The 67,122-nt window shown below is 42.6% G+C and overlaps 1 protein-coding gene and 1 long non-coding RNA gene across 2 annotated transcripts; both read left to right on the top strand.

The window, feature by feature from the left end:
• Positions 1-6,539: 6,539 nt before the first annotated feature.
• On the top strand, positions 6,540-35,017 carry LOC132761619 (L-threonine 3-dehydrogenase, mitochondrial-like). The gene is made up of 9 exons (XM_060754651.2): positions 6,540-6,638; positions 19,155-19,350; positions 22,186-22,228; positions 23,312-23,382; positions 24,489-24,638; positions 24,744-24,916; positions 26,544-26,634; positions 28,383-28,652; positions 30,293-35,017. Exons 2-9 carry the CDS (start codon positions 19,167-19,169, stop codon positions 30,439-30,441), a joined length of 1,131 nt encoding a protein of 376 aa, XP_060610634.1. The 5' UTR covers positions 6,540-6,638; positions 19,155-19,166; the 3' UTR covers positions 30,442-35,017.
• Positions 35,018-48,344: 13,327 nt separating this feature from the next.
• On the top strand, positions 48,345-50,831 carry LOC137095868 (uncharacterized). Its single transcript, XR_010909016.1, has 2 exons — positions 48,345-48,392; positions 50,663-50,831. It is a non-coding gene; the product is annotated as an uncharacterized lncRNA (long non-coding RNA).
• Positions 50,832-67,122: the final 16,291 nt, after the last annotated feature.

Here is a 67,122-nt window from a genome sequence, read left to right as displayed (position 1 = left end):
ATAGGTTGACCTCAACTATGAGAGTCAACATGAGAAAACTCATCCAGAAAAATCACATTCTCTGATTTCTAACGAATTTCCTTGAAAATTATGGTGGAAAATTAAGTATTTGGTCACCTACAAACAAGCAAGATTTCTGAGTCTCACAGACTGTAACTTCCTCTTGAAGAGGCTCCTCTGTCCTCCAGTAATAGCACCTATCTGAACTTGTGATCAGTATAAAAGACACCTGTCCAGAAGCTCAAGCTGTCACACTTAAAATTCCAACATGGTGAAGGCCAAAAAGCTGTCGAAGGACACCAGAAACAAAATTGTCGCCCTGCACCAGACTGGTAAGACAGAATCTGCAACAGGCAAACAGTTTAGTGTGAAGAAATCAACTGTGAGAGTGTGAAGAAATCTTACCTGTAGCACCCAGAATGTGGGCCTAGCGAAGCTAGATAGGAGAATTAGGTTAATCTTTTGTAGTATTCATACGAAAGCTGACTGGCACAACCTGGGGATCACAACCAGACACAGTGAAGACATCTGCCCTTGCGCTATGCTACTCTGCTGCTGAGTATGCATGCCCAGTGTGGAACACATCTCACCACGCTAAAACAGTGGATGTGGCTCTTAATGAGACATGCTGCATTATCACGGGGTGTCTGCGCCCTACACCACTGGAGAAATTACACTGCTTAGCCAGTATTGCACCACCTGACATCCGCCGGGAAGTAGCAGCCAATAGTGAAAGGACCAAGGCAGTGACATCTCCAGCTCATCCCCTGTTTGGGTATCAGCCAGCACGTCAACAACTTAAATCAATAAATAGTTTTCTAAGATCTACAGAGACACTCGCTGGAACACCTCAGCAAGCGAGAGTCCAAAAGTGGCAGGCTCAAAATCAGAACCTCATCCAATGGCTGATACCAAATGAGAGACTCCCCCCTGGGCACACAGAAGACTGGACAACTTGGAAGGCGCTGAACAGACTGCGCTCTGGCACCACGAGATGCAGAGCCAACCTTAAGAAATGGGGCCGCAAAGTGGAATCCATGACATGCGAATGTGGAGAAAAGCAAACCACTGACCACCTGCTGCAATGCAACCTGAGCCCTGCCACATGCACAATGGCAGACCTTTTGCAGCAACACCAGAAGCACTCCAAGTCACCAGCTACTGGTCAAAGGACATTTAATCAACTACCAAACTCGCAATTTTTGTATTTTGTCTGTTTTTTGTTTGTTTGTCTTGTTCTGTTAGAAATGTAATACAATTGACTGGTTGCCCTGACACGACAAATAAATAATAAATAAAGTATTCAAAGGCTAGAGGAATTAGGCAGGAATACTGACAGTAGGAACAGGACCTTGCTTATGGTCTGTTTCTTTTATTCCAGCGGAAGGCTAGGCCAAGGTTGTTTGGCTAGATTCCAGAAAGTGGGAATTTGGTTTGGAATTATTATCAGAGATTAATTTCCTGAGATAATCTCCTGTTTGTTAACTCTGGATTTGAACCCAGGACCCATCTAAGAATTGTACATCAAACGTAACCAAAAGCTTTTGTGCTATTTACTTACAGAAACCATTACGCATTTGTACCAGATGAGTTTAAGCCTGTTAAATAAACGTTTTATTATAGTTAACACATTACAACAGCCTGTGTGTGAACGTCATTGGTGTTTAAACCCTCTGAAGAAAATAAACACCATAATAACACAGAAGGGTGTTACTAAGTATCCTCTCCACACATATAACTCAGCCTGAATACTAAGAAAAGGTGGCAGTGTACCCCAATTGAAGAAACAGTTACAAAACCTCTCAGTTCAGACGTCATTCAAATATATCTTTCCCTGTTTTATCAATTTCCCTCCTGTGATATTCCCTGCTAAAAGATGTTCCTTGGTGCGATATCTTTTACAGGGAGCAATAATTAGAAAATGGAAGAGATACAAGACTACTGATAACCTCCCTCGATCTGGGGCTCCATGCAAGATCTCACCCCGTGGGGTCAAAATGATCACAAGAACAGTGAGCAAAAATCCCAGAACCACACGGGGGAACCTAGTGAATGAGTTGCAGAGAACTGGGACCAACGTAACAAAGGCTACCATCAATAACACAGTACGCTGCCAGGGACTCAGATCCTGTAGTGCCAGACGTGTCCCCCTGCTTAAGCCAGTACATGTCGAAGGCTGACTGAAGTTTGCTAAAGAGCATTTAGATGATCCGGAAGAGCATTGGGAGAATGTCATATGAATGTCAGATGAAACCAAAGTAGAACTAAGTTCTTGTGGGTTTTTTCGGGCTATATGGCCATGTTCTAGAGCCATTTCTCCTGACGTTTCGCCTGCATCTGTGGCAAGCATCCTCAGAGGTGAGGTCTGTTGGAACTGGGAAAAGGGGTTTATATATCTGTGGAATGACCAGGTTGAGACAAAGGACTTTTGTCAGTTGGGCTAGGTGTGAATATTTCAACTGACTACCTTGATTAGCATACAATGGGCTGACTGTGCCTGGAGCAAACTCTTCTTGAAAGGTAATTAGATGTCCCTGCCTGTTTCCTCTCTGCTGTTTTTGCTGTTGCAATTTTGGAATTTTTTAATACTGGTAGCCAGATCTTGTTCATTTTCATGGTTTCCTCCTTTCTGTTGAAATTGTCCACATGTTTGTGTATTTCAATGGCTTCTCTGTGTAGTCTGACATGGTGGTTGTGAGAGTGGTCCAGCACTTCTGTGATCTCAAATAAAATGCTGTGTCCAGGTTGGTTCATCAGGTGCTCTGCTATGGCTGATGGAGTAGTTTGCAGTGCCTTTCATGTTCTTTGATGCGTGTCTGGGCGCTGCGTTTGGTGGTCCCTATGTAGACTTGTCCACAGTTGCATGGTACACGGTAGACTCCTGCAGAGGTGAGAGGATCCCTCTTGTCCTTTGCTGAGCGTAGCATTTGTTGGATTTTCTTAGTAGGTCTGTAGGTGGTTCGTATGTTGTCTTTCCTCATCAGCTTCCCTCTAGAACATGGCCATATAGCCCGAAAAAAACCACAAGAACTTAGTGATTCCAGCCATGAAAGCCTTCGACAATACAAAGTAGAACTGTTTGACAGAAACACAAGTCGTCGTGTTTGGAGGAGAAAGAATGCTGAGTTGCATCCAAAGAACACCATCCATACTGTGAAGCATGGGGGTGAAAATCAGCAAGGGCAGTGAAGATGAAACGTGGCTGGGTCTTTCAGCATGACAATGATCCCAACACACCGCCAGGGCAACGAAGCAATGGCTTTGTAAGAAGCCTTTCAAGGTCCTGGAGTGCTTGAGCCAGTCTCCAGATCTCAACCCTATAAAAAACCTTTGGAGGGAGTTGAAAGTCTGTGTTGTCCAGCGACAGCCACAAAACATGAGGAGATAGATTTGCACAGAGGAATGGGACAACAGACCAGAAACAGTGTGCGCTAACCTTGTGAGTACTTACAGAAAACGTTTGACCTCTGTCCTTGCCAATAAAGAATACATAAGAAAATATTGAGATGAACTTTTGTTACGGACAAAATACTTATTTTCTACCATAATTTGCAAATAAATTTGTTAATCAGACAATGTGATTTTCTGGATGTTTCTCATAGTTGAGGTCTACCTATGATGCCAACTACAGGCCTCTCTTATCTTTTTAAGTGGGAGAGCTTGTACAATTGGTATCTGTCTAAATACTTTTCCCCCCACTATATGTCTCATGATCAGAAGAGTTCTACAGAATTCAAATGCAAAGCTCAGCAGGTTATACAGAGTTCAAGCAGAAATTTTTGCATTGCTAATTCAGCTCCTAGAAAAGCGCATCAACAGATGGTCATCCTGCCTTTGTAATAATAATAATAATAATAATAATAATAATAATAATAATAATAATATCAAAGCACCCCAGCCTTGGCAATACTACTACTAATACTACAGATTGCCATCCAGCCTTGGCAATACTATTAATAATAATAATCAAAGCACCCCAACAGATGGCCATCCAGCCTTTGCAATAATAATTAATAATAATAATAATAATAATACAAATCAAAGCACCCCAACAGATGGCCATCCAGCCTTTGCAACAACAACAATAATAATGCAAACTAAAGCATCCCAACAGATGACCATCCAGCCTTTGCAATAATTAATAATAATAGTAATAATAACTAACTAAATATTATTATTATTATTATCATTATCATTACTTTTATTTCTAACACCAGAAGTGACTTGCAGTTTCTCAAGTTGCTCCTGACACGACAAAAAAATTAAATAAATAAAATAAAATAATTATTTGGGGCAAGCTGTTGATTTCATATATATTTCCTAACATTACCTCATTTGGGGCAAGCTCTTGCATGTCTCATGAGCAGAAGAGTTCTCCAGAATTCAAATACAAAACTCAGCAGGTTATACAAAGTTCAAGTAGAAATGTTTGCATTGTCATAATAATAATAAAATTCAAGGTGCTGGTCCTGACCTATAAAACCCTATACGGTTCTGGTCCAGTGTATCTGTCCGAACGTATTTCCCTCTACGTCCCACCCCGGAGTCTGAGATCATCTGGGGAGGCCCTGCTCTCGACCCCACCGCTATCACAAGTGAGGTTGGTGGGGATGAGGAGCAGGGCCTTCTCAGTGGTGGCCCCTCACCTGTGGAACTCACTCCCGGGGGAAATTAGGGCATCAACATCCCTCCTCTCCTTCAGGAGGAAGGTAAAGACGTGGTTATGGGACAAGGCCTTTGGGCCATCTGACTCCTAGATAAGGGTAACCAGACGAATGGGACTAACAGGACTGACAACTGTGGAATTGGAAATTGAACTATGAGCTAGCGAACGTTGACCGTCAATGAGGAGGAACTGGTTTGTATTGATTTTATTGGTTTTATTGTAGTAATGTAAGAAATGTTGTTTAATTGTTAATTGATGTTATTTGTTTTACTATTGTTTGTGATACGGGCATCGAATTGTGCCTTGTTTTTGTAAGCCGCCCTGAGTCCCCTTCGGGGTGAGAAGGGTGGGGTAGAAGCAACCGAAATAAATAACTAACTAAATAAATACAAATGAAAGCACCCCCAACAGATGGCCATACAGTCTTTGCAATAATAATAATACAAATCAAATTATTATTATTATTAAACTTTATTTGTACCCTGCTAGCATCTCCCGAAGGATTCGATGCGGCTTACACAGGCCGAGGCCTCAACACACAACATAACAATACAATCTAAGCAAATCAAACAATTAAAGCAGAATAAGCAAAATAACATCAGGCAAAAAGCAATACACTAAAAACACAATAAAACTGGGCCGGGCCAGAGCAATGGATACAAGAATTAAAAGTGCTGATGTGACAGGAGGTGTATAGGGCTTCTAGGGCAAGTGCGCTGTGCGATGTGCAGCAATCATTGGTTCTGGTAAAGTGCTTATGGGACTTGGTAGTGGAGATTTCCTACTCTGGGAAGGCGCATCGGAAAAGCCAGGTCTTCAAGTTCTTTCTGAAGACTGCCAATGTAGGGGCCTGTCTAAGGTCTTTGGGGAGGGTGTTCCAGAGATGGGGGGCCACCATGGAAAAGGCCCTGTCCCGCGTCCCCACCAAGCGCGCTTGCGACGCCGGTGGGATCACGAGCAGGGCCTCTCCAGATGACCGAAGTGAACGTGTGGGTTCGTAGATGGAGATGCGGTCACGCAGGTAGGCTGGTCCCAAACCATTCAGGGCTTTGTAGGTAAGCACCTGCACCTTAAATTCGGCTCGGAATATAAACGGCAGCTAGTGGAGCTCCTTGAACAGGAGGGTTGACCTCTCTCTGTAAGGGGCCCTGGTTAGCATCCTGGCTGCTGATTGTTGGACCAGTTGGAGCTTCTGAGCTGTCTTCAAGGGCAGCCCCACGTAGAACGCATTGCAGTAGTCCAATCTGGAAGTGACCAAGGCATGGACCACTCCGGCCAGATCCGCCTTCGGATCAAAGCACCTCAACAGATGGCCACCCGGTTTTTGCAACAACAACAACAATAATAATACAAATCAAAGCACCCCCAACAGATGGCCATCCAGTTTTTGCAATAATAATACAAACCAAAGCATCTCCATAAAGCCTTTGCAATAATAGTATTAATATTAATACTAATAGGAGCAACCCCAGGGGCCACCCAGTGCAGCCCACTCCTGCTTTGCAGCCAGAGAACAAACACATTTCTATTGTCTTGACGTCAGAAGAAAGGAACGTTGACTCCAGCTGACAGTGTCCCCTGGCGGGTGACGTCACCAACTCCCCCCTCCCTTCCCTTCCCCTCGCGCCAGCCGCTCGGTTTCCACGGCAACCGCGCGAGGCCGCCGCAGCCGTTAGGGATGGTTTGATTGACAGCCGCGTTCGTTGGCTTCCCTTTCAATGGGGGGCGCGCTAGGGGTGTGGCGGGGGAGAGAGAGGGTGCCGGCTCGCTCTCGGCCTATCAGTAGGCGAGGGGGCGGAGCTCAGCGACGGTGCCGGCTCGCTCTCGGCCTATCAGGAGGCGGCAAGCCAAGCGCGAGTGGGCGGGGCCTGATGACGGGAGCCGGCGTAGGGGTATAAAAGAGCAGGCGCAAGGCATTCTCTCCCCTGACGCGGTGGAGGAAGGAGCTCTGGAAGGTGGATTTGATTGACAGGTGGGTTTTGTTCTTTCCTTTTCTTGTCCAAATGATGTATATAGTCCTGATTTAATTACTTAGCCTTTGCAGCAGTAGCTTTATTTTCCTCTGTGAGTGGTATGTTATATTTACTTTTATTTTAATGTAAATTTAGGAAAATATTCCATAAGCTACCTGAAAGGATGTATTTGGTAATATAGGTCAAGTATGGCTCATTGTAATTATAATATTGTGATATTGGTCAAGTATGGCTCATTATAATTGTAATATTGTAATATTGCTCATTGTAATATTGGTCAAGTATGGCTCATTGTAATTGTAATATTGTAATTGTACAATTGTAATATTGTAATATTGCTCATTGTAATATTGGTCAAGTATGGCTCATATGCCTGATGCATGCCATGTGCCAGCAAATATGGAAAACACAAGAATGGCCATCAGACTGGAAAAAATCAACTTACATTCCCATACCAAAAAAGGGAAATGCGAAAGACTGCTCCAACTTCCGTACAGTGGCCCTTATTTCTCATGCCAGTAAGGTAATGCTCAGGATCCTGCAAAGAAGACTCCAGCAATACATGGAGAGAGAGTGGCCAGATGTTCAGGCTGGGTTTAGAAAAGGCAGAGGAACCAGAGACCAGATTGCCAATATCCGCTGGAGAATGGAGAAAGGCAGGGAGTTTCAGAAAAACATCTACTTCTGCTTCATTGACTATTCTAAAGCCTTTGACTGTGTGGATCATAATAAATTGTGGCAAGTTCTTGGTGGGATGGGCTTCCTAAGCCACCTTGTCTCTCTCCTGTACAAGGACCGAGTAGCAACAGTCAGAACTGACCACGGAACAACAGACTGGTTCAAGATTGGGAAAGGCGTACGGCAAGGCTGCATCCTCTCACCCAACCTTTTTAACTTGTATGCAGAACACATCATGCGATGTGCGGGGCTGGATGAATGCAAGGCTGGGGTGAAAATTGCTGGAAGAAACATTAACAACCTCAGATATGCAGATGACACCACTCTGATGGCCGAAAGCGAGGAGGAGCGGAGGAGCCTTCTAATCAAGGTGAAAGAAGAAAGCGCAAAAGCCGGGTTGCAGCTAAACGTCAAAAAAACCCAGATTATGGCAACAAGAATGATTGACAACTGGAAAATAGAGGGAGAAAATGTGGAGGCCGTGACAGAATTTGTATTTCTAGGCGCAAAGATTACTGCAGATGCAGACTGTGGCCAGGAAATCAGAAGACGCTTACTTCTTGGGAGGAGAGCAATGTCCAATCTCGATAAAATAGTAAAGAGTAGAGACATCAGACTGGCAACAAAGATCCGCTTAGTCAAAGCCATGGTCTTCCCTGTAGTCACCTACGGATGTGAGAGCTGGACCTTAGGGAAGGCTGAGCGAAGGAAGATCGATGCTTTTGAGCTGTGGTGTTGGAGGAAAGTGCTGAGAGTGCCTTGGACTGCGAGAAGATCCAACCAGTCCATCCTCCAGGAAATAAAGCCCGGCTGCTCATTGGAGGGAAGGATACTAGAGACAAAGTTGAAGTACTTTGGCCACATCATGAGGAGACAGCAAAGCCTAGAGAAGACAATGATGCTGGGGAAAGTGGAAGGCAAAAGGAAGAGGGGCCGACCAAGGACAAAATGGATGGATGGCATCCTTGAAGTGACTGGACTGACCTTGAGGGAGCTGGGGGTGGTGATGGCCGACAGGGAGCTCTGGCGTGGGCTGGTCCATGAGGTCACGAAGAGTCGGAGGCGACTGAACGAATGAACAACATGGCTCATTGTAATCATTCTATTGACCTGCCTTTTAAGTTTCCTTCTCAGCAGGGCATAACAATAATCTATATAAATAAAAATGTAATGTGGGATTAGCATAACTCAAAGACTACTGGACAAATTGACACCAAATTTGGACACAAGACACCTAACAACCCAATGTATGTCCTTCATTCAAAAAAATTGATTTTGTAATTTGGGAGTTGTGGTTGCTGGGATTTATAGTACACCCACAATCACAGAGCATTCTGAATTCCACCAATGATGGAATTGAATCAATTTTGGGACACAGAACTCCCATGATCAACAGAAAACACTAGAAGGGTTTGGTGAGCATTGACCTTGAGTTTGGGAGTTGTAGCTCACCTACATCTAGAGAGCACTGTGGACTCGAACAGTGATGGATCTGGACCAAACTTGGCACAAGCACTCAATACGCCCAAATATGAACACAGATGGAGTTTGGGGGAAATAGACCATGACATTTGGGAGTTGTAGTCACTGGGATTTATAGTTCACCTACAATCAAAGAGCATTCTGAACCCCACCAACAACATAATTGGGGCAAACTTCCCACACAGAACCCCCATAACCGACAGAAAATACTTAAGGCCATCCAGTCCTACTCCCCTTCACAAGAGCAAGAAAACGTAATCAAAGCCCTCCCAACAAAGAGCCATCCGGCAGCCATGATCCTAACAGGAGTGGAATACATGACCCCCCTGTTGCGCCAGCTCCATTGGCTGCCGATCTGCTACCGGGCTCAATTCAAGGTGTTGGCGCTGGCCTATAAAGCCCTAAACGGTTCCGGCCCAAGATACCTATCTGACCGCATCTCGGCCTATGAACCCACCAGGACTTTGAGATCTTCCGGAGATCTTCCGGGGAGCACGGTTGACGGGGACGAGAGATAGGGCCTTCTCGGTGGTGGCCCCTCGGCTGTGGAACGCCCTTCCTACGGACATTAGGCTGGCACCATCTCTCATGGCATTCTGAAAAAAGTTGAAGACCTGGACGTTCGTGCAGGCGTTCGAGTAACCTAGTGCAATATTGGTAATTGAAATAGGAATGAAACAATGTTCGACGAACCTGGATTACGCTTTGATGATGAGATGATTGGGTTGGTTATTGTAATAATTGTTTAGTGTAATTGCTTGTTGTTTATTAAGTGGGTAATGTGTTAAGTGATCAATTGTTATATCTGCATTGAATTATTGCTGTTTTTATTGGGTGCAAACGGCTGTGAGTCGCCTTCGGGCTGAGAACAGCAGTATATAAGCAAAATAAATAAATAAATAAATAATAGTGGTATCAATTAGAACAAGTCTATTGGGTGATTGTTTCCAGGTTATTATTATATGATTGTTCTCTTTGAATATGTTGGTTTAATTAGATCTTCCTCTTCTTCATTATTACTTTATAGTTCTTCGCAGCATTACACGCACTTAAAAAAAACTGGGCGCACCTTTCTTCATTGACACATGAAGACTTTGCCACCTCGTGCAGGGTATCATATGTACCTCGCATCTTTCCCCTTCAAACAGATTCCCATGGCTAGTTCCCAATACTAAATCCAATGCACAAGAAAGAGCAGTTGAACAATGGCAGAAATAAAATAACCTGTTATGAAATCCAATATTGGGTTGAGCATCCCTTATCTGGAATTCCGAAGTCCTTCAAATTCTGAAATTGACCACAAGCGTGGTCGAGCAACTGACACTTTGCTTTCTGAGGGTTCAGTGGACACAAACCTTGTGTATAAAATTACCTTCAGGATATGTGCTTAATATTGGTATGAAGCATCAATGGATTTCATGTTTCAGTTTGGGCCCCATCTGCAAGGTATGTGCACAGGCATCCAACCCCCCCCCCCCCCCCCCAATCTGAAATCCAAAACAGTTCTGGTCTAGATCATTTTTGATAAGGGATGCTCAACTTGTAGGAGAGCCTAGTGAAGAAAAGAGTTTATGTTATTCTCCAAAGTGTTACAAGGTCTTTGCCTGCTGTTGAAATGACATCAATACAAGTTACTCAAGCCTTCCTAAGAAGAAGAGCATTTTGCAATCAGCTTCATGGCAGGAAGACCCTTTCCCTCTTAATCAGCTGTGTCATCTTAGATGTTTTGAAACATGGCGAAGAGCCCTTTGTGAGGATCCCTGGGTCCGATGGGAAGTTTGTAGTAATACATCTGGCAATAAATTTCACATGCTGTTTCTGCCTTCGACTTGTTTTTGACCATCCTAAGATGAATACTTTATGGATTCTTCTTGGTAAGATATGTTCAGTAGAGGTTTGCCATGACCTTTCTTAGGTTGTTCTACACTGCCATATAAGGCAGTTTGGAACTGCATTATATGGGTCTAAACTGACCATATAATGTCAGTGTGGAGCTAGCTTTAGACCAGTGATTCTCAACCTATGGTTCCTAAGATGTTTTGGCCTTCAACTCTCAGAAATCCCATCAGCTGGTAAAATGGCTGGGATTTCTGGGAGTTGTAGGCCAAAACACCTGGGGACCCACAGGTTGAGAACCACTGCTTTAGAGGCTGAGAGAGCCTGACTTGCCTGAGGCCACCCAGTAGACGAGCAAAGATTTGAACCCATGTCTCACTATACATTACTGAAACTTATATGATATTTTGGCTCTCTTTCAGTTAAAATACTAGTTTTAAACACCATTTGTGATTAAATTACATTGATAGAAATCTGTTATTGCAGCTATGCAGAAGCATGATTGACCTTCTCTTGATTGGGTCCATGGTGTGATTTAGTTTTAGCTGCTTCGCACTGCAGGAGTACAAAGCTTGCCTCTTTATAATAAGGTCTTGCTCATGAAGAGTGTTCTAATAGTTGATTTTGGATTCTTAAAAAACTTGCTGAAATGTGTGATTTAAAAATCCCAAGTAGAACTGTAATCAAAATTTCAGTGAGAATATTTTGCCTTCCTTTCCACACAGAAAGCATTTTAGATCAGTATGCATGCATACCTGTGACAGTATCTCACCATGTCTTCCACTTTCTGCGGTGGCACAGTGGGTTAAAGCATTGAGCTGCTGAACTTGCTGATCGAAAGGTTGCAGGTTTGAATCCTGGGAGTGGCCTGAGCTCCCATTATTAGCCCCAGCTTCTGCCAACCTAGCAGTTCAAAAACATGCAAATGTGAGTAGATCAATAGGTACTGCTCCAGCAGGAAGGTAACGGTGCTCCATGCAGTCATGCTGGCCACATGACCTTGGAGGTGTCTACAGACAATGCCCACTCTTCAGCTTAGAAAGGAAGAAGAGCGCCAATCCCCAGAGTCTGACACGACTGGACTTAATGTCAGAGGAAAACCTTTACCTTTACCTAAAACCTTGTATATGTTGCTGCAGTGTCTGAAGATGCATGGGGAGGCCAACAGCTTGTAGCCATTTTTAATGTGTATTATGTGTGCTAACTGCTGCACAAATAATATTGCCTGTGAGACAGAGGTTAACATAGTGCATGGCTGTCATGAGTCAAGAGTTATAGGCTGTAATTTAAGAGTGTCTTGAAATTTGAAAAGGGAATGGCAGGGTTACAGTGATGCTGGGAAAGCAGCTTCCTGTAACCGATGCTATGAACTGTGTACACCTGCGTAAAAACAGTAGCATGCAATCCACTGCTGCCAGAAGGCTACAAATAAAACCCATGTACATCTATTACGTGCTGGGTGAAATAACTCTTAGCATATGATATACATAATATAGCCTAAATTGACTGTTTCTCTGTATTGCCATGGATTGTAGTTGGTGAACAGCTAAACACCTGTTTTATGTTCATTGAATTGGAATGAAATTCAAATTTCCTTACATTTTCTTAACCTGGAAACTATTCTTATGCACAAAACTGGGATTTTCTTCAGGAAGAAAAATGTATTGAACTATGTTTTGTGCTGTTATACCTGTAGCTCCATTATTCTCCCTGACAAAAATATACAATCCACAAACAAGAAAATGAAATCAGAAAACATTTTAAAAACTTACAAACAGTGATACAAGACAAGACATTTAAAAGTTATTGAAAAGAACTGGTTGGTGGTTATTAAATAGTTAAATCTGTATCACTTGAACTTTACTGGACTTGTTTAGTGACTTACAGTGTAGAGCCAACATAGTGTAGTGGTTTGAGTGTTGTCCTAAAACTCTGAATACCAGGGATTCCCTGCTTGATCATGGAAACCCATTGAGTGACCTTTGGTGAGTCAACACTCTCAGCCCCTGAAAGCCCTATGATACATTTGCCAGTATTGTCCTAACGTAAAATGACTTGAATGCATACAAAACAGCAAATTGAGTGAAATAATTGTTTTCCGAAATATTTTGTGTTAGCTAATATCACTTGGAAAAGGGGCAACTTTGAATTTCTTCTATTCAAATACTTCTTCCCTCTGTTTTGTTTTAATATGTGCAGCGTTTGTGCCTATTTGTTAGATGCAGAAAAATAATCTTTGTCATAGAGGGGTGTAAGACTGTATGAAACCAGTTCCAACTAAAATGACTGTCATGAACAGAATAACCTGTAGGTAGAAACGTTTATTAAGGAGTCCCCTTGGGTCCATTTACAGACTCAGCAGGCTTCTTTTATTCTGACTTCAGTCCCTTCAATAAAGTTTTGTAATAGAATTTGCAAGTGGCAAACTCAAAACCAGTTTGGGCAGCTAACTGGCACAGGGAGGGCAGTGAAAATGCCAACACAAGAAGGGTGTGTGACTATGTGCTATTGTTGTCAAGACAGGGCTCTAGTGGAGGAGGAGATGGTGTAAGAGTTGAATGGCCAATTTCCATTTGTACCACCCTATTTAGGGCATAGTTTGGCAGCTAGTGTATCCTACTTGATGTTGCTTCACTGCCTCTCTCATCTGCCCACGCTATCAGCTATCTTGATTGGGGCTGATGAGAGCAAATCAATGATTTCACTCCAGTAACACATAGAGTTACAACTGGACCATCTTGTTGTATAATGCTTGGCCACTCCCATCCTCATAGTAGGCTATGGTAAACATTGGAGACAGTGATTCCTTTTTTGTTGGAGGAGGTCTGTTTCAGAATGGCAGGGACAGAGGATGAGTTGACCAAGGTTGCATTAGAAACTTCCTAACTGAATAGGGACCAAACAAGCTTCTATCAGTAGCAAAGTGGAGAAACTGATCTGAGTAAGAGCTGGACTGTATTTGAAGAAATGCAGGATTTGTCCTGAGCTGTTTCTACACAAGCCTAGGCAATGATCAATCACATCAACAACAAATGCTCATGCCCAAGCAAAGTCTCTAACATCCTTAAAATTCCCATTCCCCTTAAAACCAAGCCTTGCTGTTCTGGCTGTTTGAAAAGTTGTTTCAAAAATATTTAAGAGGGTTTTTAGCTTGATTTTTAAAATTTGACATGTGAAATTTTTGTATGAACAAGATGCTTTAAGTAATAAATCCATCCATGTTTTGGTATACAGATAATAATAATAATAAAACTTTATTTATATACTGCTCTATCTCCCCGAGGGGACTCAGAGCAGTTCCCAGGTAAAAAACACAGAACATACAAAGTAAAAACAACATAACCACAAGATTAACAAAACAAAATATGCATAAAAATTGTCGCCATAACACGCAAATATTAAAAGTAATCCTGCCTGTTCAAGGCAATTTAAAAATTTTAAATTTAAAAATTGAGCATCCCTTACGTGGAATTCTAAAATTCAAAATACTCCATAATCATCCATATGGCAGGGTTAGAGAGTGACAGTTTTGCTTTCTGATGAAAACTTTTTTCATGCATAAAACTATTGTATAAAATACTCTCAGGCTATGTGTATAGGGTATATAAGAAACATGCATTAATTTTGTGTCAAGATCTGGATTTCATCTCTGAGATACCTTGTTATATACATATCGTATATTCAAGAACAAGTTGTTCAAAATTTTAAAAAATCTGAAAGACTTCTGGTTCCAAGCATTTTGAATCAGGGATGCTCAACCTGTATTTAGTCCACTGTCGGATCTGATGTGATCTTGGAGAGTTTGAAGCCTTGCATGCTACTTTGTGGGTGGCCTAAAAATATATAGAACCAATATGGATTTTGGAATTTTTAAAAGAGTTGCTGTAGAAGTGCATCAGTAGACAGACAGAAGTCTGATTCCTTCATTTGTTTCTTCATCCAGTGTTAAAAGAGCTTCTCTTAATTTGATAGGTCAAACTGCACATTTCATTCATTGAACCTTATTTGAAAGTATGCTGCCACATATATTTAATCTGTTTCCCTTTCCAGCTGATTTTCCTTTCCTTTCCTTTCCAATGAAAGTATTTATTTTACATATTTGTATCCCATCCTTCTTACCCCCAGAAGGGGACCCAGGGTGGCTTACCAGCAGGCATTCATTCAATGCCAACAACACCAATAAAGGATAAAAACAATTCATTAATGCTTTAAAATTACTAAAACTGTTATGCAGATGTATCTGACAAAGCAGCATATATAGTTTGATTCCAACAGATAGTTCCTCTGCTTTTGCAAGTGATATTGATGTTACAGTAGCATCATTCTCAAGTAGTAGGCGTGTTTAGTTTCTGTTCATTTCACCATTCAAAGCCTTTGTTCCATTTTAATAGGGCTTTTGGAGTTGAAAAACCTGTTGCCATAAAAAGCCACAAAGTTTCTTATCTCATTCTGGGGTCAACAATACTGACAGAAGCCTATTTGTTTTTTATGTAGCTGGTATGCACTTGCCTCTTGCAGTATGGCAATAAAACATTTTTATTAACTACAACCAGCCAACCACATTCACTAGGGTTAAGAGCACAGGACTGCTATGAAATTGAAAAAAAAAAAGAAAAGAAAATATTTTTTAAACCTCTCTAGGATCTTTAGGTCCTTCAGCATGACTCTGTGATCAGCCTCTTCTGGAAGTTGGCCCCAGAATCACATTGAATGGAGCAGAGATTTCTAGAGAAAGCATTTTAATTAAGTCCGCAGAAGTCAAACCCCCAAATATGAAGGGCCAATTGTATATCACAGGCATCCAACTAGTCCAATGGGCAGCAGCTAGACTGCTCACTGGAGCGTCATACAGGGAGCATACCACCACCCCCCCACCCGCTGTGTCAGCTCTACAGGCTGCCAATCCAGCTCCAAGCACAATTCAAAGTGCTGGTCCTGACCTATAAAAGCCTATACAGTTCTGGCCTGGTGTACTTGTCCAAACGTATCTCCTTCTATGTTCCACCTCGAAGTTTAAGAAATTCTGGGGAGGCCCTGCTCTCTGCTCCGCTTCTATCGCAAACACACCTGCCGGGGATGAGGGACAGGGCCTTCTCGGTGGTGGCCTCCCGCCTGTGGAATTTGCTCCCCGGGGAAATTAGGTCATCTTCATCCCTCTCCTTCAGAAAAAAGTTGAAAACTTGGATGTGGGACCTGGCCTTCGGGTGACTATGCTGACAAGGATAATGACAATGAGGACAAATTATGATAGTAATGGACTTATGGACAAGCTTGATGGAATGAATTCATATGCACACTGAACATACCTTATTTGTAGTGCAAAAGACACATAAAAACAGTACAATAATTAAAATGAAGAACAATTTAAACAAATATAAACGTATTAGTATTTCAGTGGGAAGCGTGGGCCTGCTTTTGGCTGATGTGATAGGATTGTTGTTGTTGTTGTGTGCTTTCAAGTCGTTGACCCTGAGCGAGGGCTGGGCAAATGACCTTGGAGGGCTGTATTCGGTCCTCGGGCCATAGTTTGAGGACCCCTGATCTAGAGGATGGTGTGTGTATAAATGAGATTGTCTACAAGTTGCCTGTAGACTTACAGCAACCTTACAAATTTTAAGGGGTTTCCTTAGGCAAGGAATATTGAAGGTATATAGACCATTTCTTTGGATTCCTAAGCACTACCTAAACACACTGCTTTCATTCCATCGCATTAAAGGCATCCTACATTCATTGTGTGAATGTGCCTTCAGGTCATTTATTGACCTGTGGTAACCCCATGAAAACCACAGGGTGTTTTTAAAGGAAAGGAATACTCTTCTTGCCTAAAAGTTTCTTCAGCTGAGATAGAGCCCACAGCACTTGGTATTTTGTAGATAGTCTCCCATCTAAGTATTAACTGGGGCTGACCCTTCTTAGCCCCAGGGTTCAGAGTGAACAGGGTATAGGGTTGGTCCGTGCTGCGAAATTTCAGAGGCTATCCTAATACTGCAAATGTATTTAGTTGGTATCTGCAAGCGTGGATAACCTTAGAATGTCAGGGCAGGCCCCAATCTGGGCTAGACCTATACTTGACATATAATGCAGTTTGGAACTGTGTTTATATGGTTGGTGTAGAAATATAATATAGTTCAAATTGCATTGTGGAGTTCTACACTGGTCATATAATAATGCATTTCAGTGCCATTCATGTTGCATGATAGTAGGTTCTACACTGACGATATAATGCAGATCAGTGCCGTTCATGTTGCATTGTAGGGTTTTACGCTGACCATATAATGCAGTTCAATAGTTCATATTGCATTATGTGAGTCCATATTGTATCTCATGTATTTTACTGCACTAGTATGTGCTTTTGTAAGCCACCCTGAGTCCCTTTGGGGAGATGGTGGCGGGATACAAATAAAGTTTTATTAGTATAGCTTCCAACAGCACATGGGATCTGGTGCCTTTCGGAAATGTAGATCTCATCTGTCAATGGGAACCACTGCAGTTACGTATGTTCTTTAATTGTCGCATGAATTTCCTTTGCCTGTAACTTGATATACGTCATGTACCTAAGCTGTTTCTGCTCTGTACGTTGGTCTTCTCTCTCTCTGTTGGAGATGAATAATTTTGATCTGCAGTGTTGGCTGAATCTCAGTGGCTGTTTGTTCTTTCCAGCTGTGTGGTTTCAAGTACAGCGTGTTTAGCTTTCGCTTAAAATCTAGCTTGTAGCTTTGTGGATTTTAGTAGTATCATTTAAGCACTGCTGCTGTACCTGCTGTTTTTGCCAGCCAGTGTGTGTATACCTTTTTTTTTCTGCTCCCAAAGAAGAGAGCAAATAAAGGATAAGCCCAGTGTTCCATGCAGCCATGCCATATACTAGACAAACAGGATTCCTCTTGTTCCTTTCAGTATTATCTGCCTGTTCTGAGGTGACGCGGTTTTAAATCAAACAAATGGATGTGTCCATCTTGCGGTGATATCATGAGCATACGCACACACCCTTTTCTGTGTGGAGGACAACTCCCACTCCCTTGAGAACTCTCATTGGCTTAGCAGAGAGGCCGTGCCCCATAAATACCCCTTTTCTTTTCGCTTTGCAAAACCAGTGCCAGGAAAAAGGTAAGCGGAGAAGCTCTGTTGCATCACCTTACTGCCTGGAGGAGGGAAGGGTCATTCACCTGTAAAAACTCATTCTACAGAAATGAGACAGTCAGAATATGGCTGTCCTGAGGATTTTACCAACTGATATTATTTGATGCTCTTCTTATACCTAACCATATGCTAATTGTAAATCCAATCAGAAGTGTATCAAAGGTTTTGTTTTGTTTATTTTATAGGGTTGGTATCTTCCTTATTTGCTAGGAAAAGTATGTTACTGTTATCAAATGCCTGAAACTGCAATTTGATTCCTTAAGCCTGTCATTAGATTTATATCCAACAGGTGTAGTTATAACCTTGCTAATTCTGGCTGTCTCCAAGGTCTTTTATTAATGGGCAGTAGGCCCATGAACATGGTAAATAATAAAGGAAGGAAGTGTGTCAAAATCTTATCCAGAACTATAGAAATTTATGGCAGAAATATAACGGGCTTTCCTAGGAAAACCAGTTACATATTGTTATAACAAATGTCATTTTTATTCTGTTTTTTTTAGAGCTCTCTTGCTACAAAATAAAATAATTTCACTAAACTTTATATAAAGTCTGACAACTGAAACTCTAAAGCTGGGCATGTATAACTTCTGAAAGATTTATCTTTTTCACAGCATTGAGGCTTGTGTTGGAGAATTCCTGCACTCAGTCTGGAGTCTTTAGTTGTTTGGCTGTTCTTAAAGGCCCCTTCTCATATTTGCATAATTTGAGGAAACAAGTGGCAGGTTTGTAGAAATGACTATCGTAAATCCCTGCAATACTGAATATTAACCCTATCTAAAGAGCTAATTGGATTACAATATTGGGACAGAAAAACATGTTGAAAAATCCAGTGTCAATTCTTTCTGGTCAGGGGACTTTATTGCAAAGATGTAGGGAACTGGTACTGTAGTAAGACCATTGGTCCCTATACCACACAACCTCTTGTAATGCATGTTGTGGGTCCATTAGTGCCTCTGATCACACCGCAGTCCTGCCACATTCCCCTCAGTCTAATTTTTTTTAAAAAAAAAAATCCAGGTACTTAGTGAAATAATAAAATAAAATAAAAAGGGAAGCAACCACAGTGGAAGGGCAGCGATGCACCACCCATCTGGAAGTACAGCTTTGCACAATCATAGTATTGTGAAGCTGCCCATCACCATGACAGTAAGTTGCTGCTCTCCTGCCTTGTATGAACAGCAAGCATGTGGCAATATCCTGAGACATGCTGCAGACTGGCAATGACATGCCCAACTTCACAGGATAAGTGGCCTATCAGCTTCAGCATTTCTTACACCAAATGGCAAACAGTTAAATGGTATTTCAGGAATAATATTTGCTTGACCATTCTCCTATTGGTGGGGTATCTTGTCATTCATCAGAACATTTTCCATTTCTTTCAGCTTTCTAGAAAAATGCCAGCTATCAAGAGTTTGAGCCGGGCTGTCAGGCAGGTGTTGCAGAAACCTGGTTGTGGTTGTCAGGTTGCTGTTGTGCCGGTTAGGTGTGTTGGTTTCTCACCCCGGCAGGTAAACTCGGACGCCAGCTTCCATTCAGTATCCTTTTCTGAAACAGAACATCCACGGGTGCTGATTACAGGTCAGTCTGCTTTGTGCCTACAACATTTTTGATTTGTTTTGTGTGGAGCATTTAAATTTATTGACATTTATTGCATCAAGTCATGTATGTTACGTAGTACTGAATCAGGGATGCACTGCAACTCTGTGGATTGAAGATCGGTTTCAATGGCACCACTCCAATGGTAGTTCAGGATGAGAGTGAGCAAATGGTAGGCTTTTGGACCTGGCCAGAGCCAGGTGCAAAATAATAGCTTAGGCAGGTTGGCATAATCTGAGAATTAAGTGCATCTGATCTCCTGCTCAACCCAAGATACCATTATCTTGGTTCTGATATTGATTTGAACAATTACTCAGATCCCTTCCACACAGTTGGATAAAATCCCACATTATACGTTTTGAATTGGGATATATGACCGTGTCCTTGGTCCTTTACTGGGCATCCGTAGAGATACCAAGATGCTTGTTTATAAAGCTATTGTCCTCCCAACCCTGCTATATGCCTGCAAAATGTGGACTGTCTACAGATATCACACTCAACTCCTGGAACGATTTCATCAGCATTGCCTCTGAAAAATCCTGCAAATCTCTTGGGGAGACAGGCACACAAATGTCAGTGTGCTGGAAGAAGCAAAGACCACCAGCCTTGAAGCCATGCTCCAACTCCGCTGGACTGGCCACATTGTCCAAATGCCCGATCACCGTCTCCCAAAACAGTTACTCTACTCCGAACACAAGAACGGAAAATGTAATGGTGGTGTACAGGAAAAGAGATTTAAAGATGGGTTTAAAGCCAACCTTAAAAACTCTGGCATAGACACTGAGAACTGGGAAGCCCTGGCCCTTGAGCGCTCCAGCTGGAGGTCAGTTGTGACCAGCAGTGCTGCAGAATTTGAAGAAGCACAGTGAAGGGCGAAAGGGAGAAATGTGCCAAGAGGAAGGCGTGTAACCAGGACCGCCTTCCACTTGCATACCAATATCCTCACTGCAGGATAACATGTCGATTAAGAATAGGGCTCCATAGCCACCTACGGACCCACTGCCGAGATGCTTCACTTGGAAGGACCATCATCCTCGAGCTATGAGGGATCACCTAAGTAGGTAAAGCAAAATATGGCAGTATGGACTCAGATATTCCAGTTCAAAACGGATATTGTGGGTTAGTCTGCCTTGATGTGCTGGATTATATGGCTGTGTGGAAGGGCCCTCAGAAAAGTATACCCTTTCCCCATCTAATGCAATTTCCAGTGATTTTTTAGCTGGCTGGATAACAGTTGGCAACCCTTGCAGGTCTGCTATAAATCACTCAGATTTTTTGGTAGACACAATCTATCTGGTCTGCATAACATTGCAATTTTATAAACAAAGAAATTAGCCTCTATCTTGACTGCTATGCATAATGGAATGTCCTCTGTTATTCCCTCAACCCAGTCTCTTAGAAGATAGGGATATTTGTCTGTTGTAAGGTCATGATTTATGTCTAAATACCTTGAAGCCATTTCTGATTTCAGAAGCTAAACCAAGCCAGATTTGGTCAGTACTTGGGTGGGGGAACTTCCAAAGAATACCAGACGCTGCAGGCAATATTTCAGAGGAAGGAACTGGCAAAACCACCTCTTTTACTCCTTACCTTAGAAAACCCCTATGAAATTCATATAGGAGTTGACAGGTTACTTGAAGATAGTGATTTTGCATCTAGATATGGGAGTTCATGCTCTGCTTTTAAATTATCAGCTCATTGTTGTTACTTAGTTCAAACAGAATAACAGTAATTTCCACTTAAAATCTATTATCATATTCTTGCCCCTATTCCTGCTCATTTCTACCCTTAATGAGTCAAAGGAACATTATACCCCAGATGAGCATTAGGTGTGTTAAGTTATAGGAGGTGGGTGCAAAACGACAGTTGGGAAAGCAGCAGGCCCAGAGCTCATGAAGAATTTGCTCATAAATAGGTTGAAAGCCTTTTCCCATAGAAGATGCAGTCCCCACTTTAGATATAATTCATAAGGGTGTTCACAATATCTTTCTGGATGTATGGCTGCTTAGATAGAGAATTCACCTCTTCAAGGAGGCCCTTTCCCAGGTGAAGGGATCAGAATCAGGTGGAATTCAAGGTGTGGTGAATCAAATGTTTTTATCCTTTGCTGAGCTGGCTCCCATCTCTGCTGGATGCTGCAATAAGTATTGCAGCTGTGGAGGGAGTGTATCAGTTCTCCAGAGTGGTACATTGGCAGCAGAGAACTGTGTCATGACTTCTGCAGAGAAATGGGCTCCGTGCCTCTCCAGAGCTCCCTCACAACCTTCTTGTCCTTAGTTCTGAGGGGCACAATTTCCATCTTGCTGGCAGTGCTTCTTCAGGGAAGCTCCTCAAAAGACGTAGCAGAGGGGATAGAAGAACAGGGTGGATAGGAGCATAGTAGGATATTTTCCACCTTCTTTGCCTGAGTGTATTTTTGTGTAGCTGGGGTTACATGGTACTGTTGTTTTGTGCCTTTGTTTCCAACTTATGGAAATGAACCAATTGCACATTATCTTCATAAGGGGTTTGTTTTCCCCCGAGGCCCCTTCCATACAGCTTTGGCATGCTGGGTTATCCAGAGAATAATGTATTGGATCCCCCTCTTCTGTGCGGTGATAGTTGTATCTGTGATGCCTCAGTGTATAACAGTTAAAACATTCCTAACAGTCTAACCAACCAAATCAGCCTTTTGATGAAAACTAATGTGTTCCCTGCTCCTAGATTCTGAGATGGAGTTCAGTACATAACTTTTCTTTCTTTTAGAGCAGAAATCTTTTCAAATTGTTCATGTTTTATAGCATATTGAGTTCTCTAACAAATGCATTTTGTTTTCAGGGGGACTAGGCCAGCTTGGAGTAGGACTTGCTAAGCTCTTGAGGTAAGCTGTGCTTGTTGCTTTTTACTAGTAATACGTGCTTGTGGATTTCTGAGTCTGAAGTTTCCAAAGAATGATCAAGTTCATTTGCAGCAAAAGTGTAACTATGATTTTCCCACCAAGAAAAAAATAGATTTTGTACACACATTAGGAAAATGCTGGGAAGACTTTGTTCCTATTTATATGTTGCATCTATGTGCTGGAGCCCCCGGTGGCACAGTGGATTAAACCCCTGCACCAGCAGGACTGAAGACTGACAGGTCACAGGTTCAAATCTGGGGAGGGCATGGATGAGCTCCTTCTATCAGCTCCAGCTCCTCATGCGGGGACATGAGAAGCCTCCCACAAGGATGATAAAACATCAAAACATCTGTGTCCCCTGGGCAATGTCCTCGTAGACGGCCAATTCTCTCACACCAGAAGCGACTTGCAGTTTCTCAAGTCACTCCTGATTTTTTAAAAAATCTACGTGCTCCTTTTCTCCTGCTGTGGGACTAAAGACAGATCACAAACATTGATGGTGTTGGTGTGGAAGATACCAGATATTCTTGAGTATAAGCCAACTTGAATATAAGCCAAGGCGTCTGATTTTACCACAAAAATCTGGGAAAACGTATTTATTCAAGTATAAGATGAGGGTGGGAAATGCACCCAATAAATACCAATAAAATTACATTAATTAGACATCAGTAGGTTAAATGTTTTTGAATAATTACATAAAACTGTAATTTAAGATAAAACTAAACTGTAAAATAAGGCATTTCTATTTCCAAAGTTTAAATGCAATGTGTATATAGTCGAAGGCTTTCATGGCCGGAATCACCGGGTTGCTGTAAGCTTTTTGGGCTGTATGGCCATGTTCCAGAAGCATGCAACCCAGAATGTATATACTCGAGTATAAGCCGATCCGAATATAAAAGGGCTGAAAAACTTGGCTTATACTCAAGGATATTCAGTAATTTCATAGTACAGAAACATATGGCTGCACTGCATCTAACAGCAGATTAGTTTTTCCTCTCGACAAAACAAAGTATAAAAGGAACGTGAAAGACCTGCTTTCAGGCTTAACTGTGCCCTCTCTCCTAGGAAACGCTTTGGAAAGAACAACGTGATCCTGTCTGATATCCGAAAGCCCCCTGACAATGTCTTCTATAGTGGTAAGTGCCCTATAACAAAGCAATGCAATATTTACTGTGGCAGTGATGTTTTGCTAGAATCTGGGTTCCTTAATTAAACTTGAAGTTTCCTTGTATATTAATCTTTGCAATATTCTTGAATATTTGCTTCTGACTCATGAGCTTCATTTTAAAAGCTACTTCCTTCATTTGTGTAAAGCAGTGGTTTCCAACCATTGCTGTAAAGAGACAGATTAACATTCAAAGTAGGACCGTCACAAATATATATATGAATTTAGGCCTTGGACACAAAACTGGGAACTATAAAGAATATTCAGTCCTTGGCTTTTTTTTTTTTATCAGTGAGAGGAATCTACGGGAAGACATTTTTCTCTGTAGCCAATCCTAGGAAGCAAATAAATGTCAGCACCATCTTTTTGAATTGGTCCTTCTGATCCTAAATTTGATTTGAGTGCTTCCTCCACCACCCTATGATTTATTAATATGTCTTTGTCATCTGATGGCTCAGGTTAATGCAGCTCTTAAAACTTCAGATATTTAGTTTCCTTAAAAGTATAGCATAACTTTTTTAAACAGATGTTTATTTAACACTAGCCATCCCCTACCATGCAATGCTGCAGCCCAGCATGTGTGTTTGTGTGTGTATATGTGTATATATGTGTGTTTGCATGTGTTTGGGTTTTTGTTTTTGTTTTTGCTTTTGCTTTTTAAGTCTCTTCTGTGTTTTTCAATATTTTTATGAGTGATGGTCACTCCTTGGCCTGATAGATGTATTGTGTCCAAATTTGGTGTCAATTCGTCCAATAGTTTTTGAGTTATGTTAATCCCTCAAATTAACATTACATATTTATTTATATAGATTTTTCAAAAATCAAACCACTCATGCTTTTCCTGCACAAATATATTTTCTATCCTGCACAAATATTTTTTCTATTCAATTAAAACAAACACTGACTAGAGCGGGAACCAATGTTTATTTGATGTTGTAACAGGAAAAGTTGATTTGGTATTTTATTCTGCATGAGCTTATAATGAATTTGAATGAAGGATGCTTTCCCACGCTGCTGACTTTCATGACTTGTCACCTTCCTCAGACTCTTGTTTGATTTGCACTTTCTCCCTTGTAGGCCCTTTCATCTACTCAGACATTCTGGACTACAAGAATCTTCGTGAGATAGTAGTGAACAACCGGATTACATGGCTGTTTCACTATAGTGCGCTGCTCAGCGCAGTTGGTGAAGCCAACGTTCCTTTGGCAAGATCTGTAAATATCACTGGTAGGTGTCAGCTTAACTTTCCACTGTTTGATGAGCTGTCCTCGCCTGACTGCCAGAGCTCAGTGTTTTGGTCTTGAACCTGATAACTCTGTTTGCTGTTCCTAGGATTGCATAACATTCTTGATATTGCTGCTGAGCACAGCTTGCGGCTCTTTGTCCCCAGCACAATTGGAGCTTTTGGACCCACCTCTCCTCGGGACCCAACTCCTGACCTCTGCATCCAAAGGCCAAGGACAATCTATGGTGTTTCCAAGGTCCATGCTGAGCTCATGGGAGAAGTAAGCATTGCCCATTCAACCTGCAGTTGGTTTGTTGTTTCAGATGGGTGGAGCAGTTGTCTAGCTGGAAGAATTTTTAACACTGTCAGATTATAATGGAGGGCTGTAGAGATGCAAATGTCTGCTGTCAGGTTGCAGAAGAAAGCCTACAGTTAACAATGCAGTACAGAATGGGATTCTGACCCTGCTGTGGGGGGGGGGGGGGGGGTGTCTGTCTGCATTAGGCACGGTTAGCAGCAGCTGCTTCTAGAATCTAACTGAGTATGCACGAAAAGCAAAACAAAACAAGTGGAAGAGCAGAGAAGTCTAATCCATAATCTAGCCCATCACATTAAGAAAAACTTAGTTTGGCCACTGAAATTTAAATCATAAGAAAAGTGGTCAATAATGAAAAGTATCAGAGGTCATCCATGGATACATTTGTCATAATGTGGTGCCTTTATACACTTTTAGTGAGAACTCTGACCAGAGACCAGTTATTGCTACAATGTTTGTGCCTTGGGAAGTCAGACTTGGCGACAGTGCTCCATGCTCTTGTTGCATCGAGAATAGATTACTGCAATGCACTCTTCGTGGGGTTGCCTTTGAAGACTGTTTAGAAGCTTCAAATGGTCCAATGAGCGGCAGCCAGATTGCTAACCAGGGCGCACACAACTCCCCTGTTAGGTCAACTTGACTGGCTACCAGTTTGCTACTGAGCACAATTAAATGGTTCCAGCCCAGCTTACCTGTCCGAACGTATCTCCTTCTATGAACCATCTCAGAGGTTAAGATCTGGGGAGGTCCTGCTCTTGGTCCCACTTCCATCACAAATGTGGTTGGTAGCACTTTTTATTGTGTTACAGTGTACTGTTTTTATTGCTTACTGTTATTGCTTAATGTTTTGATTTGCTTTTGGTTTATGTGTATTTGTTATATTGTTGTTTTATTGAGGCCTTGGCCTTTGTAAGCCGCATCGAGTCCTTCGGGAGAAGTTAGCGGGTACAAATAAAGTTAATAATAATAATAATAATAATATAATAATAGTAGGGGCAAGGGACAGGGCTTTCTCAGTGGTGGCCCCTCAGCTATGGAACTCTCTCCCCAGTGAGATTAGATTAGCACCCTCCTGCCTGGGCTTTAGAAAGACAACAAAGACATGGCTGTGGGACCAGGCTTTTGGCCAGTAATGCAGTGCAAAGAATAATTAGGAAATATGTGCTATGACAACCGGAATGGCCACGGTGGATAATTTTTGGATCATGTTATTTTAATATTTATTTTAGGATGTTTTTAATGCTTTGTATTAGTGTTTATATGTTGTATATGACTATGTTTAATGGTTTTAATGATTTTAATTCATAGTTATGTGTCAGTGTTTAGTTATTGTGGTTTTATCTTATTATATTTATGTTGGCATTGAATTCTTGCCATTAATATGTTGTAAACCGCCTTGAGTCCCCCCAGGGATGAGAAAGGCGGTATATAAATATACTAAATAAATAAATAATAAATAAATGTGTGAATTCATTGACTCTTTAATGTGAGCCACTGAAGGACAAGAGACGGTAGTAGATGACCAATGTGGCTACTCTGCTATTGCTAATGTCTGAGTGATATCATTTTTCCGCTTTTCCCCTCCTTCTAGTATTACCATTACAGATACGGCCTAGATTTCCGGTGCTTGAGGTACCCAGGCATTATTTCAGCCGATACTCAGCCTGGTGGGGGAACAACTGGTAAGGAAGCAAAGACAAAACCCTTTTTTACCTTTTTTGTGGCATGAATTTAAGTTGAGCTATAAAATTAACTAGTAAGATCATAATTACTCATTTACTATCTAAGACATTGAGGTTCTGAAGGCTTTCTACCAACTAGCAGAGCAATAGTGTCTGTGATGAAGGAAAAACCACTGTAGTGTCTACCTCTTGAACGGTTTCCCCTTTCTTCCTTATTCTCTGACCCAACAATTGATTTGTCTGTGGACATGGGAAAGATCTGTTTATAGTAAGGAGAGATGGCATAACCAACAGCCCCAGCATAACTATTCTCGTTACCTCTCTCTTTCTATTCCTGGAGAAACCAATAGTTTTCAACAATAGATAACTTTTTTATAATCGGAATGGGAAAAAAACTCCAAGAACAAATTGATCAGCTCCTCTGCCTTACAAGAATTTATAACTAAAGCATCACTGAAAAATGGCCACCTAGCCTCTGAAGACATCCACAGGACAAGAGGTGGAACAGATCTACCTCTTTTTTGGATATCTTCAGAGGCTTCATGGAGAACAATTGGTCTATGTGTTTGAGTTTTCATGTTTTGACCACTTCAGAATCAGGCAAAAGTTTCTGAGGCTAGCTGCTAGTTAAGATAAACCGACCTATTTAAATCTTCTTAGAGACCATTTTGGATATGCCTCTGGTTGGCAATTCCCACGAGGTGGCAAGTAAAGTATGTTTAACTATTGCTCTTGGTGTTTTGAAAGTTATCTTGAATTCTCTTGGGTGATTTGGCAGAGTGATAGGATAAAACTTAAATCTCTGAAGAGTTACAATAAACATTTATGATTGATATTTTTAGGCCTGTAATAATGCAAGTAGCACTTAACTCTGATTGTGGTTAAGAGCATATTCCATATCAGAGCCCAGTGTAAGAGCCAGGTAATTTGGCTCTTATCTCTGTCTTTAAGATGACAATCTCAATTGCTACTTCTTGTAGAGAAGCCTTGAAACAAATTGGTTTTTTAGTCTTTCAACATTTTAAACTAAATTTCTATGCACCCTTTCTCAAGGTACATACTGGTCGCCTATTTTTCTATGCAAAGTAGACCCCCCACCACCACCTTCATTAGAGTTAAAGGTACAAGATCCCTATTAAAGAAAGAAAACTGAATAAAACAGGCCCTGATTTTTATTATTATTGAAAAAACACCTCTTGAGAAATTTCTAATTCCTCTACCACAATTCTACCAACTTTGATTTTTTTTTTCCGAGTCAGGAGCAACTTGAGAAACTGCAAGTCGCTTCTGGTTGAGACAATAGGCTGTCTGCAAGGATGTTGCTCAGAGGACACCCAGATGTTTTACCATCCTGTGGGAGGCTTCTCTCATTTCCATGCATGAGAAGCTGGAGCTGACACATGGGAGCTCACCCCACTTTCCAGATTTGAACCACCAACTTTTTGGTCATCAGTCCTGTCGGCACAAGGGTTTAACCCATTGTGCCACCGGGGGCTCCTTACCAACTTTGGTGGAAGTTGGACAGACTACAAATGCCCAAAGAACTGTTCTCTCTAAGAATCTCTAATTTTTTTTAGGACTACTTTGTCGTCAGTTTTTGATGGAATATATTAATCCACAAATGTTACAAACTCAAATGAGCAAAAAGGGAAGGGCTGACAATATAACTCATTCATCCACTACTATAGGAATGTTGCTGAAACATATTGTTGTGATGGGTAGTTACTTTAAACTTTCTATTCTTCCAGACTATGCAGTCCAGATCTTTCACGATGCCATAAAGACTGGCAAATTCAAGTGCAACCTTAAGCCAGACACCCGTCTGCCCATGATGTACATTGATGACTGCCTGAGGGCTACGCTGGAGATCATGGAAGCCCCCGCTGAGCAGCTGAGCATGAGGACTTACAACATCAGTGCCATGAGTTTTACTCCTGAGGAGTTGACTCAAGAAGTCCAGAAGCATATTCCAGAGCTTCAAGTTACCTATAATGTGGATGCAGTAAGACAGGCCATTGGTTAGTATCTGGTTTCAGTCTTTGACTCTGTGATTTGAGGCGGTAGTGACAGATTAAAATAGACTGGCTAAATAAATAAATAAATGAGATAAACAGATCCCTCCTGGGCCTTATGTCTGCACCTTAAACGTGAAAACATGAAAAGAGAATAGCCCAGAAGTAGGACTTTGAGAAGGATGAAACAATTTCTTCAGAGTCTTGGGATGTAGACATTGGATTTGTTTACACTGAAAGGCTGCTAAGGAACAAGCATCATAATTTTTAAAAAAATGTCCTGGGGTGTATGCTTTGCAATATTTAGACATCTCTTTAGTTCTTTGTGAACACCACAATCCTTGTTCAAAGCAGAGAACAGATGGTTTGCTCATGAGTAAGAGGAAGCTTTGCCTAGATCAGCTTTTGTTTCATCTGCTGCAACTAATGGTCATCATCTTCTCCTTGCCAAGTAAGAGGGGAAAGGATAAGAAATGATCCTCCACTTTCTTACTTATGAGTAAACTGCTTATTTCCAAGGAAACTGTTTACTTAAGCAGAAAGGAAAGCAGTAGAGAAGGAGAAATAAAAAATGGCGCTGATTCAAATTTGGGTTGAGGATAACAATATAATTTCAGTGCAGTTTATTTTCGTGTCAGGAGTGGCTTGAGAAACTACAAGTCGCATCTGGTGTGAAAGAATTAGCTGTCTGCAAGGACGTTGCCCAGGGGACACCCGGATTTTTTACCATCCTGTGGAAGGCTTCTCATGCCCCCGCATGAGAAGCTGAAGCTGACAAATGGGAGCTCACCCTGCTCCCTAGATTTGAACCTCTGACTTTTTTGTCAGCAGTTCTGCTGGCACAAGAGTTTAACCCATTGTGCTACTGGAGGCTCCTAGTGCAGTTTATTATAGGTACCCTATATACTTACTCATGTACTAGAAGTCTAGAAATGTAATCAAGAATCAACCCCAAATGTGAATACTTTGATTTGGACTACAAAAAGGAACCATCTGCTTCTCTGAGTAGAGTGGCAAAAAACACAAGCTTAGTCAAGATTTGGCATTAATCTGTCTGATTGTTGGTGTTTTAATTGCTCATATGTTTTAAATGTTTTTATAATTTGATGGGGTGTGTTTTATTGTTATGTCCATGTGACATTGTGCCAAATGAATGAAAATACATCCTGCATATTTGTGCCAAATGAATGAAAATACATCCTGCATATCGGATATTTACAAGATGATTCATCACAGGAGCAAAATTACAGTTGTGAAGTAGCAATGAAAATAATGTTATGGTTGGAGGTCACCCACAACATAAGGAACTGTATTAAGGGGTCGCAGCATTAGGAAGGTTGAGAACCACTGGCCTAGGATATATGTTCTGCTCATTACCTTCTGGCATTCTCTTAATAAGAAGGCAGGAGTTAGTGGTCAGTTTTCTCTCTCTCCCTATCTCCTCATTTTCTGCTGGAATTTGCTGGGTAATGGGGTTATGCTATTGGCCTACTTCCTCAGAAGAGATGGTGAACAGGTCACAGCAGCACTAAAAAGTGCTCTTGAAAACTAGGAGTGTTTGATGGAACCTTCTGCACACAGCACCTTCCATGGTGTCCATGACAAGTCCACTTATAACATAATCTGTTCTTTTCCCACTTCAATAGCTGACAGTTGGCCGATGATTTTTGATGACAGCAACGCTCGCCAGGATTGGGGATGGAAGCATGACTATGACCTGCCGGAACTGGTGAACACCATGTTCAATTTCCTTGGCTCTGTGAACTCTGTTCCTAGACTTGCCCAGCTCAACTGACCGCTCTCTTCGAGTGATTCGATGACAGGACTTGGGCATAATAATGGAGAATCCTTTGTCGGCTCCTGAAACCTGAAGTACTACACCTTTGGGATGCAATCTATAAGTATTTTGGGGCAGCTTATTGGACCTTCAGTTCACTTTTCTTCCTTTCTGTCAAGTTAGGTGAATGCAATCACACATGTACAAATGTCAGTGCTGACAAAGTCTTTAATATGAGTCTTTTGGGAAAAGCTATTCTTTCACAAGCCGCAACTTGTTTTCTTCAAAGGCCAGTTGCTCATATGGGGTGTGGTTACCTCTTATGCATTGGGCTCCCATGTCAGAGGGCTTTAGTTGCTTGCTGCATGATAATAAACGCAGACCTAGTTGTCATTCAAACTCTGAACTGGTTGGGTGAATGAAAGATAAGGGAAAGCCATGAAAGGGAAAGTTGCTAGGGGGAAAACATGCATCTTAATTTATCAACTGATCAGCTTTCTCTAAGAAATGTCATGGTACCTGAATCAGCATTTAAAGGAAGTACTCTAGAGTTGCAATCTGTTGTATCACATCACTCCAACCTTCTCAAACAACTTAGTTGATCCCCTGGGCTCTCTCAATGTGGCCCACAACATTAAGTGATATTAAATAATTTCTATTTCCACTGGAGCTAATAGTATTCACCCAGCCATCTCTCCTGGGAGAAAATGTGTTTAATATGTTTGTTACTCTCTATTACTTTTCAGGTAGTCTGGTTTGGGCTTACAGGTCAAATTTACTCAGTTCAAAGTGGTAGGAATTGCCCTCCTTTCTCCTCTCCTGATTTCTTGCAACATAAGCACAAAGTGGCTTTCAACTTGGTTGATTTTGTTCAGATTTGAGATTAACGCTAAACCCACCTGTATTTGCAGTCTTGATTGCGAGCGATGTGGTTTAAATTAGGTAAACCAAACGTCTGACTCCATATAAGTTTGCCTTTCATCAGGAGAAGGATAGTGCTCCTAGCATCATTCAGGAACCATCAACTCTGGTATCTTAGGCCAGTTTTGTAAGCTTGTTTTGGAGATGTTGCACTCTGCTTTTCAGCAAGGTGCCGGAAGGTGGTGATGGAAAAGTGTTGGATTCTGACCATTTGTCCTGTAGAGTTCCAGTTTTTTTTTTCCTGTGGAAAATCCAGTTGTGGTTCCTGTGTGTGTTTTTAATGTCAGTAAGAAGGCACAGGACATACATGTTTAGAAACTGAAAGTAGTGTTTGAACCATAGTTTTCCAGAAGGAGAGCAAATGGAGTGCAACATCCATTTGAAATCTTCAGCATTTCTATTTGATAAGATCTTTTCCTTTTTGGGTTTTTTAAACACTGACACATCAGGAAATGCTTTGCTTCCTGACAGTGGATAATTTCCTCATCTGTGTTGTTTGCCATGGAAGAGTAAACCTCTTTGTGTCAGTGAACAAGTTATTGCAGATGAGGAGCTAAAAGAAAGTATGTTGTATTTGGCTTTGCTCCCTCCCATAAATCCTTATCCAGACTTGCATAAAAAGAGCAGCTTCTTCCTTACTTCACCCTTCTGTATGACAGTTGACCCTCCATATTTGTTGATTAGACTTTTGTAGATACTCAAGGATATCATTGAAATATTCTCCCTAGGAATCCCTAGGTCCCCCGGTGGGATTTATAGTCCCCTTCTGGTGGAAATTGATTATACACCTTGAATTTCCTAGAGAGATATTCTCAACTGAGGAAAAAAAATGTAGAAGGCTTTCATGACTGGAATCATTGGGTTGCTGTGAGTCTTGCAGGCTGTATGGCTATGTTCCAGAAGCATTCTCTCCTGACATTTCACTTACATCTATGGCATGCATTCTCAGAGGTTGTGAGATCTGTTGGAAACTAGAAAAAGAGTTTATATATCCATGGATTGTCCAAGGTGGGAGAATGAACTCTTTTCTGTTTGAAGTAGGTGTGATTGTTTCAATGGGCCACCTTGATTAGCATTTAATGGCCTAGCAGTTTGAAGGTGGCGCTTCTTACTGCCTGAGAGAATCCTTTGTTGAGAGTTGATTAGCTGGCCCTGATTGTTTCATGCCTGGAATTCCCTTTTTTTGGATGGTGTTCTTTATTTGCTGTTATAATAAAATCATAACAGATATATAAACTCCATTTCCCTAATTTCCAACAGACTTCACAACCTCTGAGGATGCCTGCCAGAGGTGCAAGCGAAAAATACTTCTGGAACATGGCCATATAGCCCCAAAAACTCACAACAACCCAGAGGAAAATTTCTGTATGAAATGTCTTACCACTATTCAGTGTTTCCTTTTTCATGCAATGTTTGCCACAGTGTCCCACCAGAAAAAAACCCTTATTTTTCATTTCTCTGTGCACAACATTCCTCAAATACCTTAAAACTCAGGGTTCTGGTTTGATCTGGGAGACGGAGGAGCATCCTGTCTTTATATTTACAAACAGTGCTAAGCAATTCTTGCCCTCATTCTCTCCCTGTTATTTAAATACTTGAATGTTATTTTTAGGTTTGTTCTGTTCTGGTTCACTGTTACAAGGAAAGATGGCTAGAAGCCCTCAATCAGTTTTGGAAGTGATATGGGGCAACTGGAGAGGGTTCTTGTTGGTTTCCGCTTGAGCCCCAATGGGAAGCATTGCAATATAATAGCCTGGACCTTTTCTTGTAGGATTCCTCTTACAACTTTGGTTTCCTTTTGAAAGTTGCTTAAAGATCTGTTGCTGTTTTATGCAAGCTCTTCCTTCTTGACCTTCCATTATTTTTCATGGTTACTTAGCCTGGCATACTTCTCAAGTACTTAAGCAGAAATGCAATACTGTGACTGCTTAGATTCAACGCATGTTGTGTTTCTATATTTAAAGTTCTGAGAAAGACTGGGCACATCTGGTGACTGCTATCGTCACTAAACAGTCCAAATGATCAAGTTTGGCCCAATGTGTCTCCATAGCTCATCTCAGTATAGATAATCTTTTCAATTTTCAGCATGATTCCATGTTTCTAATAAGGCAAATCATTTGCCCTGAAGACCCTTTAGGGTAGTGGTTCTCAACCTGTGGGTCCCCAGATGTTTGGGCCTTCAACTCCAAGAAATCCTAACAGTTGGTAAACTGGCTGGGATTTCTGGGAGTTGTAGGCCAAAGAACCTGGGGACCCACAGGTTGAGAACCACTGCTCTAGGGAACATGGGAGGGCAAATCTGCCACAATTTACCCCCTGCCCAGTCATTTCAGGGCAAGGAAGAGAGTGTTTTCAAAAACAGGATGGGACTTTGAGAAGTCTAGAAGAGAAAATAGTTTCAAGAAATCACTTCTTGTTGTAAAAACAAGCCTTTTCTAAGCCTATAATGTCCTGGGGTGATGCATCTAGTGATGGCATGGGCAAACCTTTTTGCCTTGGGGCCGCATTGAGGACCTAGCTGGAAGAGCTGGGCCAGGAGAGAGGGGATCCGTTCACACACTGGGCAGAACAGGCCCATGAGGGCCAGGGCTGGGCCATCCTTAAGTTGTCCTCCCAGCTGCTTGCCCCATCCTTATGCCAGGAGGACTGGTGGCCCTGATCCTCCCCCTTGATCTACCTCCCCGATCCTCAGGTTGTCCTCTTTGCATTATAGAAGGAGGAGAGCAAGACAGGCGGTAGCTGAGAGGGCTCTTAGCCACCACGTGCCTTCCTTGAGCTGTCCTCCCAGCATAAGGATGGGGCCAATCTCACCGTCCTTATGCCAGGAGGAGGACGAGGCACGCGATGGCTGAGAGCGCTCCAGAGGGCTCTCAGCTGCTGCGTGTATTCCTCCCCATCTTTTTGGCATAAGGACATGGTGGGCCGCTGTGCCCTTATGCCAAAAACACAGGAAAACTAGGAGGGCTTGAGGGAAGTGCCCAGGGGGCAGCATCCACCCACCCACCCCCAGGCCATAGTTTGTCCATGCCTGATCTAGTCATTTGGATGCAATGTTTTAGTTTTTATCAATCAGAAGAACCTTGGTGGCCATAAAAACAGCATTTGTGTTGCTTTTGGGCTGGACTTTCCCACATAATGATCACTCCTGTGTTGACAACAGTAATGTGAAACACTGTCTTTCTGAGTCTTAGCTGTGTTCATTGAGTTTTATTTTAAAGTGCACCCCTCCGCTGCATAGAATCCATAAAGAACTATGCTGGAAACAAAAATATATATCAACTGTGTTATGCTACGAAGATGGGAAATGACTAGAGAAATACGGATTTGAGAGATGTGATTTGGTTGTGGTTTCAGTTTCTGTTCCAACTAGAAGAGCTTTATTGAATGTGCATGTTCATTTGGATATTTCCTTTGCAATGCCAATCCACTTCTGTTTACTGGTTTAAGAACAATCAGATCTTAGGTGTTCTCTCCCCCTCACAAACTTAAATGGAGCTTCCAATTTGTTGATGCTGGTTTCCTGTTAAGAATAAAAGAATGCCTCTACTGTTAAGCTTTAGCTATGTAAAAGAGACATAAAAGAGATTTTGAGATTTTGTTTTCTCCTGTCCATCTGTTAGGTCTCTAAACTGTAAGTTTCCAATAGCTATTTGAATAAAATCCTAAATACAAATGACCGTATTACTCTTATTTGTCTGCCTTATGAGCACTGATTAGTTATGTGGGGAAAAAGTAGTCCGTTTCAAAGAATTTCTGTGTGTTGCTCTGTGTTTTCAAGTCACTTCTAATTTCAGAAAGACTACCGGAAATACTTATTAGAACCAGACATCCTGAGGAGTGAGGTTGAATGGGCCTTAAGAAGCATTGCTAACAACAAGGCAGCAGGAGATGATGGGATCCCAGCTGAACTGTTTAAAATCTTAAAAGATGATGGTGTCAAGGTGATGCATGCCATTTGCCAGCAAATATGGAAAACACAAGAATGGCCATCAGACTGGAAAAAATCAACTTATATCCCCATACCAAAAAAGGGAAATGCGAAAGACTGCTCAAACTTCCGTACAGTGGCCCTTATTTCTCATGCCAGTAAGGTAATGCTCAAGATCCTGCAAGGAAGACTCCAGCAATACATGGAGCGAGAGTTGCCAGATGTTCAAGCTGGGTTTAGAAAAGGCAGAGGAACGAGAGACCAGATTGCCAATATCCGCTGGATAATGGAGAAAGGCAGGGAGTTTCAGAAAAACATCTACTTCTGCTTCATTGACTACTCTAAAGCCTTTGACTGTGTGGATCATAATAAATTGTGGCAAGTTCTTGGTGGGATGGGCATCCCAAGCCCCCTTGTCCCTCTCCTGAGGAATCTGTACAAGGACCAACTCGCAACAGTAAGGACTGACCACGGAACAACAGACTGGTTCAAGATTGGGAAAGGCGTACGGCAAGGCTGCATCCTCTCACCCAACCTTTTTAACTTGTATGCAGAACACATCATGCGATGTGCGGGGCTGGATGAATGCAAAGCTGGGGTGAAAATTGCTGGAAGAAACATTAACAACCTCAGATATGCAGATGACACCACTCTGATGGCCGAAAGCGAGGAGGAGCTGAGGAGCCTTCTAATCAAGGTGAAAGAAGAAAGCGCAAAAGCCGGGTTGCAGCTAAACGTCAAAAAACCCAAGATTATGGCAACAAGAATGATTGACAACTGGAAAATAGAGGGAGAAACCGTGGAGGCCGTGACAGACTTTGTATTTCTAGGTGCAAAGATTACTGCAGATGCAGACTGTGGCCAGGAAATCAGAAGACGCTTACTTCTTGGGAGGAGAGCAATGTCCAGTCTCGATAAAATAGTGAAGAGTAGAGACATCAGACTGGCAACAAAGATCCGCCTAGTCAAAGCCATGGTATTCCCTGTAGTAACCTACGGATGTGAGAGCAGGACCTTAGGGAAGGCTGAGCGAAGGAAGATCGATGCTTTTGAGCTGTGGTGCTGGAGGAAAGTGCTGAGAGTGCCTTGGACTGCGAGAAGATCCAACCAGTCCATCCTCCAGGAAATAAAGCCCGACTGCTCACTGGAGGGAAAGATACTAGAGACAAAGTTGAAGTACTTTGGCCACATCATGAGGAGACAGGAAAGCCTAGAGAAGACAATTATGCTGGGGAAAGTGGAAGGCAAAAGGAAGAGGGGCCGACCAAGGGCAAGATGGATGGATGGCATCCTTGAAGTGACTGGACTGACCTTGAAGGAGTTGGGGGTGGTGACGGCCGACAGGGAGCTCTGGCGTAGGCTGGTCCATGAGGTCACGAAGAGTCGGAGACGACTGAACGAATGAACAACAACAACACCGGAAATACTTAGATATGAGTCTAGGAATTTCAATCAGAAAATTGACCCCCCTCCCCCCAAATCTGGGTCATCTTACTCATAGGTCAATGAGAATATTGTGTCTTGATTTACATTTGAATAGAATTGCAAAAAATGAGTGTTTAATCCATTTTGAGGAAGTTGAAAAGAAGCATAACTCAATTCCTGACACTTTCCCCTCTGTAGAATGATCCTTGACTTGTCCACATCTAAAGTCCACAATTTTGGTCCAAAACCCTCCCCTAAACAGATACACGAGGTAGGCTGATACACACATGTACATGGCATCATACAGTTTTCTTGACAAAATTTGTTCAGATGTTTGCATTGCCTTCCTCTATAGCTGGGAGCGCGAGACAATGGCTGAGTGGGGCTTTTAACCCTGGTCTCCAATATCCTGGACCACTGCTCAAGCCACCACACTAGTATACTTTATGTTGGCATAAATCTGGTGTCACCAAAATATTGGACTAACAAAGGGATAATCCACTGTAAAACTGGTAAAGTAGATTCCACGGTATAACAATCTAAAGCACAAACTAAAGCACAAACAAACCAAAACTAATTGAAACATTAAAAGGATCTGATCTGCTAAATCCAAATCATAATGAATAGAACAAAAACAAAGAAACTATACACCATTCTACCATTATAGATCCAGGTAGGAATTTCTGTAACTATTGACATAAATTGTCACATTGTTTGTTTTCCTATTCCTCAAAAACTCATAAATTGTTTCCAGTCTTTCAATAAGTATTCAATTGCTTTGTCTTCCAAAATCCATCTCAGTCTGGCAATCTCAGCTAGTTTGACCACCCTAATAACCCATTCATCTGTCACCTGTGTTTCTAAGGTGGCAGTGTTCCTTCCTGAGGAAGACATAATGGTATGGGTGTAGCATATTCTGATTCCGGTAAGGACTTCAACAAGGTCCCCCATGATATTTTTGCAAACAAGCTAGCAAAATGTAGACATACAATACTATTGTTTGGTAGGTTTGTAAATGGCAGTTCAGCTGTCCTGGACCCAAGGATATTCAACATCTTTATCAATAACCTGGATGATGGAATCGAAGATGTGCTTAAATTTACAGATGACAAATTGAGAGAGATAGCTAATACCACAGACGTCAAGATCAGAATCCAAAATGACCTTAACAGATTATAGAGATGGATCGAACTTGCAAAATGAAGTTCAACAGGGAGAGATGCACAGTACTATGCTTAGGCAATAAAATGAAATGCATAGATATAGGATGGGTGATGCCTTGAAAATAGTACACATAAAAGGGAGGCAGGAGTATTAGACCACAAGCTAGATGAGTTAGTAGTGTGTTTCAGCAGCTCAAAAAGCCAATGTGATTCTAGGCTTCATTAACACGAAGATGGTGTCCAGAGTTGTAGGCCAAAACACCTGAGGACCCACAGGTTGAGAAACACTGTTCTAGATCAAGGGAATTAACAGTACTGTGATTTCATCAGACTTCACTTGAAATACTATGTCCAGTTCTGGGCAACGCAATTCAAGAAGGATAATCACAAACTGAAACGTATTCACAAGGGAGCAATCAAAATGATAGCAACTATGGAAACCAAGACCTGCATTAGGAAGCCCAGTATTTTGTCTGGAAAGGAGTGACAATCTCACATTATAGGAAAAGATTCCACTTAGAACAGAAACTTCCAGATGACCAGGTCTGTTCAACAGTGAAATATGCTGTTGCTTGAAGTGTGGTTATTAAACAGAGGCTGGATGGCCATCTGTCAGGAATATTTAATTGTCTTCCTGCATGGCAGAATGGGGTTGGACTGGATGGCCTTTGGGATGCCTTCCAGTCTTCATTGGCATTTGGAAAGGCATTGTTGCAACTCAGGATAGATTCACCTTGCTCAAGACACCACCATACACCAAGGCTGTAGGTTTTGTAGTTTATTGAGGAAAAATCAAAATAAAAAAATAGAAGTAACGTTGCAAAAGTTCAATAGCCAAAACAGAGTCTTAAATGCAAAGGCAAAGTTTCCAAGATCCAAAGGCAAATAACATGAAACATAATCCTTTAGCATTGGTTACACAAGAATCCATGGCAGCATAACAAGGTCCCCAAAATCAAGATCAAAACCAAAGTCCCAAAGAGCTAGAAGCTTTCCCCATAAGCCGAGGTAATTTCAGAGAAGTTAACAGGGTGTAAGCAACATTGCACTGACAAAGGATAGACTTCAATCGGATCGATAAATATGTTTCCCTAGCATGAAAGCATTACGTTGACCTCGAACTTCACGTTTGTTGGCAAGCCGCGCACTTCGGCGAACCCTTAATTGCAAATGGTCCTCCCTAATCAAATCTCCACCATCTTCAAGGCCGGATAACTCATTATCCTGGGACTGGTCACCCTGGGAACCAAGAGGCACTGAACTCCCAGATGGAGCCAACTTTTCCACCTGCAGCTGTGAAGTTTCACTATATTTAAAACAACATTCCTTTCCCTGGGAAACAGAAATGCCATCTCTTCTTCAGAATCAACACTGTCTACCTCAATCACAGGGACAGGTTCAGAAATCTGTAACCCGTCATCTTCCTCGTCCTGAGGAAACTCAGGCTCAGAAAGCTCAGGCTCAAAGTGAGCCACAACAGGCATAGTATCCCCTTAAGGGACTGGCTTTCCTGTACACTTTATTTATTTATTTATAGTATTTATATCCTGCCCTTCTCACCCCGTGGGGGACTCAGGATGGATTACAATGTACATATACCTGGCAAACATTCAATGCCGTAGACACACAACATATATAGACAGACACAGAGGCAATTTAACATTCCAGCTTTTTCTGGCCACCATGGGAGCTGTCACTTCACCAACCATTTGCGACACTGATGAAGTATTTCCTCATTCTTTGCATGCTGGAGATTTTTATGGCCTTGTAAATTAGTTAAATTGCCTCCCCACAAAAGCAGTACCTAAATTTCCTACTTGACAGATGCAACTCTCTTTCGGGCTGCAAAGGTTGAGAGCAAGCTATGTAATTTTGTCGGAAGCTCACTCTGACCTGGGCTGGCTTCAAAATCATGACCTTTTGGTCAGTAGTGATCTTAATGCAGCTGACTCCCAGCCAGCTGCACCACAGTCCCAATCTAATTTTGATTTAAAGGGAGGAGAAGAGTTACAATTGTTAGGGAAAATTTGTTCCGGGCATGGCTGGAGGAGCCAGACATACAGCAGGTATCAGGTTTCAAGACAGTTTACTATTTGCGAAGAGTGGTGACAGTCCAACTCAAGTTGGTAAGAAACTGTTACACTCGAACCAAATGTGGACCCAATTTACACCATTGCTACAGACATGCGGAGTTTAACTCATGATTCATACATATTTCCTAACTTTCTGATTTGAGCAAGCTGTTGTACAACAAGTGTCACAATTAGAGGAGTTATGCAGAGTTCAAATGCAAAGGTCAGCAAGTTATACAGAGTTCAAGTAGAAATTTTTCCACTGCAGATTCAGCTCCTGCACATCCATTTAAAAATCCCTCTACTAAAGGGGAAGCATGGGCCCTTGTCTATCCAAAATCATCTGTTTCAGTCACAAGTTTAGGTGGACTGGTGTCAGGTCAGTCTGCTTTTAGAAGTGTTGGATTGAGTTCCAAATCCAAACTGGATGTTGCTATAAGTCATCATCACACTACCTCTGAGGATGCTTGCCATAGATGCAGGTGAAACATCAGGAGATAATGCCTCTTGAACAGTGTTTCTCAACCTGGGGGTCAGGACCCCTAGGGAGGTCATGAGCAGGTGTCAAAGGGGTCGCCAAAGACCATAAAAAAACAATGTATTTTCTTTTGGTCATGGGGGTTCTGTGTGGGAAGTTTGGCCCAATTCTATCGTTGGTGGGGTTCAGATTGCTCTTTGATTGTAGGTGAACTATAATTCCCAGCAACAACAACTCCCAAGAGACAAGGTCTTTTTCCCGAAACTCCACCAGTGTTCATATTTGGGCATATTGAATATTCGTGCCAAGTTTGGTCCAGATCTATCATTTTTTGAGTCCACAGTGCTCTCTGCATGTAGGTGAACTACAACTCCAAAACTGAAGGACAATGCCCACCAAATCCTTCCAGTATTTTCTGTTGGTCTTAGGAGTTCTGTGTGCCAAGTTTGGTTCCATTCCATCATTGGTAGAGTTCAGAATGCACTTTGATTGTAGGTGAACTATAAATCCCAGCAACTACAACTTCCAAATGACAAAATCAATCCCCCATCCAACTCCACCAGTATTCAAATTTGGGCGTATTGTGTATTTGTGCCAGAGTAGTTTGACATATTCATTCTCTGTAACTTTTTCCTGCATATCAGGTATTTACATTACAATTCATAACAGGAGCAAGATTACAGTTGTGAAATAGCAACAAAAATAATGTTATGGTTGGGGGTCACCACAACATGAGGAACTGTATTAAGGGGTTGCGGCATTAGGAAGGTTGAGAAACACTGCTCTAGAACATGGCCATATAGCTCACAACAACCCATCATCACACTGTTTGAATGCACAGCATAGACTTCTTTCAAAGACAAGCTGTTGCCATGGAGAAGTTGTCAACAGTGACTGTTGGAATGGTTTTCTTTGCTCAGAATTCCAGCATTACAGTTATTTTCACATTTTAGGAGAACATCTGCATTCAGAGCTTTGAAGCAACCAGAGTTTTAAAATTTTCTAGTAAGTTGTTATTCTGTTTTCTGACACAACAGGCCCTCCACATCCAGGGATTCATCTAACCATGGATTCAAAAATACACAATACACAAGCCAACTAGCATAGTATCTAATGTATTTGTGAGGATGGAGAGCGAATCGAGGATGGAGAGAGACCGAGGATCTGTGAAATGGTGGGAATCTAAACATAATGCTTGGTGCATATCCATGTTCCTATTTACGAATCTTCAGTCTTCTCACTCCAGCCTTACAAATTCAGTATGTACTACATTATTTTATCTAATAGGACCTGATCATCCAAAAATTTAGGTATCTGTGGAAAGTTGTGGAATCTAACTGCCGTGGGTAGAAAGGCCCACTGTAGACAAAACCCTTTGCAGGCAAGACTAACTTTGGCACAAGCTTGTGTAGGCAATTTCTCACCCCTGCTTCATTCTCCTGTTGATGTAAAATAAGATTTAAAGATTCAACTGTATGGTGATTTGTTTTATTGAACCTGATGAACTCTATCTTGGCAATAACAGATACCTCCCCGTGGCATGTGTTGTTTGCCGATCTCTGCCATTTGTGGTATGCTAGAAGTGGTGTAATTCATGTCCAGGGCCAACAACATACAGTGTCAGACCCTGAGAACATCCTCATAAGCAACAAACATGCTCTTGATACAGACCTCAGATAAGGATTGCCTGCATAACACTAGCTCTATAAAATATGATGCTTGGAACAATCTGTCTTGATCAGTGCTGTGAGTAGGTTTGATTGAAATCAGTAGATACATCAGGCAAGGGCAAACTTCAGCCTTCTAGGTGTTTTGGACTTCAACTACCACAATTCCTTTTTTTTAAAATAATCTTTATTGAGTAGGTTGTGTAGGGAGGGGTACATTGTTTGTGAAACTTACTTTGCAATATACTAAAATCACACAAAAGAAAGACAAGGAAAGAAGAAAAGAAAAAAAAGAAGAAAAGAAAGTGTGTTGAGATGTAGGTTTCTAATATGTGATCTTTCCGTTGACCCCTAGTGTCTATTTATCTTCCTCCTTCTGTGACAATACTTCTCTCTCGAAGCCTTGTAATTGGTGTGCATTGAGGAAACAATAGGCAGTTAGGAATTGTGGAAGTTGAAGTCCAAAGCACTTGGAGGGCCGAACTTTGCCCATGCCTGATATAGATCATTTGGCTAAAGTTATGGTTTGTTGTCTGTTTGCCTTCCTGCTCAGGTTCAGGCCCCATTCCAACTCTGTATCTCATCTGGGGGAGACTGTGCTGTCCCACGATGGGCCTGAAATAATGTCTGTTTACAGGACGTGCTTTCTGTATACCCAACAGGACGCCAGGGTGCCTCAGCTGAAGGGCCCTTTAGATTTCCCAACACAAAGTTCTATTGAGGCTCAAAATAAGTTCAACAAAGTTCTTTATTTGGGCTTAAATCTTCAAACAAATGAATTAAATGCTTTATAACCTTGGAAAACCTGTAGCTTCCTCAATCTGCCAACAAGGGCAAGCAACTGGTGGTAAACTGTTCCTTTCTTTCTTAGCGAAATCTTCTGACCCCAATTTGGGCAATCTTTCTTTACCTTGCTGGCGTGAGGCCCCTACTCCCGGCTCCAAGCTACTTTATGGATAGCCCGAGTGGTCCCTTACCAGACAAGGTTTCTGTAGATCTGCCAAGCTGAAAGGTGTCCTTTCGTTTCACTCCACGAAGGCTGTAGGAACTGTCTTGTTGCCCCAGCAAAGAGCTGTGGAACTTTTCCTTTACTCCCCCAGCAGAGCTGTGAGAAGTGAAGCCTTTGTGCAGGTGGGATAGAGAAACCCACACGTCCTGCTGTTAGGCTCCAAACAGTGAGACTGAACAAAAGTTGTCTCCAAAACCCTGGGGAAAGGGGCGGGTCTAAAGATTCTAATGATGGTTGCCAGGTTGCTGGCCCTATGGCTGCAACCTGGGGAAGCTACCTGATTGCAAAATGCATGGCTTAAATAAATTCATACAAAGTAGCAGTGCAAGAAAAGGAAATCCAAATCTCCTGGCACTACCGTGCCAGCAGAGACTGTAGGACTGATATTTCAGATCCAAACAAACAGGGGGACATATGGGTCCAGATATTGCTGAACTTCAAATCCCATTACTGCTAAATATTAAGGTACAAGGAATTAGCAGACATACTGGGTATTGTCGTTCAGCAATCTCAGAAAGGTGAAGGTCCCTAGACATCCCTTGAGACCTATGGTATACTTGTTTGTGCACTTGAAACTGGAAGCATATATTTCTCGTTTCCTATGGATATAAAGAATCCATAGACCTCTATCCCTGGACTAAACAGACATGTCGGAAACACAACAACTTGATATTTCATCTTTCCCCTGTTTAGTCAATGGAGAACAGCCTTTTATATGAGAGCATTTGCCAACTGCAGAGAGACTGGGATTGGTGAGTGTATTCCACTTTCAAATTTTAATGGGGAAGTTAATATAAATTTGCAGAAGGATTTGACAGTCATTTTTACTGGGGTGCCGTCCAGTGGTGTTGGAGTACAGCTTCCAGAATCCCCCAGCCAGCATAGTTTCCAATCTGAGAATTATTGTCACAACATCATAGAGCTGGAAAAGACCAGAAGGGCCATCCAATCCAACCCCATTGTGCCAGGAAGGAAAACACAACTTTAGCCAAGTTTCATGCAAAAGACACAGAAACAAGAGGGAAAAGTACACTGTAATCCGCCCTGCGAGGTGAGAAGGGCGGAATATAAAAGCTGTAAATAAATAAATAAACAAATACATACATACATACATACATACATACATAAATAGAAGGAATAGAAAAACTTCACTCTTATCAGCGGAGGCATAAACTTGCAGTGTTGCATACAAAATCAAACAGTGTAACAAACTTACATAGTCCTTCTAAGTAACACAGAATAAGGCTTCTTCATCTTCATTCAAATGAGAGAGCAAAACATAAACATTGAGTAAATAGCTATTCTACCATAGCAAAGAGCATCGCTGTTAGAGCATAGCAGCATTACAGCATATTGCTTCCCTTCATCAGAGTAGCGTATTGCTTCTCCAAACTGTATTCTAAAATCCACACAGTTATACCCCACCGGGTGTGGCCCAAACATGCTGGCTGACCTACATTACCAGCTGTACATAATAATTAACATCATAAGGTTTTTCTTTGACACACACTTGATCCTGCTACGACTTACTGTAACAAAGTCATCCCGAGATTCCCCAACATTCTCTGTTTGAATATGTAGAATTATAGAATCAGAGAGTTGGAAGAGACCTTGTGGGCCATCCAGTCCAATCCCTTGCCAAAAAACAGGAAGATCGCATTCAAATCACCCCCAACAGATGGCCATCCAGCCTCTGTTCAAAAGCCTCTAAAGAAGGAGTCTCCACCACACTCCAGGGAGAGTTCCACTGCTGAACAGCTCCAGCTCTCACAGTTGGGAAGTTCTTCCTCATGTTCAGGTGGAATCTCCTTTCCTGTAGTTTGAAGCGATTGTTCTGCGTTCTAGTCTCCAGGGCAGCAGAAAATGAGCTTGTTCCCTCCTCTCTATACCTTCCCCTCTTGATCCATGACCCTCATCATGTCTCCTCTCAGCCTTCTCTTCTTCAGGCCAGGCATGTAGCCAGGGGGCGAGCTTGAGGGGTTTCACCCCCCCCCCCAAATTCTCATGGTGGTCCACAATAAGGCCTTACTGGTATATTATTTAAACTGTTATGTTTATTCATATCATGATCTCATCAGCATGCTCAATATATCCCATATGCATGGGGGTATTGGGGTAACGATACAAAAGGTTTGCTAGGGTAGGCCCTCTTTCACTCAGACTCAGCCCCCCCCCCCGAATCAAACTCAGCTCCCCCTGAATCAAAATCCTGGCTACAGGCCTGCTTCAGGCTAAACATGCCCAGCTCTTTAAGCCACTCCTCATAGGGCTTGTTCTCCAGACCCTTGATCCTTTGAGTCACCCTTGTAGTTGAGAGTCAACATCTCTCTTCAATTGTGGTGCCCAGATTTGGACACAGCGTGATGCTAGGTGTGGTCTGACCAAGGCAGAATAGAGGGGGAGCATGGCTTCCAAAGAAGGAGAGTCTGCTACCTTAGGCAACTTGTCTCTTCCCCTCTCAACACAGTTTTTATGAAGTTCTTTCTAATGTTTGGGCGAACTCTCTTTTTTCTTTTTAAATCCATCACTTTGCATACTAGGTTCTGAAGCAGCAGAAAACAAGTACGCGCTATTATCTAATCCATAAAATAATTAAATATGACACTCATATCTCTTTTCTGTCTTCTTTCCTCTGAGCTAAACATAGCATTGGAGAGGTATGTGGAGAGAAAAGCAGAGAGATTCTTTCAAATGTCAGAGTCCCAAGCCAAATGAAGGTCATTCTGATTAGAAGCATTTTGATGGATAAGGGATGAAATATGATCTTCATTGGGTTGTTGTAGGTTTTTTCGGGCTGTATGGCCATGGTCTAGAGGCATTCTCTCCTGACGTTTCGCCTGCACCTATGGCAAGCATCCTCAGAGGTAGTGAGGTCTGTTGGAACTAGGAAAAAGGGTTTATATATCTGTGGAATGACCAGGGTGGGACAAAGGACTCTTGTCCGCTGGAGCTAGGTGTGAATGTTTCAACTGACCACCTTGATTAACATACAATGGGCTGACTGTGCCTGGAGCATACTTTTGTTGAGAGCCCATTATATGCTAATCAAGGTGGTCAGTTGAAACATTCACACCTAGCTCCAGCAGACAAGAGTCCTTTGTCTCACCCAGGTCATTCCACAAATATATAAACCCTTTTTCCTAGTTCCAACAGATCTCACTACCACTGAGGATGCTTGCCATAGGTGCAGGCGAAACGTCAGGAGAGAATGCCTCTAACCCATGGCCATACAGCCTGAAAAAACCTACAACAACCCAGTGATTCCGGCCATGAAAGCCTTTGACAATACATGGTCTTCATTTCTCTCTTCTAACTTTTGCTCCTGTCTTTTTCTAGTCAACTACTTGAAAAAATGGAAAGTGTGGTAAGTAGAAAACACTGTTGAGATGCTTCAGGAAGGCTTATGAAATTCTGTGCTGCTTACTCTTCTTGTGCGTAGATGACGGCAGGAAATTTCTAGACCCCAAATTTCAATCCTCTTGGGAATTTAAAGTAGCATTCCCAGTAAATCCACTATTTCTGATGTATAAGAAGGTGTACAATACCACTTTATACAACTGTTTTGTTAAACCACCCAATGACTACCAGATACTCTACAGACACAGAATCCTAGAGTTGGAAGAGACCCCAAAGGCCATCCAGTCCAACCCTCTCCTGCCAGGCAGGAAGACACAACCAAAGGACTCCCGAACAATGACCACCAGTCTCTCCGTAGAAATCCCCAGTGAAGGAGATTCCATCACACTCCAAGGCAGGATATTCCACCATCAAACACTTCTTACTATCAGGAGGTTCCTCCTAATGTTTACGTGGCATCTCTTCCAGTGGGGTTAATATTTATTCCCTGCCCTGTGTCAGGTTGATCCAAAATGCATTAGAACAGTGTTTCTCAACCTGGGGGTCAGGACCCCTGTGGGGGTCGCAAGGGGGGTATCAAAGGGGTCGCCAAAGACCATCATAAAACACAATATTTTTGGTTGGTAATGGGGGTTCTGTGTGGGAATTTTGGCCCAATTCTATCATTGGTGGGGTTCAGAATGCTCTTTATTTGTAGGTGAACTATACATCCCAGCAACTACAACTCCCAACTGTCAAGGTCTATTTTCCACAAACTCCACCAGTGTTCATATTTGGGCATATTGAGCATTTGTGCCAAGTTTGGTCCAGATCCATCATTGTTTGAGTCCACAGTGTTCTCTGGATGTAGGTGAACTACAACTCCAAAATTCAAGGTCAATGCCCACCAAATCCATTATTTTCTGTTGGTCATGGGAGTTCTGTGTATCAAGTTTGGCCCAATTCTTTCATTAGTGGAGTTCGGAATGCTCTCTGATTGTAGATTAACTATAAATCCTTGAAAAATACAATTCACAAATAAGAAAATCAATCCCCCAACCCCACCAGTATTCAAATTTGGGTGTATCGGGTATTTGTGCCAAATTTGGTCCAGTGAATGAAAACATATCCTGCATATCAGATATTTACATTACGATTCATAACAGTAGCAAATTTACAGTTATGAAGTAGCAACAAAAATAGTGTTATGGTTGGGGGTCACCACAACATGAGGAACTGGATTAAGGGGTCGCGGCATTAGGAAGGTTGAGAAACACTGCATTAGAGGTACAGGACACTTATCGTTAAATCCTGTGGAATCTACCCCTTAAGTTTAAAGTGGCTGCTATTTGGTAATTGCTTCCTTGTGCAGGGTTCTGCAAAAATTAATGGTGCATAGTGATTTAGAAAGGAATAGAACAGAATAGAATCCTAGAGTTGGAAGAGACCTTGTGGGTCATCCAGTCCAACCCCCTGCCAAGAAGCAGGAAAATAGAATTCAAAGCACCCCCAACAGATGGCCATCCATCTGTTTCAAAACCTCCAAAGAAGGAGTCTCCACCACACTCTGGGGCAGAGAGTTCCACTGCTGAACAGCTCTCTCACACAATTAGAACGTTCTTCCTCATCTTCAGGTGGACTCTCCTTCCTTGTAGTTTGAAGCCATTGTTCTGTGTTCTAGTTTCCAGGGCAGCAGAAAACAAGCTTTCTCCCTCCTCCCTATTACTTCTCCTCATACACGGCCCTCATCATGTCTCCTCTCAGCCTTCTCTTCTGTAGGCGAAACATGTCCCAAGCTCTTTAAGCCTCTCCTCATAGGGCTTGTTCTCCAGACCCTTGATCTTTTTAGTTGCCCTCCTCTGGACACATTCCAGAGAAGGAATTTATCCTTGTGTGTAAAATATTTCTCTAATTTCTAGCTGCTGGAATACGCTCATCAGAAAATGAAACCTCCTGAGCTAGATTTTCAGGTGAGCAGATGCTTCTAAACTGGGATTGTCAGGTGTCTTTTCTTTTAAGGGATGTGCCTTATTTGGAAACCAGTAAGCATATTCCTTATAGGAGTGGTGGATGCCAATCTTAGATCCAGTGTAGTGCAGTGGTTTGAGTGTTGGGCTATGACTTTAGAGACCAAGGTTTGAATCATTGCTCAGTTACAGAAACCAATGACTTCATCACATTAACCAGCTATTCCACTATATTGTAGATAATAGATACATGCCAGTTTGAGCATCTTCTTGTTTTGAATGCAATTGTGCAATTTTAGCAATAAAATAAAAAGTCAGAGATATGTATAAGATAAAAGGAGAACAGGTACCTTGGGCATAGTAAGTAGTGCTCCCACCTTCTGGTATTGCTTTACTGCCGATATGCCAGCACAGAAGTGGAAGAGAGCCATTGCACTAAGTCAGGGGATGGAAAGTAGGAAGATATGGCTCTATTGAAGGGTTTTACTGATTAATAGCTAGGGATGGGAGAATCACAGTGAAGAGGCAACTCAGTAGTGGGATGCACACAGCATTGGGTAAGAGGAGGCAATACTGCATTGCCAGCCTCATGTGATTAAGTCCCCATGGAGTTACCTTAGAAAATGCCATATTACCAGCCTCATGTGATAAAGCTTTCATTGAGGTATCTGTGAAAATGCAGATTGCTGGCTTCATGTGATGAAACCCCCATAGAGTTACCTTAGAGTGTGCCAAATTGCAGGCCTCATGTGATAAAGTCTTCATGGAAGTTACATGTGAAAATGCGGATTGCTGGCTTCATGTAATAAAATCCCCATGTAGTTACCTTAGAGTGTGCCAAATTACAGGCCTTGTGTGATAAGGTCTTCATGGAGTTACCTTAATGCCAGATTGACAGCCTTGTGTGATAAAATCCCTATGGGGTTATCTTAATGCCAGATTTCCAGTCTCGTGTGATAAAGTCTTCATGGAGTTACCTGTGAAAATGCAGATTGCTGGCTTCATGTGATAAAATCTCCATGTAGTTACCTTAGAATGTGCCAAATTACAGGCCTTGTGTGATAAAATCCCTATGGGGTTACCTTAATGCCAGATTTCCAGTCTTGTGTGATAAAGTCTTCATGGAGTTAGCTTAATGCCAGATTGCCAGCCTCGTGTGATAAAGTCTTCATGGAGTTACCTGTGAAAATGCAGATTGCTGGCTTCATGTAATAAAATCCCCCTGTAGTTACCTTAGAGTGTGCCAAATTACAGGTCTCGTGTGATAAAGTCTTCGTGGAGTTATCTTAATGCCAGATTGTCAGCTTTCTGTGATAAAATCCCTATGGGGTTACCTTAATGCCAGATTGCCAGCCTCGTGTGATAAAGTCTTCATGGAGTTACCCGTGAAAATGCGGATTGCTGGCTTCATGTGATAAAATCCCCATGAAGTTACCTTAGAGTGTGCCAAATTGCAGGCCTCATGTGATAAAGTCTTCATGGATTTAGCTTAATGCCAGATTGCCAGCCTCATGTGATAAAGTCTTCATGGAGTTACCTGTGAAAATGCAGATTGCTGGCTTCATGTGATAAAATCCCCATGTAGTTACCTTAAACTGTGTCAAATTGCCAGCCTCGTGTGATAAAGCCCCATGAAGTTACCTTAATGCCAGATTGCCAGCCTCGTGTGATAAAGTCTTCATGGAGTTACCTGTGAAAATACAGATTGCTGACTTCATGTGATAAAATCCTCATGTATTTACCTTAAACTGTGCCAAATTGCCAGCCTCATGTGACAAAGCACCATGGAGTTACCTTAATGCCAGATTGCCAGCCTCGTATGATAAAGTCTTCATGGAGTTACCTGCGAAAAGGCAGATTGCTGGCTTCATGTGATAAAATCCCCATGTAGTTACCTTAAACTGTGTCAAATTGCCAGCCTCGTGTGATAAAGCCCCATGAAGTTACCTTAATGCCAGATTGCCAGCCTCGTGTGATAAAGTCTTCATGGAGTTATCTGTGAAAATGCGGATTGCTGGCTTCATGTGACAAAATCCCCATGTAGTTACCTTAAACTGTGCCAAATTGCCGGCCTCGTGTGATAAAGTCCTTTTGGAGTTACTATAGACAAAGTCTCACAGAGAGGCAAAGGCAAAACCTTTCTGGGCATTTTGGCTTCAATACACAACTGGAATATCATCGTGGAGGAGAAACAAAAAAGAAACCCTATTAGAAAGACAATACGAAGTATGATTAATTGCAGAAATTGAGATTTGCACTGTTTTCCTTTCCAGAACAAGAAAGATTCTGAGCTCAAGACCAAAGCAATGGAACAAACAGAGGCACAAGAGAGTGGAGACATCCAAGTAAACATTGGTCCCTAAAGCCTCTCAAGAGTTTATATTCTGTAAGAATAAAGAGGGAAATTCCCAAAGAAGGTCTTCAGTGCTGTTTCAAACAAAACATTAATTTATCCATTTATATTTTATTCATTCATTTATTTATTTGCTGTATTTATATACCGCCTTTCTTACCCCTGAAGGGAACTCAAGGTGGTTTACAACATGCTAATGGCAAAAATTCAAAACCAGCATACAGTACACAAAGAAATCATAATAACTGATTACTACATATTACTATGAACTAAACACCAATTAGAACCATTTAACATAAGACATACTTAAAATGTAAACATTCAGGCAAGCATAACATCATCCTAGTATAAACATTAAAATACAATGATCCAGAAATCATATACCATAGCCATTCCAGATTGTCATGGCACATGTTCCTTAATTTATTTATTAGCCAAAGGCTTGATCCCACATCTTTCTTCTCTTTCTAAAGGCCAGGAGGGAGGGCGCTGATCTAATTTTGCTGGGGAGGGAGTTCCAGAGTGGAGGAGCCACCACTGAGAAGGCCCTGTCTCTGTTCCCGGCAACCACACTTGCGTCGGAGGCAGGACTGAGAGCAGGACCTCCCCAGATGATCTTAACCTCCATGATGGTTCATAGAGGGAGATACGTTCGGACAGGTAAGCTAGCAGATAGCAGTCGATAGCAGACTGGCATAACGGGGGTTGTGTACCTTGCTCCAGTGAGCAGTCTGGCTGCTGCCCATTGGACCAATTGAAACTTCTGAACAAGCTTCAAAGGGAACCCATGTAGAGCGCATTGCAGTAGTCTATTCAGGATGTAACCAGAGTGTGGACTACTGTGACCAATTCTGACTTCGGACAGGTAAGCAGGGCTCGATAGCAGACTGGCATAACGGGGGTTGTATACTCCCTGTACCTTGCTGCAGTGAGCAGTTTGGCTGCTGCCCATTGGACCAATTGAAGCTTCTAAACAGTCTTCAAAGGGAACCCATGTAGAGTGCATTGCAGTAGTCTATTCAGGATGTAAGCAGAGCGTGGACTACTGTGACCAAGTCTGACTTCCCAAGGTACAGGCACAACTGGCACATAATCTTTAGTTGTGCAAAACCTCCCTTGGTCACTGCAGAAACCTGGGGTTCCAGGCTCAGCGATGAGTCCAGGATCACACCCAAGCTGTGAACCTGTGTGTTCAGGGGGAGTGTAACTTTGTCCAACACAGGTTGTAACCCAATACCCTGTTCGGCCTTATGAGAACCTCTGTCTTGTTCAGTTTCAATTTGTTCGCCCTCATCCAGACCATCACAGCTGCCAAGCACCAGTTCAGGACCTGAACAGCCTCCGTAGTAGCAGGTGGGAAGGAGTGATAGCGTACAGATGACATCCAACTCTGGATGATATTGAAAGCAACAAAATGGATTACTATTAAGAAGAATTTCTACTATTTTGATTTTGCTTCAGCCTTTGGTTAAAAAAAGGATAAATTTCTCCCAAAGAGAAAGAATTTTCTGAGGATGGAGATCAGATGAAACTTGTGTAACATTATTTTCAGGCTCTGTGAATCATGTGCACATGAAACATAAGTGAATCATGTTTTTCAACTTGGGTCTCATATCCGAGATATCGCCTTATGTTTGCATATGGTTATATGGGTATTTCAAAATCTGGAAAAGTCCAAAATCTAAAAGCTACAAGGATACTATATCCATGGAGTCAACCATCCACGTCTTAGAATCATAGAATCATAGAATCAAAGAGTTGGAAGAGACCTCATGGGCCATCCAGTCCAACCCCCTGCCAAGAAGCAGGAATATTGCATTCAAATCACCCCTGACAAATGGCCATCCAGCCTCTGCTTAAAAGCTTCCAAAGAAGGAGCCTCCACCACACTCCGGGGCAGAGAGTTCCACTGCTGAACGGCTCTCACAGTCAGGAAGTTCTTCCTAATGTTCAGATGGAATCTCCTCTCTTGTAGTTTGAAGCCATTGTTCCGAGTCCTAGTCTCCAAGGAAGCAGAAAACAAGCTTGCTCCCTCCTCCCTGTGGCTTCCTCTCACATATTTATACATGGCTATCATATCTCCTCAAAACATTCCAAAAAGCAACCCTTGGGTTTGCCCTTTTATATAAGGGACAGCATTTTACTATGGTGTTGTATGCAATGGGATTTGGGCCTCCACAGATTTTGGTATTCACAAGAGATCCTGGGACCAAACACTAGCAGATACTGTATTGTCTGACTCACTGCTGCTTAAACTGTGGGTCATGACCACAAATGGAGCCTCATCAGCTTAATGTTGGGGTCATTAAACATTTGGTAACAGTAAAAGTTTTCTGGATATCACTTAGTGGCTATTTTAGACATTTACATGAATATGTTGTGCAGTGTTTACAGTGGATTCTGCAGAAAATGCTTCGGCTCTACTTCATTAAAAAGGAAAACCAGTCTGTTAGCAAACCTTACAAATGCTGATTTTTTCCTGCATGGCAGGTGTTGGACTGGATGGCCCATGTGGTCTCTTCCAACTCTATTTTTCTATGATTCTATGATCAGTAAATGAATTGCTCTTCCAGCATTCACCAGCCAATCCCTCTGCAATGCCAGAAATGCAGCTTAATGGTGTAACATTAGAAAATGTTGATCATTTCCACTACCTTGGCAGCCACCTCTCGCAAAAGTTAACATTGACACTGAAATACAACACCGCCTGAGCTCTGTGAGTGCAGCTTTTTTCCAAACAAAGCAGAGATTGTTTGAGGACCAGGACATCCGTAGGGAGACCAAGGTGCTTGTTTAAAAAGGCGTTGTCTTCCCAACCCTGTTATATGCCTGCAAAACGTGGACTGTCTACAGACATCACATGCAACTCCTGGAATGATTTCATCAGCGTTGCCTCCAGAAAATCCTGCAAATCTCTTGGGCAGACAAGCAGACAAATGTCAGCGTGCTGGAAGAAGCAAAGACCACCAACATTGAAGCGATGATCCTCCGCCATCAACTCTGCCCGACCACCGTCTCCCAAAGCAGTTGCTCTACTCCGAACTCAAGAATGGAAAATGGGATGTTGGTGGACAGGAAAAGAGATTTTAAGATGGGCTCAAAGCCAGCCTTAAGAACTCTGGCATAGACACTGAGAAATGGGAAGCCCTGGACCTTGAGCACTCCAGCTGGAGGTTAGCTGTGACCAGCAGTGCTGTAGAATTTGAAGAGGCACGAATGGAGGGCGAAAGAGAGAAGCATGCCAAGAGGAAGGTGCGTCAAGCCAACCCCGACTGGGACCGCCTTCCACCTGAAAACTGATGCCCTCACTGTGGGAGAAGATGCAGGTCAAGATTAGGGCTCCACAGTCACCTACAGACCCACCGCCAGTACACTGATCCTGGAAAACTATCCTACTCGGACAACAAGGAATCGCCTTAAAAACTGAATTTATGCCTATGTTATATACCTATATACCCAGGATGATGTAAAACCTTTTCAGGCAGAAAGGGGTGGTGAATGGATAAGAAGCCCTACCCTAACTGATGGAAGAGATCCAACACAATTGTGTGTAGTTTATTAAATCTAAGCAAGGCTCAGAGAGTTAAGGTATCTTTCCATATTCTGCAAAGAGATTCTTGGTGTGCCTTTCCTTAACACTTTGGTGCCATTGACACAGAGGAAAGAGAACCAGCAAAGGCAACTTTAACCATCCCAATGGCTCGATAGAGCAAGCTTTCTTGGGGCAACCGTCAGAGGTAAAAGAGAACCCAGCTGACTTCTCCATCTGGTCATTTTATCTGTTCCCTCACTGCGCCAAGGTGCTTCCCAGCAGGAAAGGACGAGCTCAGGCCTTTTGCACCAATGGCTGGACTGAGCTAACTCACACCTCTGAGAGAGGCTGGGTTTCCTGGCAGGGCGAGATGTCTGCCTCTCCGGTTTCACGAGTTCTCAGCAGAGAAGGGAAGGTGGCAGCCAGACAGGGCAACAGACCAGCTGCTGGTTTTGCAAAGGAGGCCAAACAAGAAAATAATTTCCATAGAAGTCTGCACCTCCCCTTTGTCCCTCCATGTTCCTGGCAGCTTGTCATTTAGACGGGAAATCGACCCGGGCAAAAGTTCATTTGGCCACTGCGGTTTCCTTGTGGGCAGCTTGCAGATATAAGATCTTGCTGTCACTGGATCTAAAGCCGGGGAGGGCAAAAGGTCAGCTTCGGGTTGCATGTCAACTTCATGCTTTTTCTTCTGACTTTTAAGCCCTCCTAATTTCCCCAAATCATCATTTTTTCTGGACAAAACTGCCTCTTCTACAAGAGTAGCTCTTCACCTTTGAAAAAGGTGTGCAGGGTCACCTTACACGGTTAAATGTTTTCCAAGAAATTCCACATGTTTCTAACACCAATCTCTGGTCACATCAGTTTAGGCTTTGTTGTCAGTTTGGGTATTTTATGCAGACTCTCAAGACAAAAGAATAGCCTCTTTGAATTGTTGCCGTTGGTCCTGACGGTAAAGCAAAAGGCCAACCTCTCTCACTCAGGGTTGTTGTAGGTTTTTTCAGGCTATATGGCCATGGTCTAGAGGCATTCTCTCCTGATGTTTCGCCTGCATCTATGGCAAGCATCCTCAGAGGTAGTGAGGTCTGTTGGAACTAGGAAAAAGGGTTTATATATCTGTGGAATGACCAGGGTGAGACAAAGGACTCTTGTCTGCTGGAGCTAGGTGTGAATGTTTCAACTGACCACCTTGATTAGCATATAATGGCCTGACAGTGCCTGGAGCAAACTTTTGTTGAGAGAACAAGCCCTATGAGAGGACAAGCCCTATGAGGAGCGGCTTAAGGAGCTGGGCATGTTTAGCCTGAAGAAGAGAAGGCTGAGAGGAGATATGATAGCCATGTATAAATATGTGAGAAGAAGCCACAGGGAGGAGGGAGCAACCTTGTTCTCCGCTTCCCTGGAGACTAGGACGCGGAACAATGGCTTCAAACTACAAGAGAGGAGATTCCATCTGAACACGAGGAAGAACTTCCTGACTGTGAGAGCCGTTCAGCAGTGGAACTCTCTGCCCTGGAGTGTGGTAGAGGCTCCTTCTTTGGAAGCTTTTAAACAGAGGCTGGATGGCCATCTGTCAGGGGTGATTTGAATGCAATATTCCTGCTTCTTGGCAGAATGGGGTTGGACTGGATGGCCCATGAGGTCTCTTCCAACTCTTTGATTCTATGATTCTATGATTCTAGGTGATTAGATGATTAGATGTCCTTGTTTGTTTCCGCTCTGTTGTTGTGCTGTTCTAATTTTAGAGTTTTTTGATACTGGTAGCCAGATTTTGTTCATTTTCTTGGTTTCCTCCTTTCTGTTGAAATTGTCCACATGCTTGTGGATTTCAATGGCTTCTCTGTGTAGTCTGACATGGTGGTTGTGAGAGTGGTCCAGCATTTCTGTGTTCTCAAATAGTATGCTGTATCCAGGTTGGTTCACCAGGTGCTCTGCTATGGCCGATTTCTCTGGTTGAAGTAGCCTGCAGTGCCTTTCATGTTCCTTGATTTGTGTTTGGGCAATGCTGCTGCGTTTGGTGGTCCCTATGTAGACTTGTCCACAGGTGCATGGTACACGGTAGACTCCTGCAGAGGTGAAAGGATCCCTCTTGTCCTTTGTTGGATTTTCTTGGTGGGTCTGCAGATAGTTTGTATGTTGTGTTTCCTCATCAGCTTCCCTAAGTGGTCTGTGGTTCCCTTGATGCATGGCAAGAACACTTTTCCTCTGGGTGGATCTTCGTCTTTACTCTCGTGGCTTGTTCTTGGTCTTGCAGCTCTTCTGATGTCTGAGGTGGAGTCTCCATTGGCCTGGAGAGCCCAGTTGAGGTGGTTCAGTTCATCTTGAAGGAGGTGGGCTTCGCAGATTCTTTGGGAAGTATTCAGACAAAGTGCTGGATTATTCTGCGTAGGAAGAGTGGTTTTTTTTTAATGCAAGCACTTAATTTCTGTGCAGAAAGCAGGGGTTTTGTGCAAAACACCTTATGTGGTTTGTTTGTTTTTTTAACAGAGAATGATTCATTTGCAAGGTTTTGGAATGTTTTAAATAGATGGAGATGCTGCAGACAAACATTCATTTCCTCCCCTAGCAGAGAGGAAAAACTATACTAATTATTAATGCTTGGAGGGAGTATTCAAGGATTTACAGCCACATCATGGATGCAGTTCCTCTTTTTCAGCAAGGTGTGTCACCTGTTTGGGTAAAAGGGTTTTGCAAACCGAAGGCTGCCCACTGCAAGAGGAGGTACTGCAGCAGAGCATTTTTACACAGTCACCGTGACTTTGCACAGCTAGCAGCTGGGAAGGGAGCTTTCAGAAGAATGTATTACCTCACCAAGCCTGGTCATGCTAGGAGAGCAGGAAAAGTGAAAACAGGGTGTAAGAGAAGGCAATGTTGGGCAATAGTGGAGCTTTCTCCAGAATGCATTTCCTGCCCTCGGGACCTTCCGGGACCTGTCTGGATTTACCAAAGATGTAACCAAACAGTTTGAAATCCAAGTCTGATTTTGGGGGTATACGTATCTTATCTGGAATTCTGAAATATTCCAAACTTGACCACATCAGTGGCTGAGAGAGTGACCCTTTTGCTTTCTGGTGCTTCAGTGCACAAAGACTTTGTTTCATACACAATTTATTTATTTATTTACTGTCCTTGTATACCGCCGTTTCTCAGCCTAATTGGCGACTCAACGCAGTTTACAACAATATATACAGTTGTTGTTGTTGTTCATTCGTTCAGTCGTCTCCGACTCTTCGTGACCTCATGGACCAGCCTACGCCAGAGCTCCCTGTCGGCCGTTACCACCCCCAGCTCCCTCAAGGTCAGTCCAGTCACTTCAAGGATGCCATCCATCCATCTTGCCCTTGGTCGGCCCCTCTTCCTTTTGCCTTCCACTTTCCCCAGCATAATTGTCTTCTCTAGGCTTTCCTGTCTCCTCATGATGTGGCCAAAGTACTTCAACTTTGTCTCTAGTATCTTTCCCTCCAGTGAGCAGTCGGGCTTTATTTCCTGGAGGATGGACTGGTTGGATCTTCTCGCATTCCAAGGCACTCTCAGCACTTTCCTCCAACACCACAGCTCAAAAGCATCGATCTTCCTTCGCTCAGCCTTCCCTAAGGTCCAGCTCTCACATCCGTAGGTGACTACAGGGAATACCATGGCTTTGACTAGGCGGATCTTTGTTGCCAGTCTGATGTCTCTACTCTTCACTATTTTATCGAGACTGGACATTGCTCTCCTCCCAAGAAGTAAGCGTCTTCTGATTTCCTGGCTACAGTCTGCATCTGCAGTAATCTTTGCACCTAGAAATACAAAGTCTGTCACGGCCTCCACGGTTTCTCCCTCTATTTTCCAGTTGTCAATCATTCTTGTTGCCATAATCTTGGTTTTTTTGACGTTTAGCTGCAACCCGGCTTCTGCGCTTTCTTCTTTCACCTTGATTAGAAGGCTCCTCAGCTCCTCCTCGCTTTCGGCCATCAGAGTGGTGTCATCTGCATATCTGAGGTTGTTAATGTTTCTTCCAGCAATTTTCACCCCAGCTTTGCATTCATCCAGCCCCGCACATCGCATGATGTGTTCTGCATACAAGTTAAAAAGGTTGGGTGAGAGGATGCAGCCTTGCCGTACGCCTTTCCCAATCTTGAACCAGTCTGTTGTTCCGTGGTCAGTCCTGACTGTTGCTACTTGGTCCTTGTACAGATTCCTCAGGAGAGAGACAAGGTGGCTTGGTATGCCCATCCCACCAAGAACTTGCCACAATTTATTATGATTCACACAGTCAAAGGCTTTAGAATAGTCAATGAAGCAGAAGTAGATGTTTTTCTGAAACTCCCTGCCTTTCTCCATTATCCAGCGGATATTGGCAATCTGGTCTCTCGTTCCTCTGCCTTTTCTAAACCCAGCTTGAACACCTGGCAACTCTCGCTCCATGTATTGCTGGAGTCTTCCTTGCAGGATCTTGAGCATTACCTTACTGGCATGAGAAATAAGGGCCACTGTACGGAAGTTTGAGCAGTCTTTCGCATTTCCCTTTTTTGGTATGGGGATATAAGTTGATTTTTTCCAGTCTGATGGCCATTCTTGTGTTTTCCATATTTGCTGGCAAATGGCATGCATCACCTTGACAGCATCATCTTTTAAGATTTTAAACAGTTCAGCTGGGATCCCATCATCTCCTGCTGCCTTGTTGTTAGCAATGCTTCTTAAGGCCCATTCAACCTCACTCCTCAGGATGTCTGGTTCTAATTCATTCACCACACCGTCAAAACTATCCTCGATATTGTTATCCTTCCTATACAGATCTTCTGTATAGTCTCGCCACCTTCTCTTGATCTCTTCAGCTTCTGTTAGGTCCCTGCCATCTTTGTTTCTTATCATACCAATTTTTGCCTGAAATTTACCTCCAATGTTTCTAATTTTCTGGAAGAGGTCTCTTGTCCTTCCTATTCTGTTGTCTTCTTCCACTTCCATGCATTGCTTATTTAAAAATAGTTCCTTATCTCTTCTGGCTAACCTCTGGAATTGCGCATTTAACTGGGCATATCTCCCCTTTTCACTGTTTCCTTTTGCTTTCCTCCTTTCTTGGGCTACTTCCAGTGTCTCAGCAGACAACCATTTTGCCTTCTTGGTTTTCTTTTTCTTTGGAACGTACTTTGTTGCCGCCTCCTGAACAATGTCGCGGACTTCTGTCCATAGTTCTTCTGGGACTCTGTTTACTAAATCTAGTCCTTCAAATCTGTTCTTCACTTCCACTGTATATTCGCTAGGAATGTTAGTGAGATCATATCTAACTGGTCTGTGTATTTTCCCTGATCTCTTTAGTTTTATTCTAAATTGGGCAATAAGAAGTTCGTGATCTGAGCGTGATTAGATGTCCTTGATATACAGTGTACAGTATACAATTAAAACCATAAAAAACATAATACACAATATTACACGAAATCACAATCCAATACATCTCCTAACTAAAATCGTGATCCAATTGCATCATCCATATTACCAATCCGTAATCAACACATTCATTGCACCGAATTAGCCAAATGCCTGCTTGAACATCCAGGTTTTTAGTCTTCTTCGGAATACCATCAGCGAGGAGGCTGATCTTACCTCCATGGGAAGGGCGTTCCAGAGCCGAGGGGCCACCACAGAAAAGGCCCTGTCTCTCGTCCCCGCCAGCCGCACCTGTGAAGCAGGCGGGATAGAGAGCAAGGCCTCCCCAGAAGATCTTAGGGTCCTGGTGGGCTGATAGGCCGAGATACGTTCGGATAGGTAGGTTGGGCCAGAACCGTTTAGGGCTTTAAAGGCCAACGCCAGCACTTTGAATTGAGCCCGGTAGCAAATCGGCAGCCAGTGGAGCTGGTGCAGCAGAGGAGTTGTGTGCTCCCTGCGCTCCGCTCCAGTTAGTATCATGGCTGCCAACCGTTGGACTAATTGGAGCTTCCGAGCCGTTTTCAAAGGCAACCCCACGTAGAGAGCGTTGCAGTAGTCTAAACGGGATGTAACCAGAGCGTGGTACAAAATGGTATATAAAATTACCTCCAGGCTATGCGTATAAGGTGTATATAAAACATTATATAGACGACACCAAATTGGGAGGGATAGCCAATACTCCAGAAGACAGAAGCAGGATTCAAAACTATCTTGACAGATTAGAGAGATGGGCCAAAACTAGCCACGTTTTCAACTTTTTTCTGAGGGAAAGGTGGGAAGGATGCTTGCCATAGATGCAGGCGAAACGTCAGGAGAGAATGCCTCTAGACCATGGCCATATAGCCCGAAAAAACCTACAACAACCCATTTAATACATTGATATGAAGCACAAAAATCCATAGAGACTAAAAAAAATACACTGGAACATCCACAACATTCGCATTGCATCAAAAACTGAATAACAACTGAATTGATACAATATTGAATTTCTGAAGAAACATTGTGTAGTGCCGATGTTAAAATTCCAATGTGGTCCCAATCTTCAAGAAGGGAAAAAAGGATGACCCAAACAACTACCGTCCGGTCAGCCTCACGTCGATACTGGGCAAGATTCTGGAAAAGATTGTTAAGGAAGCGGTCTGCAAACACTTAGAAACAAATGCAGTCATCGCTAATAGTCAACATGGATTTATCAAAAACAAGTCATGCCAGACTAATCTGATCTCTTTCTTCGATAGAGCTACAAGCTGGGTAGATGCGGGGAATGCCGTGGATGTGGCGTACCTGGATTTCAGTAAGGCCTTCGACAAGGTCCCCCATGACCTTCTGGCAAGGAAACTAGTCCAATGTGGGCTAGGCAAAACTACGGTGAGGTGGATCTGTAATTGGTTAAATGGATGAACCCAGAGGGTGCTCACCAATGCTTCCTCTTCATCCTGGAAAGAAGTGACGAGCGGAGTGCCACAAGCAGGGTTCCGTCCTGGGCCCAGTCCTGTTCAACATCTTTATTAATGACTTAGATGAAGGGCTAGAAGGCATGATCATCAAGTTTGCAGACGACACCAAATTGGGAGGGATAGCCAATAGTCCAGAGGACAGGAGCAGGATTCAAAACGATCTTGACAGATTAGAGAGATGGGCCAAAATTAACAAAATGAAGTTCAACAGTGACAAATGCAAGATACTCCACTTTGGCAGGAAAAACGAAATGCAAAGATATAGAATGGGGGACAATGCCTGGCTCGAGAACAGTACGTGTGAAAAAGATCTTGGAGTCCTTGTGGACAACAAGTTAAACATGAGCCAACAATGTGATGTGGCGGCAAAAAAAGCCAATGTGATTTTGGCCTGCATCAATAGGAGCATAGTGTCTAGGTCCAGGGAAGTCATGCTACCCCTCTATTCCGCTTTGGATAGACCACACCTGGAATATTGTGTGCAATTCTGGGCACCACAATTCAAGAGAGATATTGATAAGCTGGAATGTGTCCAGAGGAGGGCGACTAAAATGATCAAGGCTCTGGAGAACAAGCCCTATGAGGAGCGGCTTAGGGAACTGGGCATGTTTAGCCTGAAGAAGAGAAGGCTGAGAGGAGATATGATAGCCATGTATAAATATGTGAGAGGAAGCCACAGCGAGGAGGGAGCAAGCTTGTTTTCTGCTTCCTTGGAGACTAGGACACGGAACAATGGCTTCAAACTACGAGAGGAGATTCCATTTGAACATTAGGAAGAACTTCGGAAGAGCCGTTCAGCAGTGGAACTCTCTGCCCCGGAGTGTGGTGGAGGCTCCTTCTTTGGAAGCTTTTAAACAGGGGCTGGATGGCCATCTGTCAGGGGTGATTTGAGTGCAATATTCCTGCTTCTTGGCAGAATGGGGTTGGACTGGATGGCCCATGAGGTGTCTTCCAACTCTTTGATTCTATGATTCTATGAAATTCAACATTGAAAAATGCAATTAAATAGTGACAAGTTTTTTATAAATCCTTTTCACCACAGGCTGGTGTTATAGATTCGCATATTATGTAGCCCACAGTATACCAGCAGCAAGAATATTGTGGGGGACGTTTATCAGGATTGGAACAACTTGGTTCAGAACACATCAGTTTGAAACCACATGTGACTCGGATGATATGGATTTGGATCTGATTCTCTAATCAAAGCGTTCTGCATATTACCTTAAACCTACTGTGTGGGTATTTGTGTTGGCATTCTGCAGTTGTCGGGATTTTTCCATTCAAAGTTTTGCAACGTTTTCCCCCTCAATATTGCAATGTTAAGATTGCAAAACCAATAAGCCCTTGACACAGAGACTACTGCTGCATTTTGAAATCATTACTGCCTCTTGAAAAGAATTATCTCATCGATGTAGCTAAGGGAGAAGGGACAGATGAGCATGTTGCACCCTCCATAAATAATAACAGTTCAGGTTGAAAATTTAATAAAGTAAAGGTAAAGGTTTCCTCTGACTTGAAGTCTAGCCATGTCCGACTCTTGAGGATGCTGCTCATCTCAATTCCTAAGCCAAAGAGCTGGCATTGCCTGTAGACACCTCCGAGGTCATGTGGCCGGCATGACTGCATGGAGCGCAGTTACCTTCCTGCCAAGGTGGTACCTATTGATCTACTCACATTTGCATGTTTTCGAACTGCCATCTAGAAATGGAGATGAGCACCACCCTCCGGAGTTGGACACACCTCGACTTAACGTCAAGGGATAACCTTTACACTCCAGGAGATGGGATGAGAGATTTGCCCCCGTGGTGCAATGGGTTAAACCCTTGTGTCGGCAGAATTGAAGAATTGAACAGGTCGCAGGTTTGAATCTGGGGAGAGCGTGGATGAGCTCCCTCTGTCAGCTCCAGCTCCCCATGTGGGAACACGGGAGAAGCCTCCCACAAGGATGGTAAAACATCAAAACATCCGGGTGTCCCCCTGGGCAACGTTCTTGCAGACGGCTAATTCTCTCACACCAGAAGCGACTTGCAGTTTCTCAAGTAGCTCCTGACATGAAAAAAATACCTTTATGCTTAAAAATGTACCTGCTCCGACTTATATACACATTCAACTTGAGGACAAACCTACAGAACCTATTTTGTTCATAACTTGGGGACGGTCAGTATGTTAAACACAGAGACATAGAAACCAACTGATCCTCCAGCAATATTAGGTTGCAATGTTCTGAAATGCACCCCAGCCCTAGCCTGTAGTAGCTCTCCACCTGCTGTACTTTTTTCAAAGGAAAGCAAATCTCTCACCCCATCTCCTGGAGGAAGGCAAAATTGCAAAACACCACTTTAAAAATGTTAATATTGCAGAATGAAGTGTTGTCATGGTCTCAGTCAGCCATGCTCCTTTCCAGTATACTGTTGGTTCTGGGTATCTGCTGGAATTTAATTCCAGGACCCAGAATAGATACCAAAATCCAGGGATGCTCCAACCCCCTTATATTTCTGGCATGCGGGAAGACACTATCTTGCGTTTGCTGAAAGAACTCCGGAGAAGGAGACTCCACAGACTTTCAGACAGTAAATCCCACTGCCAAAAAGCTCTTATTGTCAGGAAGTTCTTCCTAATGTTTTGATGGAATCTCTCTCCTGCAAATTGACCCAATTGCTCCATTGTGTCTGTTCTGTCATGTGCTGGGCCTGTAACAGCTGTACCTTTCTATAGGACGTATACTTTAAGCCCAGCGGGAAGCCAGGGGCGCCTCAAAGAGAGGTTCTCAGGGATTTTTCTGAAGTGATGGTCTTTAGAGTCTTTAATGGTACAACAAAGTCTTTATTATGGAACAAACAACAAATCTTCAATGGTTCAAACAACACTTCAAGGCTTTCTTAATCTAGCCCTCAATGGGCTGGTACCTGACTTTAATTAACTGTACTTTCTCTGTAGAAAAAACCCCTTTTTAACCTCTCCTAGGCTGTCTATTATCTATGCCTCATCGGTGTGGGTGCTACTACCGATTCCAAATGCGTCTGGGTATCGAGTAGACCTATCAGCCGAGGCTTGAAGATATTTCAGCTGGAGTTCCATGGATCTGTAATGCTGTTCTCCCTTCGAGAATTCTTAGAAACTTCAGGGCTGTTCCCTCTGATGCTGTGAGGCTGAGAGGCTGTGAGCTCTCAGCCAGAGCCTTTGGGACCTTTCTCCTGGAATTTCTGTTTCTGTATCCCCGGATGTTATTGAGAAAGGAAGCTTTTCTACGGGACGAGCTGGTCTACGTCCTATAGCTTAGCTACTAGGGCTGGGCGGTTTCGTTCGTTAATTTCGTAATTCGTTATTGATTCGTATTTAAATTAGCTTACGATCCGATATTGAGCCATGCAGGAGCAACTAAAAATCGAAACAAAATTTTCAATTTATTTCGTAATTGTTTCGTAATTGTTTCGTAATCGTTTCGAAATCGTTTCGTTATTATTTCCGTATGTCTGGTGCAAGTTTTATAGTTGTTGTTTGTTTTATCAGTGATAAAAAAATAAATTATCACACCAACAATCAACAACAGAGGGAGAGGGAAGCTTCAGAAGTTCCCCCTGTCCCATTTGGAGGTTTTTTTTAGCGTATTGCGCAATCGCGTCCGCCATTAACGAATCAATTCGAAATTTACGAAATTTCGTAAATAACGAAATTTTTTTAAAGAAAAATTCGGAATTCATTTAAAAAACAAAATGCAATGGACCCCCTAAAAACGAAACGAGTTTAGAAACAAATTTTTCCGTTGTTACCCCGGCCTATTAGCTACCTTGTGTGAGACTGACTAAAATGGTCCCTTTCCCTCCCAGAGCCCTGAACAAGGGGCAGAACCAAAGCTTAATTAAGATGGACAGGAGGCCTGTCCTTTGACTGCAAAACAGATAGCAGAAAGAAAATAAAGTTGGACCTCTCTTTGAGGCTTCCCGCGGAGCTTAAAGTATACGTCCTATAGAAAAGACAGCTGTTACAGGCCCAGCGCGCGACAGAACAATGAAGATGATTGGCATTCACTCCTCCGATGTTACACATTTGTATATGATTTGTTTTCATATATTCCTACAACTGGAATATTTACATATTTCCCTGTTAGGAAATTAGGACAGAAATTTTTAGCTTAAAGGGGCTTTTCCCAGAGCAAAGTTAAATGTTTGGATTATTCTTTTTCACTTACGCCTTATCTAAACTGCTGACTAAACTGGCCATCTGTTGGGGGTGCTTTGGATGTGATTGTCCTGCTTCTTGGCAGAGGGTTGGACTGGATGGCCCATGAGGTCTCTTCCAACTCTATGATTCTATGACACATCTACACTGCAGAATGAATGCAGTTTGACACCGCTTTAGCTGCTGCGGCTCAAAGCTACGGAATCCTGGAAGCTGTCATTTGATGAGGAACCAACACTCTTTAAGAAGAGAAGGATAACAACCTTATAAAACTCCAACTCGCAGCAATTCCATAGCATTGAAAAACGGTAATTACAGTGGGGACATACTGCATTCATTCTACAGTGTAAATGCACCTTAAGTCCTTCAGCACATTTTAAATGCACTGACTTTTAAGCAAACAAATTGTGGCAAGAACCATCCCATTAAGTGTTTCTTGTCTGAAGCTATTCCCTAAAGACTGTGGCTACTTTGTATTATTTATTTGGATTGCTTTAACACTATTTATGGCTTGCTGCTTAATTGTGCTGATATGCGAGGCACTGAACAATGCAAAATTGGATTGAGATGAGCAGTTAAAACAGTGCCAGCAATTAATTTAGATAGCTAACATGTTGTTTATTTGTTCAGTTGCTTCCGACTCTTTGTGAGCTCCTGGCCCACCCCATGCCAGAGCTCCCTGTTGGCTGTGGCCACCCCCAGCTCCTTCAAGGTCAAGCTAGTCACTTTAAGGATGCCATTCATCCATCTTGCTCATGGTTGGCCTCTCTTCCTTTTTTCTTCCATTTCCCCCAGCATCATTGTCTTCTCCAAGCTTTCTTGTCTTCTCATGATGTGGCCAAAGGACTTCATCTTTGCCTCTAAAATTGTGCCGTTGCATCTGAGGGCTATTATTCTCAATAAAGGAGGGATGGACGTGGCACCTTTCCCCCAGGGGATTGCTTCTTGCTCTCCTATAGGAAACTGGAACTCCCAAAACCCCAAAACACTGTAAATAGCTCAAGATAAGTTTTATTTATCACAAAGTCATTTCTTTAAAGCAATGAGCTGGAAAACTTTAGAGGGGTGAAGGAAAACATACGTTACAGTCTCAATTAGTCCTGGGTCCAAGGGGTTTGAAGCTAAGAAGCCTCACCAAGTTTCCTCCTTCCTCAATGGCTGTGAATGCCGGAGGAAACCACAACCCCAGTTCAGATGGCCTGTGTTTTGAAGATTCAGGATCTTCCTTTGGTGCCAAAGAATTGTCCAGGACGATCTGGACATAAAGCATGAGTCCCAGGGGTAAAAAACCTCAGAACTGGTGCTAAGAGGTAACTTAAATCAGGGTCTTTTAGAATCAAGTATCTTACTCGCGTCCATGTTACAGGAACTCTGATGGCAGAATGAAGAAGAAAAAGGAAGTTCTCCCCTCTTGCAGGAAGAGGTGGAGCCAAACAGTACTGATTGACAGCTACAAGCAACCAATCCATACAACTATACATAAGCAGGGTAAAAAGGGGCAGGATTATGATACAACAGTTTAAATCTTACAACTAACAGTTCTATACATAGGTGGCGCCACTCGCGCCGTCACAAAAATCCTTCCCTCCAATGAGCAGTCGGGCTTTATTTCCTGAAGTATGGACTGGTTGGATCTTCTCGCGGTCCAACACACTCTCAGAACTTTCCTCCAACACCACAGTTAAAAAGCATCTCTCTCTTCCTTCGCTCAGCCTTCACATCTAGCTCTCACATCCATAGGTTACTACGGGGAATACCATTGCTTTAACTATGCAGATCTTGGTTGCCAGTGTGATGTCTCTACTC

The sequence above is a fragment of the Anolis sagrei genome, chromosome 1 (assembly GCF_037176765.1).
Source record: "Anolis sagrei isolate rAnoSag1 chromosome 1, rAnoSag1.mat, whole genome shotgun sequence".
In the NCBI taxonomy this organism is placed as follows: domain Eukaryota; kingdom Metazoa; phylum Chordata; class Lepidosauria; order Squamata; family Dactyloidae; genus Anolis; species Anolis sagrei.
This window is presented reverse-complemented; position numbering and strand designations above follow the sequence as displayed.

What these genes read in the sequence shown, in the direction of transcription:
- LOC132761619 (XM_060754651.2), top strand. Translation starts at nt 19,167, where the DNA reads ATGCCAGCTATCAAGAGTTTGAGCCGGGCTGTCAGGCAGGTGTTGCAG. An exon ending in TGACAATGTCTTCTATAGTG is followed by an intron (nt 23,383 to 24,488) that starts GTAAGTGCCCTA and finishes TCTCCCTTGTAG; the next exon opens with GCCCTTTCATCTACTCAGAC. An exon ending in ATGCTGAGCTCATGGGAGAA is followed by an intron (nt 24,917 to 26,543) that starts GTAAGCATTGCC and finishes CCCTCCTTCTAG; the next exon opens with TATTACCATTACAGATACGG.